This window comes from Hemicordylus capensis, chromosome 4 (assembly GCF_027244095.1).
Source record: "Hemicordylus capensis ecotype Gifberg chromosome 4, rHemCap1.1.pri, whole genome shotgun sequence".
Classification (NCBI taxonomy): Eukaryota; Metazoa; Chordata; class Lepidosauria; order Squamata; family Cordylidae; genus Hemicordylus; species Hemicordylus capensis.
In genome coordinates this window covers 74,197,869-74,258,665 of record NC_069660.1, presented here as the reverse complement: position 1 = coordinate 74,258,665, position 60,797 = coordinate 74,197,869, and the positions used below count along the sequence as shown (strand labels likewise).

Below are 60,797 nucleotides of genomic sequence, written 5' to 3'. Positions count from 1 at the left end.
TAATAATTTGAATATGAATTTAGCAAAACACAGTATTTTAAATTGGAGCCTCTCTGGATTCTATTATCATAGCACATTAGCAAAACACTTTTCCTACATTACTTTTCTAGTTAAGTGGAAGCAACTGTAGATTTTCCATTTATCTTTTTGCCTAAATAGTTCATCACAAGTAACAGATTCAATTCTTGTCTAACAAATGGATTCCATTCCCCAAAGGAATAAATTCTGTACAAGTCTTAAACAAAGGCAATTAATGCTGAACCAGTATGATTCGCTTTCCCATTCTGGTAACAAATGTATTTTCTATCATTCAGTGTCCTTTTTTGAACTTGTATTAGTAAAAGCATAATTGTCCCAACCTAATGCACATAAAGCAGTAACTGTGTGAAAAATATAAAACATCAGCAACTATCTCATTGTTATCCAGTCAGCACTGGCTGTTGATTTCTATAGAAGAATGAACCTCAGAATAAAATCTCTTTACATTTTGGTCAACCTTTGTAATCGACACACTTATCTACGTAGTGTTGTGACTTCTTATAGGATCTAGGGACTGGCAGGTCATCGCAGGCAGTAGGATCCAACAAATGCCGCCTTGAATCTCATCAGGATCATTCTGAGCCATTTGGGTGACATCATATTCTGATTTTATGCCTTCTGCTAAAGCTCTGCAATGTGCTCAGTTCTCATATTATGAATATTTATGGTGCATCCAAACAGCAGGGAAATGTACTTTCTATCACATGTAAAAACACAGCTGCTGAGCAAAACAATCATTGTTTCTGAAAAATCCAAGGTATATGCAGCCCAATTTTAAGCACTCCAATAAGTTCAATAGGACTTACTTCCTAGTAAGTGCAATACCCAAGTATGAATGTGAAGGACTGTGGTCTTAGTTCAAGAAAATGATCTTGCATGTGTAAAGAGTTAAACAGAAGTCTATTAATTTCACGAAATTGCACTGCTCATTTCTAGCAGAGTAAATTCTGTAGTGCATGAAGTATGTTTTTCCTTATACTTTGTTTATGCATTTATATACCAACTTTTGTCAAAAACTCTCCAAGGCAGTTAACTAGATTAATAAAACATCACATATATCCATATGCACAAGGCCTAGAGGCTTTTAAACAAGAACAAGCTTAACATCCAAGGAAGGGGTCGAACATCCCTGAGAGCAACTGTCCTTTATCAAACCTCTGCTGACTATGGCTCTCTGCATGTTTCAGATTAGAAGTTGAATTAATTTCAGTCACTATGTACAATGTTGTGTTCCACAACCAGAGATGGTTAAGAAATGCCTTTTCATATTCCCCAGCAGGGGCTCTTTCAAAAACAACTGCCAGACAGATAAATCACCCCTAGCTCTTGGAGTAGAAATTATAGCCCCTGAACAATATTAGTCTATGAACACTGACCTTGCTCACTACAATTGCTCTTGTCCATCGGGATCCATACTAGCTCAGGAAAAAACATTACTGGAGAAAATTCATGTTTTTCCAACCTACACGGAAACAAATCAAGACAGCCTTTGCAAATTAATCAAAACCAGCCTTGACATTCCATGCATTTGGTTAAATGGTTTGAATGGTAGCTTAGATACTACTTGGTGTTAGATTTCATTCACTAATGTTATGTAATGATGTGGAAGCGAACTCCAATTAGCAGTTCTTGATCACAGCTTGTACTGGTCAAGTTGTAGAAGGGTGTTCTTAGATCCACTAATTCACCTGGAATTTCCAAGTCAAACTAGTATGTACAAGACATTAGTTCAGACTCTACCTAGTGATGCATTAGGTTTACAGAGTAACAGTATTTACTTTTATGTGGTAAACTGTGTACATGAAGCCAGAGGTGCACCTAGGTAATTTTGGAACCAGGACCTAAAGGCCTTTGGCGCCCCGCCCCCCCCCATGCCCCGCAATCCCCGCTGCAAGTTAAGCATCCTCCTCTACACACACATTGTGACACAGTATTTTTGACATGTGGGTTCTTGAGGGCACGAACAGCAACTGAACTCACAAGAATGTAAGAATATAAAACAGTTATGCCAATGTGCATTAGCAGAAACATTTCAACATGACAACTTAACATATTCCCATCCCACATATTCCTTCCCCACCCCCCACCCCTCTGTCTCTGAGGAGGATTTGGGCACTCTGCATGATGCTGAAATGTGATCATTTGTTAATTATTGGAGGCACTTGGAAATTGTCAGTCTACTGGTAAATGTCAAACAGCACTTGCTCTAGACATTCTCAAAGTGCCTCAACATGTACCAGTGAATTATGGAAATTAGGGTGAAATATAGTCACTAGTGAAAAGGCATTTGATGGTACTTCAGATTTTCCGGCAAGCAAGGAGAATTTTGACAGTTGCCTCTGCTCTCCCCTCTTGTTTAAGCAAATCATATTTATGTTTGACATTATTAATTCTAGAAACATACATGCTATAAGTGTTTGAAGTTCTGGAAACATTAGGTTTTAGCATGGCTAGTACACAGGAAGTTCTATTCATTCACAGTCCAGGAATCAGCATCAGATTTTAAGACCTGGGGTGGGGGGATCAGGTACATGGAATTTTTCCAGCCTTGTGTATGAAAAGACATTTTAAATATTTTGAATCATGCATTTCTAGGTCTGCTTTAGGTATTACAAGTTTCCAGTGCTTGGCAGCACTGCCAAATAGCAGAAAAGATGTAGCAAAGCATATGTGCCTGTTTTACTGTGTGTATGTGTTGAGTGTAGTGCAAGTAGAGAAGCTAGTATGCATAACAACAGGATTTTGAGCACTTTCAGCAAGTGCAAAGAGTGCACATAATCTCTGCTTGCAAAGGGAATTGTGCACACAATGGTCAGGATGTATCATCTCAAACCGGCCTTGGGGACTATAGCAAATTAGTGTGGGGAAAGTTTCCTTCCTGGACTCAGGTCAGTTAATGAATAAACTGGCTGAACTGGTTTTAACCAGCTCTTAGCAGCCTTCTCAATCAACTAGCTCAGGAATTACTCCTATAAACGATGAGTCGTTTCCACAGCATGCTCAGAGAAGCTGCCTATGAACAATTAACTCCTTAACTTTCAAAACCCAGAAAGCTAAGAAAAAGATTCTAGTCAACCCAGAAGTTCTGGTAGGTTACTGTTGCCACCAAGCACTCTAAAGCTTTCAGATAATCCAACTGTTGGACTAGAGTGCTTTAGTCCAGAGTCTCTCTGTAACTGGGCATTGGGCAAATAAATAAAAAAATGTTTCCCCCTTACTAATAGGCAAGAATAAAACCAATTGTTCATGTCCAGGCAGATGCCTGGGAGAAGTTAATTGTTAATTTGGCCAAATTCTCTTTGAGACATGTTTGCATCAGAGAAATCTCCTGTCTGTCTCCACTTTCTCCTGCTGAGTTAATAACCAACCCTTGGAGGCTTGTAAAAAGTAAAGAACGGTGGGAGTGGGGAAAACTTATTAAAATTATTACAGACTAGTGCCTTCTGAGGCTTTTAGCTTTTTAGATACACTTAAAAATACTTAGTTGATTACAAGGATACTTCAAAAGTTTGCAGATGGTTCTGGGGCAGCACACATCAAAATCTTAGTTAGTCGCAGATATTTAGGAAAATACAAAGCGTGCACACAAAGAAATATAAATTCCTGACTCCAAGTCTGACTAAAACACTATTTTCCTACATTCCCAAAGCCACAAACTCTGGCTTCCATCCCTTGAACTCACCAAACTCCTGATGAGAATCAAGCCTCCTGCAATCCTGTCTTACTAGGCTCTACAAACATCCTGCTGCAGCAAACTCCAAACCTCCACACTCCCAGCACAAACTTTCTTCTCCCCAGAATAACCCCTGCAGTTCAGGTCCCACCCACCTGGTGGACTGATTGGTTGAGACCTGGAGTTCACCAGCCTGCCAATCAAGACAAGGGTTAACTTCCTGTTAACTCTTTAGAGGATGAGGAGACTGGTCACCAGAGGGACTATGCCTATATTGTCAACATTTGCAACATTCTCCAGTCAATATGCATTATCTTTAAGAAATATTAGCAAATATGCATGTGTTGCCAGAATTTTGTGAATTTCCCAGGCAATATAAACAACTCCAATATTGAAAGTCTACAGTTATGTATATTAGTTGTCTAGTTCACATTACCCTTGACACATACATGCTGACACAATGCAGTTTCCCAGAGGTAGTACATACAGTGAAACAGAAGTGTGCATGTTTAATAGCAAAAAAGTGTTCATTTGAAGCAGCAGTTATCTGCACAAACTTAATTAGAATAATCCAGTTTTAGAAAACAATCTTTAGAATTACAGACATCCTTCCCTAAAATAAACCTGGAGCACCCTAAAGTAATATGTGGATCAGATTCACAGGACAAGGAACACGCCAGACAAAAACTACTGGTGGCAAAACTAGTATCTGCTAGATTTGTTATAAAGAGGGCTTGTTTGTTGAATGGGTGTTAAGAACCAGAATTAATGAGGTTGTTTGAAATTTTAGCCACATAATCCTATTAAAAAGCCTCAGGCAAACTGAAAAATAATATGTTCCCATTAAGTATCCAGCTTGCACAGCCATTTATAAAAACCTGTATGGTTAGAAGATATGCAAGATTCCCATCCTAAAAATAAACTCTAACTTTATTTGAAGTGCAAATAAGAAGACACAACGTGGCCCTAACCCACTCTCTCTGCTGAGATTTTGGCAGGGGTGTGGTGGGGTGTGCACGGAGAAATTGTTAGCCTACTTTCCAGTAGGCTTATGAGATCACCTGACATTCGTATGTGTTCGCCCTTCCACCAACTTTGCAATGTCTGGACCAATATGAACCAAATAATATAGTCGTAGCCACACCTCAATGACGTAGATTGTGATGTCATCCAACCCTGATTCAAGATGGTGGCTACATAAATGTTTGAGGCACAAGTGAGCAAACTTGTGAATCACCTAATCAATTTGAACCAAATTTGCTACAGGTGTAGGGACATAAAGGGACAGCTCAGGGGTGTAGTTTGTAATGTCATCCATGCTGATTCAAAATGGCAGACATGAACATTTGAGGTGCAAGTGGGAACCAATTTTGGTACAGTTGTGGGGACACACAGGGGCACCTCAAATGCTTATTTGTGATTATGTCACCCACCCCAATTCAAGATAGCAGATGCATGAACTTTTGAGGCAAAAGTGGGCTAACTTATGAACTGCCTGATTCATTTGGACCAAATTTAGTCCAGCTGTAGGGATAGTGAAAGGGAAGCAGTTTAATTCTTACTAGTTTTTGTAAGGAAGTGAGGCAATATTGGGCAATTTGCTTGTTCCCCTTTGAGCAACAACCCTGGGAGCTAGCCTCTCCCTCACCCCAGTCTCTAAAAGGAACCAGAGACTTCTGAGGACTACGTCAGATTCTCCCCTTTGTTCCGTGTGCACGCACATGTACACATGCACACCCCTTCCAAGCAATGGATGCAAAAACATAACAGCACCTGTGCTTGATTTGGCCAATCCTAATTTGAATATGGAGAAGCTCCTGAGATCCGATAGTCATAGGCAGTTGCTCAGTTATTCTTCAAATCCCAGTTGCACATTAGAAAACAAAAGGCAGCACTGTTAGCAGAATATATACCCGCTTTGTGCCTGGAAGGTGCCAGCTCTGCACCAAAAGACTTATTTTCAGCAGCAAGTGTTCGTTGTTTCTCACCACTGTACTTCAAGGTCAGCCATCACTAGCATATTGTGCTTTGTCAATATTGATTCAGTAGACACATTCCATGAGTACAAAAAAAGCTCAAACTGCAGAGCTTTTCAGTGCTTTTTTTAGTGTCTTAAAAGCACAAGACTAGTCACTGACACAGCAGCAGCAGCAAAGAAAAAGAAATGCCCTCCAGACATTCATCTCATTAGCTAGTTCTAGAAAACATGCCAGCTTCCTCAAATTAAGCATGAAACATATTTTTAAAACTAGCAACAAAGAGAAGCCTGAAAGCAGTGTGTATCCATACCAGCTAGGTACAGACATGAACTTTGCCTCAATTACAGAATGAGTAGAGAAAGAGCAAACTTTAAATCACACTGGCCAGATGACAAGTTTGCACTCTTCGCTATTGTTCGTAGTTGTTAAGCTTGGTACATTTCAAGTTGCAAGGAAAGAATTATGTTGGGGGGGGAATCAAAGGGAGTAGAGCTGTTACATAGCATGTTACCAACTATGGCAAAAGCCAATTCAAAAGGTATTTGTTGTGCTCTATGCAACTAAAGATCAAAAAATTAAATTCTTTGGCTTGTGTGCAAGCTTGCATTATTTCTACTCCCGCAAGTTTTAAGTATGGATAAAAAGCTATGCAGAGCACCGAAGTCCTTCCCTCTGGGTACTGTAAATCATACCCAGCCTTAGACAGGCCTAGGATTACAGGGCTAATGCCTAGTGAATGCAAGCCCTCATCTTTGCAGCTTCACAGTTGCAGAATTCAGCATCCTGAATTTTCAGACTTATCTTCTGGTGGGGGGATGGAGTGGAAATTGCATTTAGTGTCAAATTCTGCAAGTAATGTACTAAGCTAACACCCCCCTGCTAACTTAGGGAAGAGGAACGTTTTTAAAGTGGTGATTTTCTTTATTTAGCAGGAGAGCAACTGGCCTTATCCATCCCCAGCACAACATCCCTCCAGTGGCTGTTAGTTTTTTTGGAGCCCTTTGGGCTCAGGGAGCCATGTTATTTATTCTCATTCTCTCTCATCTGTTTTCACAGATGTATCTGACAGGCTAGAAAAGCGGTCTTCAGCCAAATACAGCCCTGATATCTGTTCTCAAGTCCAAACCACACAACACCACAAATTTAAAACTGAAAAATCCCAGGACTGCCTCCAGACCTCCTGAGTGTGCAAAGCAATGCAGATCCGAAAATAGCACCACCATACCCTACAAACACAGTATGACCACAATTCATGAACTGACATGCTCTTAACTCTTAAGGTGTATGTGGCAAGTTCAGAAATAGGCAAAGGACTACCCAATATCAGAACATTAGACACAGATTTCCTCTCTAACCTGAGGAAAGTGAAAGCCTATCTTCAAAATGACCACTAGCAACAAAAGCCCATGAAGTCTGGGCTTTTGAAGCATTGTAACAAATCACAGCCATGTGCATTAGCAAAGGATTTGTATCCTACTTTCATATTAGTGCAATGTCTACTCACAGAAGTATACATTGCATCTCAATGGCAAGTTCCCTCATAGTGCACATTTTAGTACCTTGCATTACGAAATAGCGTGTACACACAAAAGCCTTCATTTGTCATTTCTACTGATTTTTCCTCAGGGCTCCCTTCAGAAGTATAACCACAGACAGTGACCATCAGTAAAGTGGAGATTGTGACTTATGCCACATGGTTCTTGCAAAGATTAATAGAAGGAGCCAAGCTTCAGCTATCACAAGAATAAATCCTCATGTTGGTGAGGTCTGTCCTGTTAAATGAATGGAAGGCTTGCTGAATTTAACAGGTTACCACATTAATTAAAAGCTATTTCCCCAAACATTAGAATATGGCTCCAACCTTATGTGCTGCTACCTGGGCATAAGTCCCAGTAAGTTTGTTAGAAATTCCTTCCCAAATAAACATGATTAAGATTGGGCTTTTAAGCAAGATGTCGAGAGCAAATGCTTTTACTTTCTATAGGGCCAAGGAGCCCAACCATTACAAGATGTTTGCTTGTGGTGCACCAACAGAGATGATGAGGCAAAGAAACCTAAGATGTTGATTCAGAATAGACTGCACACAGAACTTTACTCATTTTGCACTTTCAGGGACCAGGTCTTCACACTGATTTTTTTTTTTTTTTTAATAGCAAGGAGGAAAAGAGCAGTAGGGCATAGGGACTGGCGTTAATAGTCAGTAGGACTGGGGAAGAATGAAGAGCAACATGATGAAAGCTAGCTACAGTCCCCTTAAAACTAGAAGGCCTTCTCAGTCCTCCTATGGTTGGAGTCCTATCAGCAAACATAATTGTTTGATACTTGTTCTTTTAAATAGAACAGCCAAATTTGCCATTATGTCATCTTCTTCACATTTGAGAGCAAACATTGGGGGCTAGCAGCTAGACGCTTCTTCCCTCCAGCATCAGGCTTCACACAATTAAATGATTCAAGAATACAAGCAGTGATGTTTTCACCTATTTATTATACACAAGACACAACCCAACAGCAACAGAGTTCTACTGAGGCGGCTGACCACGTCCACGCCCAAATCCACCTCTCTGAAAATTAAAAAGAAAAACAATTATAAGCATTCAATATCAACAATTACTATTCCAAGTGTATTACATTAACCTGGCTCAGCATCGCCTCTATACTCTGCTCTTGGGCAGACTGAGGTTCATAATGTTGCAAGGTAACTAGGTCACACTGCAAGATGTACTGTATTTGAACACAAAGGGTATTCCAAGGAAATGCTCTAGCAAACAAGGGTTGAGGATGCAGGTGAAGGCAGCATGCTGCAGCTCTAGTATTTAAAATTACATGGTGTAATTTCCAATGGGCAAGGGTCTAAATCAAATCCATCATAATATTTCTACAGCAAACTGTCAAAGGAAATATACTATGGAACTCTATAACAATGTACTGCAAATCACATTTCAGAAGTTCAAGCATTTATCTGGCAGGACAGACATACTGCATAGAGATCAATTTGTCATAAACAAACAAGTCTGAGGACAGAAAATAGCTTATGAGGTATACTGTGACACTGCAAAAACAAGCACTAAGGAAAAAGCCGGCTCAACAAAAAAACACTATTGAATTTACATTGGGCAGACATACACTGTATCTTCATTATTCATAAAATTTCTCTCACATATAAAACGGGCAACTGCCCAGGGACTGCTTTCATCGCCTGATCAAGCAAAATGTATCTTCACATGTATGTAGTGTTCTGCACTCCATCAATTGGTATTTGGCTGCATATTTCCATCTGCTCTGGTGATGCTTATCCAAGCCCTACTTAACTGGCTGGATGAATCTTATTATACAATGGGAATGTTCATTTGTATCAGAGAAAAAATTGTTATTCATAAATTGTTACACCCCAGTCCAACAATAGTTTGTCTGGTGTCTGTACCATCTAATCATTTCTCTCTGCTCTAGTCTGGGTCAGATCACTACTTTATCAGCATGCAATCTTTATCACCATGCAGCAGAAATAAAAGCTTGGGATGCATACAATTGCTCCTGCCAGCTGGTCCCTAGTCTGAACCTCAGGGACAGAGGAAAGTGTGTGCTACTTCCTCCAGAAACATTTGCTTACATTTTTAAAGACTCTAAATAAAACTAATTATGCATGGAAATACTTACAAATTGAAATTCAGTAGCTGCACCAGCACCAGCCTCAGCCTTCTTGTCAGCACCAGCTAGGAAGAGAAAACGCTGTATTATTCAAGAGCACTGTGCAGTCACAATGGTAGAGTCTGAAGGCACACAAGGCAACAACTTTGCTGGAGCCAAGTGTATCTAACCAGTGTTTGGTTGGGAGACCACCAGGACCCCTATTTACACAGCTATGTTTCATGATGGAAGGCGGAACAGAACTGTGAGTGTTGGGAGATGTCTATAACGTTCTGGTGCATTTAAGTGGTATTAGAGCAGTGCTCCAGGTATTTATGTACAAGTTGTTTATGCCATTTTATTGCCAAAGTCTACAAATACCATGCAAAGCATGAAAATACCCAGCCCTATAGCATAGAGCTCACTGGGTAGAGGGGTGGGAGGACTGCCTACCGTTGTGGTGTGCTTCTGTGGAGCCTGGAAGCTGTCTAGGGGCAGTACAGCTTTATTTTCCTGCTTTTCCTCCAAGGAGCCCAGAGTGGTGTACATGGTTATTTTTATTCTCACAACCCTATGAGGTTGTGGTAGCAAGCATGTATTGCCCCCTTTGCTAAGCAGTGTCTGCCCTGTTTGCATTCGAATAGGGGACGATATGTGTGAGTACTGTAAGGTATTCTCCTTAGGGCAGGCATGTACAACTCAAATGACCTGGTGGGCCGAAATAGACCGTGACATGGCTCATGGGGGCAGAGGTCAATTTTTTGGGTGCTGATGAGTAAAGTAACACTTAATATCAATCAATTAAATCAAATCAAATTAAAGTAAAATTAATTAAAATGAATTTAATCAAAATTTAACTTCTAAAAGTTCTGGCAGGCCAAAATTTAAAATATAAAATAAATTGAATTAAAATTCATTCTAATAAAATAAATTCAATAAGATATACAATCAGTACAAAATACATAATAAAATGCATTGTTCTTCCTTTCCACCTCTGCCAAATCACCACATTTAAAATGGAGCACTTGTAAGGGAAAAAAATTAGAGAAGTTTTTCCTCATAATTTTGGATGAGAAGATTATGCTTTGATCAGAAGGAAGAGGGGGAAAGAAAGAAGGAAAGGATGGGGCAAGAGGCTTCGCAAGAGAGAGAGCAGGCTTTATGAGGAGTCACCCCGTCCTGCCAAACCTCCCTGCTTTTTCTTTTACATTTCTGCCGCCGCGCAGCTGATGGCTGCCGAGGGGGTGTGTGTGTGTGTGTGTGTAAGCCAGGAGTAGTCCTTCTCTCCCTCCACCTGCAAGGCCGGCGGCAGTGGCTCCCACTCCCAGAGTGAGGAAGGTGCTGCCGTTTGGCCCCGCATCACTCTGGGAGTGGGAGCTGCCGCTGCCGGGTGGGGAAAAAAGGACTACTCCAGGATCACCCCTGCCCCACCCCCTCAAGCGGCAGAAATGTAAATAAACTTTTTTTAAAAAATACACAGAGGTTCAGGTGAGGAGAGAGGGGTAAGTGGAATGGTCCAAGGAAAAAAAGGCAGGCCTGCACAACATGCGGCCCTAGGGAATGAGGCTGCTCTGGGAAGATTCCAAGTTCCATTCCTGGCATCTCCAAGATAGGGCTGAGAGAGACTCCTACCTGCAACCTTGGAGAAGCTGCTGCCAGTCAAACTCATCTGTGTTGTGCTGCACTTCACTTCCAAATTTTGTGACAAGACTCCTGCTTGTTTCCTGTTGCAATATGGACAGGGCCCTAGCAACCCAGTTTTGCCTGACTATCAAAGCCAGCCAAGATCTGTGGAGTCCTATTTAATTGAGTGTTTCCTTCAGTCTGAGATGCTGTCATCTTTTACCAGTATAAACCTAGGTAGTAATGGTAGAGAAAAACTACAGAAGATGGTTCACCCATTACTTTGATCATAATGTTTCACTTACGAGGAGCAGCACTACGTCTGTAGGTATCCCTGTCAGTCTCTCCCCGGGTAAGGCGAGCAGGACGCTCACCCTCCAGTCCTGAAAAGAAAGTCAGAACAGCACGATAAATTCATGAGTTTCACCTAAATAGTCCAGGTGTCATTAGGTTTCAAAGTCAGTTCTTGAAGAAAAAACATAAATGAGCAACTGAAGTGGCGAATAGAAATTTTTCATAATACCAATTGCTTGGTTAAAGGAGAACTAAGCCACCACAGACAGCAGTTGCAAATCTCTTCTCTACATCTTCCACCGCTACCTTTATTCACAAGCAGCAGAAAATATGCATAATGGCACACTAGAGCCCAAAAAAACCACACCAACTGTAAGCTAGCTTTATTTGCTCCCCCAGTGTCACTATCTTATGTTGTACCTAGTTATTGCATCCAAGCTCCACTTTCACCATTCAAAACTGCTTTGGCCCTGAAAAGGATAACCTAATACTGCTCTTCCTAACTGGGAGAACAGTATACTACAGTGGCATCCACATGTGAGCACTTTTATTGTTATCAATGACCACAACGTTTGCGCTTCAGACCTCTCAGACATGCAACTCACCAGGCTGCCTTGAGCAACACTGACTGGAACCTTAACCTATCATTTAAAGCTACAATCAAGGATAGAATGAGGTGTACCGGAAACCACTGAGTACTCCTAGAAATTGGAATGATCAATACTATAGAAAGAAATGTAACCTTAACCCCAATCCCAGGTTTAGTCCCCAGCATCTCCAGGAAGGCCCAAGAGAGACTTCTGCCTGAAACTTTTGGAGAGCCACTGCTAGACAGTGTAGATGATACTGAGCTAGACAGACCAAGGACCTGAGCTAGACAGACCAAGCTAGAGCTAGACAGACCAAGGACCTGACGCAGTACAAGGCAGCTTCTCAGCAATAGTCACCACCCTCACCCTGTAACCCCAAAAGCCTGCTAATGTCAGAGAGAAGTGGGGCCCAATGGCAAGTTGTTACACACAAGACAGCTTGTTGCATGGAGTCTCCATGAGGCAATCATGTTCTGTCAGAAATTGCTCTCTGTTATAAAAGCAGACTGATTTTACAGAGGCTTCTAAGGAAATTATACAAGAACGTATAGAAGAATAACACTCCACTCTTATTTTTGTAATTAAATGTGTATCAAATACTTAAGAATGCTCTTGATCCAAAGAGAAGACATCAATCATGCATAACTATAGTTGGGAATCAATTCAGCAGTACTATACTGAACATGTCACAGTTCAAACTACACACAGTCCTGATATAGTAAATGCAGTTTTTCCCCTCAGCAAAGCAAATCTCAATCTGACCAACACCAAGTGGTTTACAACTACTTGCAAAACCAAAGGGATTTAAGGACTGATGCTTTCTTAAAAGCTGCCACTGTCTCCTAAATTTAGATTCACACCTACAAAGATACCACTGAACTCCTTCACAAAACTATGCTCCACTTGAACTTGGCTTAGTGAAATATAGCTGTCTTAGCAGCAGCAGAAACTGAAACATTAATTGTTTCCAGCACAGTAGGTATAAAAATATAATCAGCTATACTTTAATATACTAGTCTGCAGAATACATTTGAGATAAACAGGTTAGTAGGCTAAATTGCATTAGAACCATACTTGAGTGTATGTATTTAATTATTATTTTTACATTTAAATCCCACTCTTCCTCCAAGGAGCCCAGAGCAGTGTACTACATACTTGAATTTCTCCTCACAACAACCCTGTGAAGTAGGTTAGGCTGAGAGAGAAGTGACTGGCCCAGAATCACCCAGCTAGTATCATGGCTGAATGGGGATTTGAACTCGGTTCTCCTGGGTCCTCGTCCAGCACTCTAACCATTTATGCAGGTTGAGTTTGAAACAGCTATAGCCTCATCATACATGGCTATCATTTTGTGACACCCATTTGCAGATGCATGATTATGTTGTGAGTGTTCAAATTTTATTCCAAGGATGCCCCTTATCTTTAACAAATGAAAACTACTGAAGGGAAATATATCTCCAAGCCAGTGCTTACCTTTCGGCCGAGGTCTCCCAGTTTCAGGACGGCTGCGGCGCAAGGTGGCAGGCACAATTTCAGGGGGCAGATGAAGATAATCCCGCAGGTACTGGATGCCTTCATTAGTCAAATACCAGTAGAAATGCCTCCATGCAAACTGCTCTTTCACATAGCCACGGGATTTCAGCGACTAAGAGCAAGCATTCTGATTAAACCATTTACAGATAAGTCACGACTACTGAAGTCAACATTTATTCACAGTAAGTCTTCAAAACTGCAACAATGACAAAGATAAGGATTCTTATTCTACCAAGAATCCTCAGCCATCTTACTAACATTAATGATAAAAACTTAAGTGATATAACTCACCAACTGGAAGATGGTGTGAGGGGAAGACAGAACATGGCCAGTATTTAAGAGGAAGAATAAGCTGTATGTAGTGTTTGTAAAATGGCAGTCAGGTAGTACTGCATAATTTCCTGCCTCAATGTAAAACAAGTCATTAGGACCTGCAGGTTCCTGGATCTCAGTACTGTTCAACTTGATCAGATCCAGAATGCACTTTTAATCTCAACATGGGGCCTAGTTTAAATTATTTACTGCATATATCCATCTTGCTCCATTTCACTCTAAGATAACCAGGTGCAAAAGAGGACAGTAGTAAACGTACAGCTGTGATGAAGAGATAATTTCATCAGACACAGCTTGCCATGTGGGGGTAGTAAGGTAAGTTATACTGGTCTTGTGGTAGCAAGCATGACTTGTCCCCTTAGCTAAGCAGGGTCTACCCTGGTTCCACATGAATGGGAGTAGAAGTGTGAGCACTGTAAGATATTCCCCTCAGGGCCACTCTGGGTAGAGCAGGTTTCAAGTTCCCTCCCTGGCTTCTCCAAAATAGAGCCGAGAGATTCCTGCCTGAAACCTTGGAGAAGCCGCTGCCAGTCTGTGAAGACAATACTGAGCTAGACAGACCAATGGTCTGATTCAGTATATGGCAACTTCCTATGTCCTATGAAGTCACTTCTACTAATAACTATTAGAAGCCTTATCTTCTTTTACATCTAATAATTATCTCATTTTTAAAAAAAGATCAGAGTTGGTAGTGGTGCTACTAGTGTGACACACCTAGGTCAGGACATGACCAGTGCCTTACCTGCATTGCTTTCATGACATGGAGATTAGGCACATTCTTGTCTGCCAGCTCTGGGTGCTTAGGCATGTGAACATCCTTCTTAGCCACCATCACTCCCTCCTTAAAAAGGAGCTCGTAGATAGCAATACGGTTTTTCTTAGGCATCAACATCTGCAGAAAATATAGATTAGGTTGTCTAAAAACAGCCTTATTTTCCCAAAGTAACACAAATCCACATTTTCTTAAGAAAGCCTGTGGTTTAACCCAACACATTTTAGTGCTCTGTCAAAAAACAAAGCATATGAAGGCAATTCAGTGCTGCAAATATTAATCTTAAAATAAAGCTAGAAGAGCATGCAGAAACAGCAATGCATCATATATACAGAAAGTACTGTAAGAGTTACCTTATAAACAAGGCCACTGCTAACAATCACAGCAAGATAGTAAAGTTTGAGATTAAGGTCAGCTTTTAATATGCAGCTTTGAAGTATACACATGTATTTGGGAGTCAGTCCCATTAAACTCAGTGAGATTTGGTTCCAAGTAAGCATACACAAGATTAGAATACAGAGAGCCAATTAGATAGGCTCTCAAACTATGCAGTTACTTGATTTTGCCTTCATTTAATGCCCTGAAATTTTCTCTCCCCACCACCAGCCCCCCTGGTAAGTCTACTTCTTTGCAAAACGCGATTGGGGAACACAACTTCGGGGTTTCAGATAAGCCTACAATACACCATGCACAGTGCTCTCCGAATACTGAATTAAACTAGACAAAATTTAGCAATGTTTAAACCCACAGCCACCCAAGCCCACATCTGCCCCGACTTGATCTCTACAAAAGCCGCGGCCTGACTTAATTTGATGCCTTCCAACCGGCTACCCAACCCCTCCGGCCAAAACGAGGTTGACGGGAGAGCGAATTACAGTGCCCAGGAGCGATAAGGAGAAAATTTAGCCGGGCAATCACAGGATGGGGACGATACTAGGAAGATTAAACGACCACCACCAGGCCTTACCGTGGCGGCAACGGCAGGCTCAGGCGCTGAAAAGGAAGGAGCATGCGCAGTGAGGCCACTTCCTGTCTCAAAAGGACCCTTGGGTTCAAGAAGGCGACTCTCTTGTTGCCTGAAAACGTCGATTTCCGGGAGTCATGTCTCTGATCTGAAAACTTCCGGAAAGCGAACGTGGGGGGAAATAGGGTTGCCAAACCATCTAGGATTGGTTTAGAGTCCCCAGGAATCAGTATTAATCGACAGGAGACTACAGTATTTAAAGCAATCCTGAGTTGCTTCATGTGAAGAATGCGGGGTGGGGTGAATAGGAATAGCTTGAGTCAAAGTTGGAAACTTTACTACTTTACTGATGTTTAATTACATCAATAATCATGTAATCATTGTGAAGGGTAATTTTAGCCCGCTTTCTTTAAAATGAAAGATTAGCCTGTATTAAGTAATAGAGTCCTTTTATTCTCGAGAATGAGCTGGGAGAAATCACAGGCTCTGTGTCCTAGTAGCACAGAGGTCTCTGATCCCTCGCCCCACAGACTCTCTTCCTGAGGCTGAGTACGAAGATTCCTATAACTTTGCAAGCTGCATAACTGACAGCAGCGTAGCAGGTGAGTGGTTTGGTCAGGCTTCACCTGTGACATAACTGTCTGCCTGGAGCATAAAAAGCTACTGAGCCTTTCTGGAATAAGTGTAACTCACAGATGAGCAGCTGAAATCAAACTAGTAATTGCTGTTTGGCATCCTGTGGCCTTCCCTTGTGGCCTGCATAATGCTAGGTATGTAGAAGATCCTGTCTTCTGCCCCTGTTGGAGAACTGCATGTGGAGAACAAAGAGAGACCCAGTACTGAGAGCCAGCGTGGTGTAGTGGTTAGAGTGCTGGACTAGGACCGGGGAGACCCAAGTTCAAATCCCCATTCAGCCATAAAACTAGCTGGGTGACTCTGGGCCAGTCACTTCTCTCTCAGCCTAACCTACTTCACAGGGTTGTTGTGAAAGAGAAACTCAAGTATGTAGTACACTGCTCTGGGCTCCTTGGAGGAAGAGCGGGATATAAATTTAAAATAATAATAATAATACTGTATCAACATCTGTTCTGATTCTTTGGATACCCTGAAGCCTTTACTCACATCCTTCCATTGCTGAGTGGTGCCACCTGGCTGCTCACACAGTAGACCTCTTGCTTGTTCCAGTACCTTTACCTCTGTCCTGTGGGAAGTTGCACTCTATGTGCAGTGACTGTTCTGTGATCAGGCTGTGAGCCTGAAAATCAAATGGGGCCATGGCCCATGAGTGTTTGCCAGTAGTAGCAGTAATTGTTGGAATGAAATGTTCACCAACAAAGAGCATGCTGCTTACCTGTGCAGGAGACACTGAGCAGCTTCCAGACATACTGCTGCATGTGGAACTCTTCTGCAGTGCTTATGTAAAGGAAGCAGGGGTGATTTTCACCAAGCTCACTTCCCTTCTGCACCCCCCATGTCCCCTACAAATCGAGACTTGAGGGTTTCTCAAGCCTTGGGAACGTATTTTCAGAGGGCACTGAAAAAAGGAATTGGTGAAAAATGTTCTTCCTCCCTTTTATGAGAAGAGTTCCACTTGTGGAAATATTAGTCTCTAGAAGCTACCCACTGTTATTAGCTGCTGCTGAGAGAGGAAGGAATGGCTAGCTAACACAGTTAAATCAAGGTCTAGTTGTCATTACTCAGTGGAGGGGAAAGAGATATGAAACATTTGCAGCATTCATACTTTGAGACATGGAATTTCCTCCTGCCCTTGCACACCTGTGTGGAGTCTTTGCATGCTGTTTTGGTTGGAGATGGAGTTCCAGTGCATTGACCTTTTGCACCAACTATCCTAATGACCACTAGGGGCATTGGGAGTAGAGATAGTGCTCCCTAGCTGTTCTACCTGTCTCTATTCTAATGACCCCTGATTGGACTCTTCAGGTATTTCCTGTGAGAGTCAGATTCCCTTCCTTTCCTCTTAGAGAGCAGATGGAAACCTCTCCCTCCCTATTCATTATGTAGTTCTTTAGATTAAGGATTAGGTCTTTCCTATCCAAAGTGTACTTCACCAATAAATACTTTGTATTTAGTTCTACAAGAATCTAGGGATGTGCATGGAACTGCAGCTGGGTGGCTGAGGGCGGCAGGGGAGGGTACACTTATCCCTCCTGCCGCTCCCCCCCCCCCGGTCTGACATGCATGCGCGCACACACACACCCAGGACTTCTGGCCACTATCAGCAGAGGAGGGGGAAGGGGCGGCAGGGAAGTATGCTACTGCCCCGAAGGTTTTTACCAGTAATGAGCGCAGGTGGGGGGAAAGTGGTGGGAGGGGTAAGTGCATCCTCCCCCACCCTTAAAGCAGCATGCCCTCCCCCGCATCAAACTTTGAATTGGCCCCGTGTTCGAAACTGTTCGGAGGCCTGTAAAAAGGCCTCCGAACAGGTTCATGCACATCCCTACAAGAATCTCCACATGACTTTTCTAAATAGCTGCAACAACTAAACTCTGCATTCTACTCTGTAACTCGAGTGGGTAGCTTCTTTAGTGCTCTGCTAATTAACTGAGGGTAAAAATTATAACCCCCAACAATTTTGGGGCGGTGTAGTGACATTCTGATTGGGTGTTCATGCCTGGGGTCCTGAGACAGAGTACCTGCAATCAGAGTTCTGAGAACAGAGTGCTAATGAAGTGTTGTATGGTTCCATATGTGCTTTGACGGCAGTAGACTGGTTGTGCAAAGTATTTCCTTTTTATGCAAAATGCCATTTCTTCCTAATTGCCTTCACCAAAGTACACCCTTGTACACCTAAGTGTGCAAAATATGGGCCAGAGATATATAGCCTCATGACACATACCCTATCATCTGAATAACATGGGTGTCAGGGATTTATATACTGTATGTGCTGTGATTGGTTGCAGGGGTTTTTGGATCCTGTCCTCCATCTTGGCAGGATGGTGAGGCAGGTGGTGGTGAAAGGTTCAATTGTTTTTTCCTCTCTATTGATTCAGTGGGTGCTTTTGACTTACACCATCTCTGGAATTTACAAAACATGCCATCATTGGAGGCATGTCTGGAGGGGGTATAAGCTATTGTCAAAGTTTCCCACCAAAGATTCTTGAGTAAACTTAGCAGACATGGAATAAGGGGACAGGTTGATGTGTGGATCAGTAACTGGTTGAATGACAGTAAACAGAGAGTAGGAATAAATGGACAGTTTTCACAATGGAGGGAGGGAGGAAGTGGGGTCCCCCAGGGATCAGTACTGGGACCAGTGCTCTTTAACTTGTCCATAAATGATCTAAAAGTTGGGGTAAGCAGTGAAGTGGCCAAATTTGCAGATGACACTAAACTATTTAGGGTAGTAAAATCCAAAACAGATTGTGAGGAGCTACAAAAAGATCTCTCCAAACTAGGGGAGTGGGTGACAAAATGGCAAATGCAGTTCAATGTAAGCAAGTGTGAAGTGATGCACATTGGGGCAAAAAAACCCCCCAACTTCACATACGCTGATGGGGGTTTTGCTGTTGGTGACTGACCAAGAGAGAGATCTTGGGGTCATGGTGGACCGTGCATTGAAAGTGTCAACTCAGTGTGCAGCAGCTGTGAAAAAGACTAATTCCATGCTAGGAATCATTAGGAAGGAAACTGAAAATAAAATTCTAATATTATAATGCCCTTATACAAATCTGTGGTGCAGCCACATCTGGAGTACTGTGTACAGGTTTGGTTACTGTATCTTAAGAAGGATATTGTAGAACTGGAAAAGGTGCAGAAGAGGGCAACCAAGATGATCAGGGGCCTGGTGCACCTTCCTTACAAGTCAAGACTACAGCACCTGGGGCTCTTTAGTTTAGAAAAGAGGCGACTAAGGGGAGACATGATTGAAGTACATAAAATTATGCATGGAGTGGAGAGGGTGGACAGAGAGAAATTCTTCTCCCTCTCAGAGCATTAGAACCAAGGGTCACCCCATCAAACTGAAGGTCAGGAAATTTAGAACCAACATGAGGAAGTACTTTTTCACACAGCGCATAATTATATATGGAATTATTTGCCATGGGATATGGTGATGGCCACCAGCTTGAATGGATGTAAAAGGGGCTTAGACAAATTCATGGAGGACAGGTCTATCAATGGCTACTAGTCTGGTGGCTGTAGGCCACCTCCAGCCTCAGAGGCATGATGCCTTTCAATACCAGTTGCAGGGGAGCAACAGCAGGAAAGAGGGCATGCACATACCTCTTGCCTGTGGGCTCCCCAGAAGCATCTGGTGGGCCACTGTGTGAAACAGGATGCTGGACTAGACAGGCCTTGGGCCTGATCCAGCAGGGCTGTTCTTATGTCCTTATGATATGCCTTTGTTTCTGCTCTGTTTTGAGGCCTTTGCTAACTGGAGTTACACAGAAGCAGTAAGTTCTATTGGAATAGTGTTGTGCCAGCATAGTAGCCCAATTCTGCTGGTATACTAGAGGTGGTAGCGAGATATTTCAAGTTCCACTACCCAAAATGGGCTTATGCCAGATCTTATTCTGCTCAAATCATTTTTGTAAAAAAAAAGTACATAATTGCTCCCTAAGTGGGACTTGTGAGTAGACTTGCAAATAATTGGCTGCATGATTACTTAACAGTATGGTAATTGATTGCGGTCTGGACAGGTGGACTTTGCTAAATTAACCCTTAATTTTTTGCATCATCCAAATGGCACCGTGGCTTACTGTTTACTCTTTAGAAAGTTAGGTTCTGAAGCACACACATTGGGATTCTTTGAAATTATATTAAAGATGGTCATCTCAGCTTTATGTTGGTTGGTTGTGCCATTGAGTCAGAGTCGACTCCTGGCCAGCCACAGAGCCATGTGGTTTTCTTTGTAGAATACAGAAGTGGTTCACCATTGCCTTCTCCCTTACAGTATGAGATGATGCCTTTCAGCACCTCCCTAAATCACTGCAATTATCTGGCTTCCTATCATAGACCTTACTGAAATGTTGTTGAGCTAGAACTGTTTAGCCTAATCATGTTGGCTGTATGCTATATCTAGGCCAAGTCTGTATTCAGCACCTGGCCTGGGTATGGAGTATACATATTACGTTTAAAACAATGTTAATGGCTTGTCTGGAACATCTGGAAGCATTTATAAATCATGGTCCTGAACAGAGAAGACCTCTAGGGGGCAGCATGATTAACCAAAAATCTAGATTCCTGCACTCTTCACCAAGGAAGGTCTCAAATGATTTGAAACAACATGTTGCATTAAATGTGTATTTGCCTTCCCTTTCCCCCCCTTTAAAAATAGCAGTTGTAGGAGAGGGAGATCAGAATCAGGATTTTGATGTGTGGGAAGTTAACCCTTTGCCCTCATACTGCATCCCAATCTTGATCCTTCCACTGCTGCTATTTTAAAAAACACACATGCATGAGCAAACTGTTTGTTTAAATCGCATGCAGAAACAGAGAATCCTTCTGTACCAATTGACCAACTTCATCCTTTGTCTCTTGCTTCACTGAGAAATAAATAGTTGAAGTATTACAGTTAATCAGATAACATTCCTTTTGATTTCTTATTTGTGCTCATCAAGAGCCAAATACTGTTGTTTAGAGAGGGGGGCCCTGATAATCTGTTCAACTCAAGCAGTTTAGCTGAAATTACACGTGTGAGTGTTTCATCTGCTTATTTTAATGAAGTTGTTAAACGCATAGAAACATTGTCAGGGGAAAGAATGTCAAACTTAGTTGTGAAATATCAGCACCTGCATATTTCAGTTCATGTTTGTAGTCAGAAACTTCCACCCCTAAGCCATTCCTGAAGAACAAGGAAATCTTTTCACAGGTCAAATGAAGCATCATGTGCCTCTGGTTGGCCTCCAGCCTAGCACTCTGAGTGGCCAGAGTATCCTATTCTCTTGGATAAAGTCATTCTCCAGTATTGGATCTTCTGGCTCAGTTCTGATAGCTGCCAGAACTACCATGGCCTCTTTCTCTTGCTGCTCAAATCTTCTGTCTCTTCATTTTGTTCTGTTTTCTGTTTTTGCTTCTGTGGTTACTGATCATCCTGTGGCAATCTTCTTCTATATAATGAATACGCTTAACCGGACTATCTGGATGCGTGGAGATGCGTGGCAGACTGGATGATAATGGCGGTGGTTAGGAGTGGCAGGCAGCCGGTGAGAAAAAATGGCAGCCGTGATGAGGTGGGAGGTGGCGGGGAGAAATGATGGCAGCGGCAGACAATGGCCCCACGAGGCAAGCCCTGGCAGAGGAGGCGGGTTGGCAAAAATGGGAGGGAGGGAGCCTGGCAGGGAAAGAAAGCACTGCTGGGGTGTGGGGAGGGAAAGCTCCCGGTGGCTGGAGGAGGATGGGGACCTCCGGAACGATGGGGAATGGATTGGGGTGGAAGGGAGGGGTGAAGTGGTGGGGAATGGACTGGGGAAGGAGAACGGAATGACAAGGAACAGACTGGGGCAGAAGGGAGGGGGGAAGCGGTGGGGAGAGAAAGTGGTAGAGCCTGGCTGGGCAGAGACAAACTAGCAGTGCAGATGCTATGTGCTGGGTCTGCTAGTTGTTAATAATAGCAATAAATAATACTAAACTTTATTATTAAATAACATTAAATTATTAAAATAATATTAAATTATTAAATTTTTGACATTTTAGAAAAAATGATGGAATGGGCCTCCCAGACTCTCACATGGATGTTTCCTACTTACTTGCTAGTCAGATTCCTGAAAACTGTTGGTTGTGTTCTCTGCTTAAAGAATTGCAAGATGCATTTTTTTTAGGGTTCTTTAATGCATGCCTGTAGCCTGCTCCTGTTTTTGTACATGTTCCTCCAGATCCCAGCAGCTACTGGATTCCTCCTAGGTAATATGTGCTGCTCAATTTGCTTTATGTTGAGGCGGCTTTTAGCAGGGAAGTTATTATTGGACAGGGAAGTTACATATCCAAGAGCTAGCACCACCGTGGCAGCTGGAAGGTTGGGGGCAAGACCTGCATACTGACATCTAAGATGCTTCCCTCACCATTATGTCCAGCAACTCAAAACACAAGAAATAAAACATGAAACTGGAATTGTGAAATGCAGACCATCATACCCACCATAGTTACTGCAGTCTGATGGATTTTTAATTTGGTGCCACTTTGGGAGTCAATCATAGTTGAAAAGTGGGATATCTATCTATCTAACTATCTATCTATCTCAATCAAATTAATTCCTCATAAGTGTTCTGATACAAAGATTAAATTTTATGTATTTATGCATGTCATCCCTGCTTAACTGGAGGAAAATTTTTTTTCAAAATGCTGGCTCAGTTATATTTAGCAGATAGTAATTGTCCCTAGTCAGTCCAGCACAGCATCCCTTCCAGTGGCTGCTTGCTGATGTCTTGTTTTTTAGACTGTAAACTTCTTTGGGACAGGAAACTATCTTCTCAGTTCTTTTGCTGTGTCAACTACTTGGGGAATGTTTATGTTGAAAACTGGCAAATAAACATCTTTAATAATCATTAATAATTCAGAACTATATACTCAAATTTCCATGATAGGGCCCAGGCGATGTACAACTCCCAACCATGGGAAATCCATCTAACTCTCATGGCCTTCTGGTGTGAGGCTAAGACCTTTCTGTTTTATGGAGCCCATGATCTGCAGAACTGTGAATTTTTCCTCCCAATAATAAAACTGTAGACTCCTCCATAGGAAAGAATTCCAGAGAAGCAGCCATGTTAGTCATCTGCAGCAAAAACAAAACATGCCGCAATATTATTACTAGCTTAACCCATGCAGAGCATCTGCGCACTAGTACTTGATTGCTCCCCTCACCCCCTGCCACAGCCCCACTCACTTCAGATATCTCTCTACCCTCACCTGAGCCACACTTCTGCTCCTCCTCCTCCATCTAGTTGTTTCCATCCCCCTCACCCCTCTTGGTCACTGCTGCAGTGTTGCTGGTGCCTACTGACCAAGCTGCAGCCCCCTATCCCCAGAGACCTCCCCCACACCTGAGCCCTGCTCCTGCTCCTCCCTACAGGAGCAGCAGTTGACTGGGCCCTTCCTCACTGCTGCCACCGCCATGGCCACTCGTTCCCCTCAGGCCACTTAGAGGCCTGGGCCCACCTCTTGCCTGCCTGCCTCCTTCTGCCAATGGCCTTGGTAGCCTGAAACAGCAGCAGTGGTTGACTGGGCTCTTCCTTGCTGCCAATATGCATTGCTATGGCCGCTCATTCCCCTCAGGCCAATGACTGGCTCAGGCCCTTCCTTCGCCCTTCCTTCTTTCTCTTTTCCCTTGCCTTCTTTTTCTATCTCTCTCCTCCACCCACTCTTCCCCTCTGTCTTTCTTCCTCTCCCTTCTTTTTTTCTTTCTTTCTTTCTCTCTCTCCCCCTTCCTGAGTTAACAGATCTTGTTTCCTCATCTAATTCACACAATGGCAGCTTCCTTCTCCTGAAGGGGCTTTTTCCTCCCTCATGACCCCACTCTTCACAGACCCCTGCCCACTATCCTTTTATATATATAGATTCCTCTCCTCTACAGTCAAGCACATCTTCCGACCAGTAACCATTGCATTCCAACTGACTTTAACCATCACAGGCTCCTCTTCCCTATCTGCATATGGAATCCTCACTGCTCAATCACCTCCCCGCTATCTACATATGGAATCTCCACTGCCAAATCACCATGGTGCTTCTGCTCTCACAGGCTCCGCTTTCCTATCTGCATATGGAATCTCCACTGCCCAATCACCGCTGTGCTTCTGCTCGCAAATTCTCGCGAGAGCTGCCATACACAGGATTAGCCATGGGTACGCCTTAGAGAATTATATATAGAGATATTGAAAAATCTTGTTCTCTTTGCATTGCAGAAACAATTTTAGTTTGGGGTCACAATGGCCCCTTAGTTTCCCTGTGGTTTTAAAGCAAATGACATGCTTATTCTAAATAGCGTTGTTAGAAATGAGAACAAATTGAGTTATTGGGATTGGTGTCACAATTTGTTATTATGTGTGTGTGCTGTGCATAAGTACACTCTAAATGCAACTTTTCCCATGAGGTATACCTTAAAAAAGCACAAAAACATACAATACAGTAGAAACATCTAACATTGTTGGAAGTTTGGTGTTCCCTTTCACATTACATCCCTAATTGGTGTAAAATATTTACTTGCAATTAAGAGATTAATAAAGCCACATTCAAATTTCACTTCAGCTGCATTACTGAGAACCTTTACATTTGTGTAATTTGTAGATGGCTGAGATGAACTACAAGCCTGCTTACTACATGAACAAAAATGCAACAGGAGGTAAAGCAGCTTGAAAACCTTTCCCTTCCCCCAGCACCAACATGAAATGGGACTGAACTGATAGCTAGGATTAATATTTTATAACCCAAGAAAATAAGTACTCTCTGCAGGCTTCTGTTAGGTCCTAATGCTGACCACATGTTTCATTCAGGATGTTTTCCTGACCATAGTTAACCTATTTCCAAGAGGTACAGTATCTATTTGCTGTCTATATGTACTAGTTGCTAATATGTACTGAATTTGTATGTAATGATGGAGCATATCATCTAAAAATAACTACTTGACTTCTAAATACCAGTGTTTAATTTCTAGATCTAATACTGAAACAACTTTTGTAGCAAATATTGAGTTCTGAATAATATAGTAGGCTTGTTCCCACATTAACCATAAACTGGGTAGGAGACAAATATCCTGCCCAGCTTTGGGAACTATGCACGCTCCTAATTTTTTTTATCATGTGCAGGTAGATAAGAGGAGGGGGAATGATCATGTGAGAGCCTCTTGCTAGGAAGGATAATGCCATCCTACCCAGCACCTGCACGTAGCTGTTTACTGAGGTAGGAGGAAAAGCTGGCCTACCCAGTATGAGGCTTCCACACAGTCACTCCCCCCTCCACCTACCTAGGTTTTTACTCGCACATGATAAAAAATCAGAAGCTCTCACAGCTCCCAAATCTGGGCAGCGCACTTGTCCTACCCGGTTTTTGATAATGTGAACTGCCTTAGTATTTGGTATTGGGTTTGTATGACACTCAAAACATGCACAGATTTCTGTCACATAAATGTAAAACTGTTTTATAGTTGTTAGGGAGAAAGTACAGTTTGGAATTAATCATTTCAATGTAATGGTGTCACCTGAATCATGTCATCACCTATTATTTATCTTAACTATAATTTAGTTCCAGACCAGTATATTGGCAACCAGCAGGGTCCTGTTGGCTATACTAGTAGTAGTACTCTGGCTGACCTCTGTTTCGCCTTCATTAACTAACGTCCTCTGTAGCCTCATCAACCGATTACCGCTGCTTCTTCAAAGTGATGTCAGCTTACATTTGTGTCCTGGAACAATGTTTGCCTCTGACTGTGCTAACTACCTCAATTTTTGTGTCACCTCTCATTCTTGACCATTATGTCAACCTGATCTATAGACTAGCTCTTCTCATGATCAGTGAGAAGGGCTCTGGGGCAGTCTGCAAGGAGAACAGGTTTCACTTACCCTCCTGGCAGATAATCGGCCTCCCTTCCCTGGGTGGGTGGATTGCCCACTCAGACAACCAGCTGTGCTCCTGGCAGCTCCAGGGGTCGGGGTGTCAGGATGCGCTGCTACACATCACCGCCCCCCCACCCCACGCCGAGCTCCAATAATGCACCACACGAGTGCGTGGTGTATTATGGGAATCCACCTCCCCAGGCTCCCCACAGTGTGGCCACTGCAGCTATGTGCAGCTGCCACATGACCCAACAAAATGAGGTTAAGGGAGCACTCGCTCCCTTAACCTCATTTAAGAGGGTGGCTACATAGGCGAGTTTGCCGCTGGGATTGGGTCTGATCCCAGCAGTTCACACGTGCGTGCAAAACCGGGCTGGGGTCCCTTAGCCCAGTTTTGCACATGCATGTGAATAGCCTCTAAATGTTTCTTAATTTTGGATGTGTCTTCTGTGGCTACTGAGTTGCTGACAACATATTTCACTACTGCATAAATACTCCACGTGGGCAAAGTACAGTTGTGAAAAAACTGCAACTGTATAGCTCTATTGATGATACAAAATATTGTCACATATGTCATGAGCAAAATATCAGCCACCTTGTCTTCTCCCAGGCCTGGTCAAAAGGTGACAGAAAGAAAACCCCAGCACGGGGCGGGGGGGGGGGGGGAGAGTGAATTCAAACCAATTAAGCCATATATCTCTTTAAAACAAGTTCCAGAAGGATAGCTGTGTTTGTCTGTTGCAATAAGTACAACAGAGTCTGTTGTGGCAATGTAAAGACTAAAATGTTCATGGTATCAGTCATAAGTGTTCATGGACTACAGTCTCTTTCATCAGATGCAAGCATTGATATACTGAAGTGGGCAATGGTCCACAGAAGATTATGCTACAATACATTTGTTCATCTTTAAGATGCCAAGACTCTTTGTGTTCTCTTGGGAATATTTCCACATTTCTTAAGTCTGTGTTTGTCAAGGGTAAATTGTCCTCTCTTCCTAAAACAATCAAACCTTTCCCCACTTTGAAGGACTATAAATCAAGAGATTTGCTTCTGATCTTTATGATTTTCCAAAGGTAGCAGAGTTACAGCATTTAGAGATATTTATATAGGAAATAAATTGATATCATATGCTTTTGAAATCTAAATATTTAAATAACACTGTACTTTGGGATTCATTATAAATGATGTCACTCCGTCCTTTGCCTTTGACCTTGTAATCTGAACAAGAGAAAGAGAGTGTGTATACTGGCTGACACACTGAACAAAGTTCTGTCTGCCTTGTCATGGAGTATGCACACAGTTGTGCAAGAGCACTTGTGCAAAGTGCAAGGATTGCACAAACTGTTGCACAATGGACAACCATTATTTCCAGTGCCCATCCATTGTGCAACTGCATTTGTGCAATTCTTGCATGTTGTGAAAGAGCACTCTTGCACAACTGTGCACACATTCCATTACAAAGGCAGATAGAATGTTGAGCAAATATGTCAACCCCTAGCTCATTTTTATTTTTTAATTTATTTTAAAATTATTATTATTTGAATGGGGAGAGTCTCTGACCTGGTACCAGCCTGCATCCATGCTGACCTCTTTGAACTAAAGCAAAGGGAAGCATGCCTGCAAACATGTAAACTCTCTTGCAACATGGCCACTTACTTTTAGAACCTTCATATTAGCAAATAACATCAGTGATAAGCTAATATTTAGTTTAACTAGCTTTAGTTTAACTAAGGTCCCACTCTGAGGGATGGAAAGGAAGAACTCCCCCACATTAGCCTGGTCTCCTCATAATCATGTACCAGTTTAACTTATCATATTTCACCCTAGAGGCCAGTTGTATAGCTGTGTTAAGAAGGATGAATAATATAATAGTAGGGAAATGGACAGATTTGCCTGAGCAGACACACACAGAGAAAGAGACACATCTTTCTTCCCAGAGGTCAATTCAGCCCCAGCTCAAATAACTATGCTCTTGTTTCTGGAGCATACAGTTGCTTACTAGGTCTGATGGATGTTTGTAGCATATCAGTTTAGTGAAGGGGGAAGACGCGAGAATTCCAACAGCCTGAATCTGTAGCCCCTATGTAACACCCCACTTTCACAGTGAGGCAATTATCACCACAGTTCAGGACTGCATACCATGCTGGAATCTGTGCCTTATGTTGCCTGTTCAGTTTTCACTTTTCTCTTTATTCATCAAGAATATGTAGACCATATCTCCAGGACTACTGCAATGTGCTCTATTTAGGGCTGCCTTTGTATGTAGTTCGGAAATTTAAATTAGTTCAAATGGGGTATCCTGGAGAGACCACATTATGCTTGTTCTCAAACAGTTGCACTGGCTACTGATATTTTTCTGGGCAAAGTACAAAGTGCTGGTTATTACCTAAAGCCCTGAATGGCTTAGGTCCAGGTCACCTGAGGGAATGTCTTTCTCTACAAGATCATCACCGCTCATGGAGATCATCAGGAGGGGCCTGTCTTCGGGTGCCACCAGTTCATCTGGTGGTGACCTGGGATCGGGCATTCTCTGTTGTCGCCCCTAGGTTGTCGAACACGCTCCCCATGGTTATAAGAGGATTGTCTTTGTTGGAAGCCTTCAGCAGAGCCATACATACCCATCTTTTTAGCCTGGCTTTTAATGATATCCAGTTTTAATGTTATCTAGCTTTAATTGTAATTTTCATCTGTTTTTACTTGGTGTGTTTTTAAAATTTTAATTGTTATGCATTTTTTATTTTAGTGTAAACTGCCCTGAGCTACTTTAGGAAGGGCGATATATAAATAAAATAAAATAACTGAGCAGTATAAGTACTGCTATAAACCCATGTTCCTTCATCTCTGGATTTTATAATTTGGCAGTATAGATATTAAATAAATAAATAAATCATCCTACTAAATAAATGTGTACCTTTTCCTGCAAATATGGAATGTTATATTTTGAGAGGATCCTCTCATTTCATTTAAAGGATTTGTTAGCCACCCTCATGGACCCATTATTGAGTTTGAATCCCAAGTTAAGTTTCCCTGTTTCCCCAGTCCATCACATCTCAGACTCCTTGGGATATGCAAACTTAGGACATTACCCAAGATAGTGTTTTGAGGGTGATCAGTGCTCTTAGTCAAACCTCTTGTTCACCCAAAGTCTACATGTTCATAGTACTAATTTCAAGCCAGTGACTGCTGATCCAGTGTCAATACCCACAGCCCAGAGCAAGGAAGGTTGTATGAAGTGCAAAACCAAGATGTCTCTAGGTTGGAGACTGGGGTTGTTGCCAAAGCCGGAGTGGAGAAAATAAGCAGATTGAGATGGCAAGGAAGGAGAAGGAAGCAGAGGTCTTCTCACTCTATGGCCAGGTTCAGATGAAGTACTAAACCAGAGGTCCGTACACCTCTGGTTTTGCTAGCCAAACATCCGAGCCCGGGGAACAAGAGCTAAAAGGGGGAATGGACCTGCAGTTTCCTAACTCTGTATGTCACCTGAGGTTTGAAGTAAGTTATGCCACCGTAAACTGTGTTTTGGTGGTGATTGAGGTATGTCTGATCCAGGGAGCTCAGTTTGCCTTCACAGCAAACCGGAGTTGAGGGAGGAAGCTCCTCCCTCCCTCCAGCTGCTATTGGCTGCATGGGCTGTCCTTCAGGGAAGAAGAAAGCCCGCCGAGCCTCTCTGCAGTCTTGTGTCATGACTGCAGAGAGGATGCTCTCCTGTAGGTCTGAACACAGATGGGAGAGTGCAGGGAGGAGGAGTGCGGAACCACAGGTCCACTGGATCCGCAGTTCTGTATTTCGTCTGAACCAGGCCTATATAAACACTTCATTTCAAGTCAGACCTTCGCTGGTACAACAGCTCAACCTGGAGCAGAATACTTGGGAGCAGACTCTCAGTGGAGCCCCCGAGGTTGAGTTACTGCACCAACAAAGGTCTGACTGGAAATGAACTGTTTATACAGGAGTGGGAAGCTCCACCTCTTCCTGGAGCTAACCCAGGCCTGATCTGAGGACTGCATCCAGACTTGCTTCTTCCTGGGTTCCACATTACCTCTGCTTCTGGGGTCTGAGGATAGAATGGCCATGTGTCCACTTTTGGTCCGGACAGTCTTTTATTTGAGTAGCTGTCCAGATAGTGGTCCAGGATCAGCTCACATGCAGGATTGGCAGCTGCTAAACCTATTGTATATATCAGTGGTATATCCGTTTAAACAGAAGCATTGGACCTGTAGTAGCAGCAAGATTACAGTAGAGGGAGTTTGTAGCTCAAAATCCTGTGTGATCATGTGTTGGGTCAGGAAAAGAGGGAGAATTGCTTTACAATGAAGGCAGTTTGCTTCTTATGCTGGCTACTTAAATCCACAAAAGCAGAAGTAAGGAGGCAACTTGCCTGGGTGGAAGTGTGTGTGTGTTTTGAATCAGGAGGAAGACAGATGGATCTTAAAAATTAGATTTAAAGTAGAAAACACTTAATTTCAAATAGTAGAAGACAGTAGACTATTGAGAATGCAGTGAATGCTTTGTATCAGTCCAAGAAACTTGGCTCTTTCTGCAAAGAAGGATTTTAGAATACTATGTTTAGAATTTCTGCCTGTAATGAAGATGGACACTGAAAAGAGTATGATGACTCTGAGGCATGTTAACTCACAAGTAAATTTATTTTTATTTATTTTATATTTTGTTTAACATATTTTTATAATGCCCAGATTCCATTGGGTTGGTGGGACTTATTCCTAAGTAAATGTACGTAGGAGGACTGCACCCTATATTTGTTTGTTTGTTTCTCATCTATGAACATGGAATATTTTGAATTAGTGGATAATTTTGCTGAGTATCTGCACTGGTTATATTTCTTTCTTCCTTTGTGTCATTTGCTTAGTATGAAGGGTGCTGCAATCAGTAGGTTCCTTCAGTCCAGTCTTTAGTCCATCATTTGTGAGCAGTGTTGAAATAACAATTAGCCAGTGTTGATGGAACAATATGTCATGCACTACTTTAAAAAAAATAGTGAGCCAACTTTTCTTCATAAGCTGGCAGTAGTAATTTGTACTTCTGTTGGTCTAATTTTGCATCTTAATATAAAATTTGAATATGCAAATTTGTGTTATCTTGTCCTTTTTTGGGTGATATGCACCTGGCCACCCTATCCTGGGGGTGATGGAAGGGCGCTTGGGGTTGGAAAGGGGGTTCAGTTGGTAGGTGCTAGAGAGCACCCAAGTCCCCAGGCTCCTTTAGGTGGTTGTCCACAAGAGGAGTGGGCTCTGACTCCTCAGGGGATGTGGTTCCCAGGGGATTCCCATCAGTGCTAGGAAGCCCTGTTCTTCTTCCTGCCTAGAGGAGGCCTCTTCAGGATTCATGTATGATTAGATCCTGACAGCCTAGCAAGATCAACATGAGTTGGAACAGCTACTACATGCTAAAGTAATTATGGTAGCTCCAGACTTCCATAATAAGTAGTTCTTCTTCTGGCTTGCAAATGTAAACATAGTGCTAAAACAGGAAGCACATCAAAGAGCACCTCAGAGTACAGGTACATCTTATTGTGCGGGCTTAGAACTACTGTTGCTGTTTTGGCACAATGTTAAGGTTGCTATATTCTGGCTTTCCAAATCCAGATGCCTAATTTGCATATTATGTAAATTGGCCAGAAAATAGTTTTTGAGCAGAATAGTGACTGCACGTTTTGCACCATAACTCCACTTCTACAAGGGCTAGAGCTTCTTTTAAAAAATGAAAGCTGAAATCCGGGCGAATCTGGGTGGGCTAAGCAATCTAAGTGAGATGCTTAAAATCCAGGTGAAACCCAGAATTTCAGGGGGCATGGCAGCTCTACACACTCTACACAATGTTCACTGCACTGCCTGAGCTGCTCCTGCTAGTCCATATGGACTAACAGAAATGGCATGCTAAGCACATGGATTGTGGGTGACCAGTACTCTAATTCAGAGTAGGGATGTGCAGGAACAGGTTCATGCACTCCATGGAGGTGCAGGGGCCCTTTAAGGGGCAGGGTGGGTGCTCTTACGAACCCTGCTTCTTTCCCCCCACAGGCGCTGTGCCCAAAACCGTTGCTGCTGGGCTGAAGCATACCTCCCTGCAGCCCTGGTGTGCACCCTGCTGGAAGTGGCGTACATTGGCCACTTCCAGTAGAATGCACACTGAGGCTGCAGGGAGGTAAACTACAGCCCCGCAGCAACGGTTTTGGGCACAGCGCCGGCAGGGGCGGAGGGGAAGAGGCAGGGCCGGTAAGAGCACCCTCCCTGCTCCTTACAGGGCCCCCATGCCTCCGAACTGGCTAGAACGCTGGACTTCCAAACCAGTTTGATGCTGCACAAAAGCAGCTCCGAACTGGTTCATGCACATCCTTAATTCAGAGTACTGATGATAACAAAATGCTGTAGGTAGTTGCATGCTCTTTTGATTTGCTTCTTGTGCTTCCTGATTCCGCACTACCATTGCCACTGGGAGATGTATCTGCAAGTGCCCTTGTTTTGGAGGCAAAGATAGAGTTGGCATGAGTGGGAAATGAACTTGAACCAAGTTAATGTTCTGGTCCCAATCCTAATTATTTGGGAAGAGATTACGGTACTTCTGTACATCCATGCCACCATAACTGACAGTACCTCATTGCTTTCATCCTAAACAGGAACTGATCAAACAAGAAGTGTCAGAATGAGAGGCAGGTGTGGAAGAAACTAAGCATGCATCATTCATTTCAGCTGCAAGCTAGGTATCTGCTGCCAAGCAGATGGGCTATGATAATAAGTGGGTGTCATAGGATGATATTCCCTGCAGGATAGACAGGCCATTTCTGGCAAGGACTGTGGTCACATCTCACAAGTTCAAACACATTTGGTCTTCCTTTAAACTAGGATGGGTCACTGTAAATAGCACCAGAAATATTGTAGACAGACCTCTTTTCTACCTTTTGATCAAATCAGACCCCCATGCCTCGGCTTGCCCCAGGAGACATAAAACTGGTACTTGCAAATTAATGTTTTCCTTGTAAGTCACAAAGGAAACTAGGTCAGAAGCAAACATATACGAGGTGCAGCCTTTTGAGCATTACTTACTGCATATCTGAGATTGTGCCTGCTTGTGACATCCATAGCATTTTTCAGAAGGGAAGCTAGCTCTTCAGTCAATTTGTCCTGGATTCAGGAGTTTATCTTTCCTTCATCTGAAGTTACATACTGTCATCTTTCAATTGCATAACAAATTCATTTAACTGCAGTGCAGTTATTTCAAATTCACAGCTGCATATATGAGAGAAATATTCACCAGTCAAGACTTGAGATGTATTCCCTAGATTATTCTGGGCTGACTGTGCCAAGAAAAAAGAGAAATGCAGGCAGCCATGTTGACTATTCGGAATGGAAGCAGTATCACAATAGTGCTTCTATAATGCTCAATAATGTTTTCCATAATATTGGAAACATTATCATAATACCTTTATTGGAGCCAACTGTAAATCATAAAGTAGTGCTGTTTTATTATTTTTAATTTGCCTAATAAAAGGCATAATTGATGATCTTGTTTTGATTGTGTCAAGGAATGTACAATCCAATTTCCTGTACCTAAGTAAAAGTAAGAATTCCCTGTGCCTGAGTAAAGCAAGCTGCCATAGGAAGGCATGCTAGTGGCCCAATTCTCTCACAGTGGGTTTTCGTCAACGAGGCTGTTTCTTTTGTTCGCCATTTCAGTAACAGTATGCATTCTAAGGGATGGTTCTTATTATGATTGGTCCAATGTCAGGGAAACAAAAACCAGAAAACCATGGGAACTGCACACTCAATGGAGTGTCATGTGAACTCAGAATTTGGTGATCTCCGGTTGGCAATGTGCTAAACTGATATTAAGCTGAGATCAACAAGCTGATTTCAAATCTAAAATTACAGATCCATCTCAGCTTAATGTGAGCTTGGTGTGTTGCCAGCTGAAGATTGGAGAGGAGAGCTGAGCTGAACTGAGCTGAGCTGGTCTCGTGGTAGCAAGCATGACTTGTCCCCTAAGCTAAGCAGGGTCTACCCTGGTTGCATATGAATGGGAGAATTGATGTGTGGGCACTCTAAGATATTCCCCTTAGGGGATGGGGCTGCTCTGGGAAGAGCAGAAGGTTCCAAGTTCCCTCTCTGGCATCTCTAAAGATAGGGCTCAGAGAAATTCCTTCCTGCAACCTTGGAGAAGCCGCTGCCAGTCTATGTAGACAATACTGAGCTAGATGGACCTATGGTCTGACTCAGGATATGGCAGCTTCCTATGTTCCTAAGATCTCTGAAAAATCATGAGTTCACATTATATACTCTGCAGGAGTATGCATGCTGCAGGGATCTCTGGTTTTCATTTACCTGACATTAGACTGATCATGAGAACCAGCCCTAACTGTTTATTATGGTACCCATCTCTGCTTGTCTGCCACTAACCATATTGTGCATGCAGGCCAGCAATCCAGGAATAATTTCACAGGGACATACAAAGCGACCTTATATCGAGTCAGACAATTGGTCCATCCAGCTCAGTTGTTCCCAGACTTTGATAGGTAGGATATCCTTCCGGACATATCAGGCAACTGCAAGTACGACATTTTAAAAAGCCTTTGTGCAATGGTGTTTCACTTCAACATTTAAGCAGCAGACAAAAGAGAGACCGGGACAGAGAGAGGCTGGACTACAGGTTCTCTGGAAAATCTTCAGGTACCCCCCAGGCACACAAACCACAATTTGGGAATCACTGATCTAGCTCACTATTGTCTGCCCTGATTGGTAGCAGATCTTCAGGGTTTCAGAGAGGGGTCTTTCCTCATCCTACTGGAAAATTCTGGGGACTCAACCTAGGACCTTCTGCAGACAAAGCATGTGCTCTGTCACTGAGTGATGGCCCCTCCCTATCCTCCTGGCCAGCCCTACTCTTACAAGGTTCTTTCCACTTAACATTTCACAGGGATAGGCTGCAATGCCTCACACACTTATTAGGGGAGTATACCCTGTTGAACATAGTAGGAGTTACTTCTGCATAAATATGCATAGGATCATGCTGTTAATATACTTCTATCCTCACAGTTTTTCCTAATAAATTATAGCACTGGTGTTTTGAAAAGGAGGAGCACAGACCCAAAAGGCAAGGTGATTTGCCCAGGTTGACATCAGAAACCTGTAGCAGAGCATGAATCACGCTCATCTCAGACATCTGATTCTCTGTTTCTTAAGTCAGGAGGTAAGAGAGTAACAAGTGGTCTAGGGCCTGAGAGCCTGTTGCCAGGAGAAACAGACTGATGAAGTTATAAGGGAGAGAGTAGAGGGAGGGGAGGGGAAATTGAAGTTGTGCAGTGGGGGCACTGGGCAGGAAGAGGGGTCTATAGGGATACCAGCAAGCAAAAGAAATGAGAAATGGATATTATGCTACGTATGGGGGAGGTGGGAAGAGGAAACGAATGAGAAATGGGGATCCCAGGAAAGGGAGAACACAAACAACCCTGAGTTTATTTTCTGCTTTCTCTGCAGTAATGTTTTCACCTTGTGCTGTCAGCGAGTTATTACTCAGAGCCTGGCCAGCGATTGGCTGGCTAAAAATGCCTCTCTAATCTCTGGGCTGATCTTTACCCCCCCCCCCCATCTGCTGTGACCTTCCTTCCAATGTACACAGGCTGAGAAAGAAAGAGAAGAACTCGGTATAGTTCCTTGCCAGGGAACTGGCATCCTAAATTATAAGGCAGGCCACACTGCCATCCAGCTGACAGGCACTGGGACCTTGCCTTTCTGGCAGCATCTGATGATCTCTACACCCACTTCAGAAAGGTATGTTGTGGGCAAGCCTAGTGTCCCTTAAGGGCATCCTTATTCTGTCATTTGGGGTTTGTAGAAACATTTAGCCAGGCTGTTCAGGCGGGCAGGTGGTCTATGGCATCACAGTACAATTGTTGGGATGGAGCCAGCCTTGGCAGGGATGTGTGTAGTTTTAGTTTGCTGCCAGTCAATCTGTTATGCTGATCTCTAGGTACGGGTGTTAGGCCTGTAATTTTCCCCTGGGTTGGACTGACATCAGGTGATTGCGGAGAACTGTAACAGAGCATACGGTTCAGTTTCTAATAATTGCAGTGTTGCCGTCATTTCCTTCATCCTCATAGAAGGCACAGACATTCATGGAGCAGAGACAGCACCACTTCATATAAGGATCTGGCTTTAGTTTCCACTGCACAGTCTTTCTTTTAAGTGGTTTCTATCTTCAGCAACTTAAGTTACCTGATATGGCTCCTACTCATGATTTTAGCTTCAAGACCTCTCTCCCAGCAGGGGCAAGGAGAAAAAAATTTTTGTATGCTATCCAGATGGACAGAGGAGCATCGTCATTTATACAAAAGTCTGCAGGCTGGGAATGAGGGTGATGGATGTGTTGTGTCTGTGAGGTCCTGGGTAGTCTTCGGCTGAGATCATATTCAAACTTGTTATCAATGTAACATGCCATACATTTCTTGTGTAGGCTGCAACATGGAGAATGATACATTGATGGCAGTATCTGAATGAAATAATAATGGAATATATCCAGCACAATATAGATGTATAACATAATAATGATTTAGAAGCTCCTTAACTCAGGACTACAATGTCCTGATGCTTCAATGTCCTGTGTGCTGTCTTGAATGCAACTGTGTTTTGGTCTCTCTGATGGGAAACAGAAACACAAAGCTGGCACCATCAGCTGCTCTGTTGCCAAAAGGCACTGACCCATAAGCTTTCAGAATCTATCTGGGTCTTCTCGGTTTTAGCTTTATACCTTTTTACATAGCCAGCTGTTTCTAAGGCAGCCACTCAGGCAACAGCAAACAGATTAGAGGGAAATGGTCATCTTGGGAGAGTGTTTTCCTTAGCCACTATTGGGATAGTCTTCCCAGGATGACTTTGTGGTTATAACTGTATCTCTAATAAATTTTTTCAATCTCTGCTCCACTGTAATGAAAACTCCTCCCTCCAGAATATCAGTGATTTGAAAAAGCATGGAGAATCCCACTTCTAATGTACTTTAACCCTGCAAGACAAGAACATAACCAATCAAACCTGAACTACTCCCTAAGTAACTGTAAGATTAAGCTCTACCTGTATTAAATTCATTTAAGGCTGCTTCAGATATTACAGTGTTAACAGGTGCATGCCATAGGCCCATATTCTGTCCCTGCTAAAACAGTAGTAGTATCTGCAGAGCATACCTCTTCTAAACAAAGTCTACTCTGCAGAAACACACATATCTGGTACATGTTTCCAGAATATACATGAGTATACAGTACATGATCTTTTAAAAAAAAACTTTTGTGTATTATTCTAATAATAATTTGAACTAATATTTCATTAATATTGAAGCTTTATTATGGACTGCTGTAGCCACACATAGGTGAAACTTCAATATTACATAGGTGTGTATGCAACTGTATTTTGTACTTGAAATGTATCATTAGCCTACTCGGGGCCAGAAGGTGAAAGGCAGCAAAATATTTTTAAACCTACAAACTTCAGTTAAAACATGGGAGCAATCAGCTTCCCAATCTGTTGCTGTTCTTTGAGTATCAGGAGATGTCTATATTCTTGCTAGAGGAAAATACCTTTCCAGACAAGACACTGAGGCTATTAACACGAGCGTGCAATACTGGGCTAAAGGAGCCCAGCTCGGTTTTGCATGCTCATGTAAGCCACTGGGATCGCGCCTGATCCCGGTGGCTACACGGTGGCAAGCCCGCCTAAGTAGCCTCCTAGCCTCATTTAATTGATCGTGTGTCTGTGGGGAGGAGATCCCAGCAATGCACCGTGCACTTGCGCAGTGCATTATTTGGGCTCTGCGGGGAGGGGCACCGCATAGCAATGCTTCCCTGCACCTGAGTGGCCAGGCGAGCTGGAGGCGAGGTGCAGGAGGGCTGCCGCTCATCTGAGCAGGCAATCTGCCTGCCAAAGGAAGGGTGAGTGATCATCTGTGGGGAGGGTTGGGCAAACCTGCTCTCCCGGTAGACCTCTGAGGAGCTCTTCTCTGTGATCGTGAGAAGAGCTCTAATATTTTGATCAATGACTCCTTTAACTCTTTTCATTTCTTCTTGCTCCTCATTAAGGAGCATCAAAATCTTAATCTCCTTAGTGTTTGTGGCCAGCACACCTTCCTAATTTATGAGGTCACTATGACATCAAGGGTCTACATTGGTGGACCCAAAGGGATAGTATTGTTTCCAACCAGCCACGTGGTTGATTCTACTATTAAAAAGGAGCCTGCAAGTATCTTCTTTGGCATTCTGGAGAAAGATTCATGTTCTAGCTTCTGTCTCCTGCCCTTTTGCTATTTATGCCATGTTTGGTTTTTGATCATGTTTTTCAGGGGGCTTGAGGGCTGATCTGTTCAATCCTGATTTGATAATGCACTTTAAAAAATCTGGAAACTGGTAATTTACCATGTTGCACCCTGCTTTCTCAGCCTAACAGCTTTAGAAAGGGCAGCACAATAAATACTCCTATGTAATATTTAACTTTTACTTTCAAGTGGTGTGCTGTTTTTAATGACTTAATTTCTCTTGAATAAATGTATTTGATTAAGAATAATACTTGGCTATAAGTTTAAATGCCTAAAATCCTACAATGCCCAGTTGTCTGACCATAATCTACAGTTATGGACTAAACTCAACATGACATTAATTGCATCATCATCTAGTTTGGGGCTTGTTTTAGTGTAAAATTGCCGACACAGGGGAGTTGGTTTGAATTGGAATCATGGCATGTTTAACCTGTGTGTTAAACCCAGCATAACAATAGCTGAACCCAGCCCAGTTTGAATGTGTGTTATGTCAAACCTAGCCCATGCTAGGACAAAAGCACCGCTGCTTCCATGACACTTTACCAGAGCCAAGGAGCTGAGAGATGTTTTCTCCAGCAGTTAGAATTGGGGCCTTAGGATTTGCTTTCTGGGTTCTGATATCTTGAAACGGCTTGCTATTAAGCTGTTCTTGGGAAAGAATGTTCTTCCTGATCCATTCCAAGTCAGAGGGGTTCAAAAAAGATCAGCAGGCATTACAGCCAGTGTCACCCCTGCAGGGGGATTAACAGGCATGCTTAGTTCAGGTGCCAATCAGGCACTGGTGTTAACTGATATCTCTAATTGGGGTTTAATATTACATCATCTCCTTGTATCCCTCACACTCACAAGCATTTGTTGACTACTAGACATTCCTGTCCTGATGCACCTCTGGAACATCCTTACTTGGCCAAGGCTCTATTCTGGCAATCCATTGTTCATTAAGGATTAGCTCCAGGCAGCAGCCTTTATCAGAACACCATCCCGTAGGCTTTACTTCCTGGTATTTAACATCCCCAGGCTGTCTCTAGACCTGTCACCTGCTATTGTATCACAAATTGATAATCCAGGTCTAGTTGCGGCTTTTATTAGTATCCATCCACACAATGTGCTGGGAGGAAGCTGTTGAGAAACCATTAGCACCTATGCCTGGAGGGCAGCTACCATTTTTCACATCAGCAGTGCTGCAACATTTTACCAGAGCCAGTGGCATGTGCAGCAGGTGCTTTAGCCTTAGGGGAGTTGTCAAGGTCTCTGTGTACCAGCAAAAGGCAAGCATGTGCAAACTGGTCTCTGTGCAACTGAAAGCTTTGCTTTTTCTTTAGCTAGACAGACATGTTAGGACATTAATCCTCCAAGCAGCTGATTGCACATGGTGATGTGTCAGCCTGAGTTAGTACTTATAGATCTAAAACACATTAACAATTTAAAAAAACCCCACCAGATAGCTGAAATCAGGGGTGCAGTGGAGGGGACACACACAGGAACGGAGTGCTGGTACTGTACTTCTCAGCTTCTCTGGCTGTTGGCGTGGGCATGGCCATGGGGGCTGTCATGGAGAGCTCCTGCACTTCTAAATTTGCAATTATATTACTGGCTCAAATGCGTTTATTCCAAGCAAAAGATTATAGGATGAGGATGAATAACTGTAAGGCAGGAACCCTAGTAGCAACAAAATCTGGGACGAAATTGCAAGCTGGTCATATTAATGTATGACACTGCCTTATACTAAGGCAGACTCTTAGTCCATACAACTTAGTATTGTCCATACAATATAATATTGACTGGAAGGCTCTCTTGGATTTCAGATGGGGTTGGTCTTTCCTATTTGGAAATATTAGACTTTGAATCTTCTGTGTGCAAAACATGTGTTTTACCTTTCAGTTACAGCTTCAAGCACTAGTATTTATTTGCTAGACTTTGTTGCCTTGGTGCTGTGGCCACGGGGACCTGGCCTCCCACTAGGATATTCAGCTTTCATTAAACTCTCTCTCTCTCTCTCTCTCTCTCTCTCTCTCTCTCTCTCTCTCTCTGTCTCTCTCATATTTTACTTGTGGAGATAACAAGGGGAAATGTGCAGTCAATATTCAACCCTATGGCTCACAAAGAAATAATACAACTAAATTACTTTAAAATATTAGACTACCTGTATTTCTCTTCTGGCTCTTCTGCAATCATTCCCCACTCCCTGAGGCCCCTTGGACTGTGATGCACCCTCTGAACGTATCTAAATTGACCAAAGATGTGTCTGTAACTTAAATCAGCGAGCTTAGATTACATTAATACTTTGCTGAAGGATGCCTCCTGAAACTGCCAGCCTGGGGCACTACTAATAACCATTTTTGACATTAGTTAAAACAGTGATAATTCAAACCAGAAGGAAGTTCAGTGGCATGATGGGATGATTTTCATGTTTATGGCTCCTGTTTATATCCATCATGGGGAGAAGAGCTAGCTTTGTGGTAGCAAGCATGAATTTCCCCCTTTGCTAAGCAGCATCTGACTTGGTTTGAATTCAGATGGGGAACTATATGTGAATGCTGTGAAATATTCTCCTTAAGGTGCTATAGTTCAGTGTAAACTTGTATTCAGAAGTACTTATAGATCTAAAACACATTAACTTAGTACTTATAGATCCAAAACCTGGAAGTCCCAGGTTGACTCCCTGGCATCTCCAGGTTGGGCTGGAAAAGACTTTTGCCAATTCTGAGCTAGATGGACCAATGGTCTGACTTGGTATAAGGCAGCGGCTTTCTATATTCTGTGCAGTGTCTAATTAGAGGAAGTCAGTGAGGGAGGGGACAGAATTTCCATCATGCTGGAAACATAGAGGAATGAGATTTTTCCATTCATCTCTGGTAGGGGAAAAGATTCACTTTCCTTGTTGCTGTCATTGGCTTGGCTTGGTGTTGTCCTCATATGAGGAATGATGAAAAGGTAGATGTGATTTCTCAAAGAGGAGAGTTTAGGGACAGCAGGGTCTTCAGTAGACCCTATCCTAGTTTTGGGGACTAAGATCTTAGAGAGAAGGTGAATTAACAACGCAGACAAATGGATTTGTGCATAGAATTATATTGGTCCTTCCAACCAACAGGCAGGAAACTGATGCCTTTCTGTGGGTGCTTCCCCTCCTAATCTCTCAACTAATTAAGAATGGCTAACCAGTGTTTTGAAAGGAAGCTGGATTAATTGGTCAGGTATGCGAACCTTTTAAATAACTTCACAGAATTATTATTATTATTATTTTACATTTTATATCCCGCTCTTCCTCCAAGGAGCCCAGAGCGGTGTACTACATACTTAGGTTTCTCCTCACAACAACCCTGTGAAGTAGGCTAGGCTGAGAGAGAAGTGACTGGCCCAGAGACACCCAGCAAGTATCATGGCTGAATGGGATTTGGACTCTGGTCTCCCCGGTCCTAGTCCAGCACTCTAACCACTATACCATTCTGGCTCTTACTGTATGCCAAGAAGTTTCACTAGCCTTCAGTAAGGTAAAGTGTGCCATCAAGTCAATTTTGACTCCTGGCGCCCACAGAGCCCTGTGGTTTTCTTTGGTAGAGTACAGGAAGGGTTTACATGCAGTATGAGATGATGCCTTTCAGTATCTTCCTATATCGCTGCTGCCCGATATAGTACCAGCGGGGATTCGAACCAGCAACTTCTGCTTGTTAGTCAAGCATTTCCCCGCTGTGCCACTTAAGGTACCACTGGTATACTGATGGACTTAAAGAAGGAACCAACTCTTCCAGTTTGCAAAAGCTTTATTGCATGGAGAAAATTCTTATTTGTCCTTTAACTTATCTGTGTCAGGGAATTATCATCATACTCACCACTTTGTGGTAGCTTATTCAGATATCACCTATTTGGGCAATCCCTCCTTTGGCTCAGCATTTGGAGAACATAGATATCTTGAAGTAAATATGCTTTCTTATGAGCCTGCTTTTAATGGATGGATTTTATCCACTCCTTAATGTGAGAATTCAGAGTCTTGACAACAAGAATATGGATCTGCACTCATGGATCTTGAAAAAAAGGCATGGAGTGCATCATCTATTTTTGTCCATTGTTTGAGCTTCAATCAAAGTTTTATGCACTAGTGGTGCTGGGCATGACAAGGAGAATTATGGAGCAGGCAGATTCCCAGGCCAGCTTCTGTTCCCTTCGTAAAATGAGGATGCCACAAATTCTGTTGATTTTGCCCAAAGATGGATGATCTGCATTTATGCCACATCCTACAAATATTTGGCTTATTGATCTCCATTAGCACTTCGTACACTTATATATGGAATTATAACAATGTTCCCTGAAGATTTTAGGCATCTCTACTTAAGCATTCAGTTTCCTTACATAATCAGTCATATAAAATGGCTTGCCTTTCCCATGCTATTGCATCTCTCTCTCTCTCTCTCTCTCTCTCTCTCTCTCTCTCTCTTTCCTGCACTGGAGCCACAGATGAGTTCTTTTGTTCAATATATGCTGCCATCACACCTCCCTTGCAAATTATAGCTGCAAGTGCTTTAATCGCTGGGTTAAGGAGAGTCTTGTCTGCTCACATTGCAGGGCCTCTTGGTTGCTTGTATTTCCTCTGTGGAAATGCTAATTCAAACATTTCTTTAGCAGTGCTCCCAAAGACAGCAGACGGATGCCAGGGGACTCTTATCCTTCTTCCTTCCTCTCTCCCTCATCCCCCTCCATAGTAATAGAAGAACAGACACTGTGATGCACCAGCACTTCTCTCTTTTGACCACAAAAATAGATTCTGCTGGGAGAACATGTAACAATTTATAGCCAGAGAAACACAGCACAGTTTTCTTGCTGAGCTAGCATGGGAAGTTCCTGCTAACTCTTGAGCAACAAGGTATATGCAAGGAGCAGGGACTGAACCAAACTGTACAGTCCAGATCAGGCCTCCTGCATTACATAACCTGTGACCCACCGACCTAAATGTAGCCCATAAATCATGCATGCTTATTCACAAGGGGCATGATAAGCCTCCTGTTACTGCTGCCTGCCTGGGACTGCAAAGACAAGGGATTTTCAAGCACCTTGCAAGGCATAGCACTGCATCTGGTTTGGTGTGCAGTCCTGATCTAGTTGTGCAGTCCTGATCTAGATTCCGTAACTCAACATTCAGGATTGTTTACAGTCCTCAGTGCCAGCCCACGACATTTTGTTGAGAGAAGTGGAGCTATAAATAGTGCCTCCTCCATTCCCATAGCTACAATTAAATGGAGGGGGATGTCCCTGGGCCCCTGATGGAGGGGGCCCCATTGGCTGGGTGACAGCTTGCTCTTTGCTCTCCCCCTCACATCTCTCTGAAGAAGAAAGTGTAGGGGCAGGGGTCCATCTTCACCTTTTTGTCCCAGCTTTGCTATGCCCCTGCTCCTTCCCCTCCCCCTTCTTTTCTTCCTATTAAAATTGCACCCCCAGTTCTTTCCCTCTTTCAAATCTCCCCCCTCCACTTTCTTCTTTCTGTATTGGGAAATATGGTACAATTTTGCCTGCCTGCCTGCCTTCCTTTGCAGGCCATCCATGGGAAGCAGTGCTGGATGGATTGCTGTGCTGCCCCTGAGAACTGTCCCACAGTCTGCCTCCTGAAGCAGCCCACTTCACTCTGCCTCGTGGTAGGGCCAGTCCTGACAGTCCTATGGAGGAGGGTTGTAGCTGAACCATTAAAATATGGTGACTTGGAGATCAGAGAGGAGTCATATTGTTAATGGAACTGTTCCGGGGTGCTGGCTAAACACTCCAATTGGACTTTTGGGCTAATGTGGGGAATCAGTGTGACTATATGGAACAGTTCATTACAGCATCAATTTGTACAAAGTTTTGGTCTGGAAATGATGAGAAGACAGGGATATGATATAATCAGGTTTATTTAGAGATAATAGGGGTACAAGAAAGAAAAAAAATTGAGTAGGCAATAAAATCTTAACAGTATTAACTAGAGTCTTACACAGAGGCGTTTTAGCTTAAGGTCTGAATTGTCAATTAAATCAGTTTAAGGCTTTACTTGAGAAAGGACCCAGAGGTAGACTTGAAAAGGAGAGAGAAAGGAATGAGGAGATTTTAAAAGGATAGACAGTTAGTATTACCGGTCCTGATCTGTTGGTACATTGGATGCACTTGCAGGTAGATTTCCTTGCAAGGGCAAAGCAGAAAGGCAGGAAAAAGAAAGGGCAGCAGTATAGAGTTGCCACCTGCAAGCTAGGGAACCAGGATAGTGTTTGGTTTCCGGATAGGTCCAGGGACCATCTCTGAGTTCTCTGTTGTGTTTTCCCTCCGTCGTCTTCCTTTTTTCCTCCTCCTGAGCATATGTTCAGGTCAGGCGTACAAATAGGCAAAACCATGCCCTGGGGAAGTGCATAGGTCAGGGGCTGAAACGCATGTGTAACAAAGAAGTTCATGTTTGCATTAATCAATCAAGTGGGTGTGCTCTCTAAGAAACAAAAGATGGAATGGCTGGTTGAGAGGTGTGTGTATAGTACTGGATGGGTGAACTCAAAAGCTTTATCTGAGACCAGGAAGTCTCTTCCTGGGAGAGAAATCGGTTTTCTTTTCCCGTTTTCCTACGTCAGAGTCCTTAATGTTGTGATAGGAGGCTGGGGGTGTACCATGCTTATCTGGGTAGTCATAGGAACAATTAGAGGCTATTCCCATTGCAAAGAGAGTTAGCTATTCCTTTATGAAGGTCTCTTTGACCCGGGTCTGCTTCCTCCCTTTTTTGCATGAGAGGTCATGGGGGTCTCCCTATAGTTGTCTGTTATTCTGACCTTGGGCAGCATTGCCCTATGTTTGCTTGTGCCAAGTGACCAAACTGCATAGTTTGCCAAATATGGGCATATGCAGAGGTCATGATTCCATGAGTTCAGGTATCTAAGATGGAGGTTGCAAGCCTGCAACTCCAAATCACAAGAGGGGTGCTTTTTGCAGCCCCAAGAGAAGCTTTTTTGGTAACAATATATATGGAATATCTTCCTGCCCCAGAGTTCTTTTCTTTAATGCAAATTAGATTTTAAATATTCAAAAAGATACAAACAACTTAAAAATATCATAAACCATACCACAGAACCCAGTAATAAATTATAAAATGATTTCTAAAGTATGCTAATAATACATAGAAAGAACAAAGCAGCCCATCAACAGAGTGAAGTGTTGTATTGGGTTGATATGTATATGGCACAACATTCTGAGAAAGCAAGTGCCCTAGACTTCAAAGCCCCTATATCATTGTTTATAGTCCAAGCAGACATAAAGAACCTTAGTAGAAAGATTAATAACAGAGCTTATAGTCACAACACCAGGTTGTGTTTGTGGATCACCTGATACACTGTGGTGAGATGCTAACTGCAAGGGGGATGGGGCACTTTGAGATAATGGTTCCTTCTTTCCCCTCAAGTGGACTATCTTTGGCTGACAAGCACCAGCCACTATTGGCCAAGCCATGACCCTTTCCTCCTCAGCAGCTTTTCCCTTGGCCTTATTTCCTCAGAGCAAAACTGTGATTAATAGGCTGCTAGTGCTGATGAAACTGCTCAGAGAGCCAGGATGGATTTATTCGTAAAAGGATTCTGAATTGCTGGCACTTGGATGCTGCTGTGCGTTATGGAAAGCTATTGATTTACTACGATGGGGGCAGATGGCAAGGGAGGAAAAACTTAAGAGAGACAGATGTGGTCAGGCTGAGAGACAGTGGAACTGTATCTGTAATGAGAAATAAATTCCAGCCTAGTTCAACTACAGCAAATTCACGTTTGGTCTCAAGCAGAACAATGATTCCTGGCCCATGGAACTCTTAGTTCACCCTTTACTACAATCCAGCTTCATGTATCATAATCTCCTCTCTCCTCAAAATTAGAACTATCACTTAAGCCCTGTTTACACATTAGGGTATGCACGTCTATATACATGTACAGTTATTCTTTTTAAAAATGTTTTTGTATTTTATTGTAGCTTTTAGTTTTTAATGTGTTTTTAACTGGGTGTTTTATTCCATTGTTGTTGTTTTTAGGAGCCGCCCACAGAACAACTGTTTTGGGGCAGCCAATAAACAAAGTTGTTATTATTTCTTATATTAATGTATTTATTATTTTATCCACACATATTGCTGAACATTCATACAACAGTGCACTTTGTTTGTACCCTGCATTTGAGGGGCTCCAGTTTCACTTTTAAAACAAATACATATACAGTCATTCACACAAAAAATATGTACATGTATACAGACACCAGTACACAGAGTCCATTGTTCCCTCTAACGGAATTCCCAGATGTTGTTGACTACAACTCCCAGAATCCCCAGCTATAATGATGGCTCTTGCTTGGGGATTCTGGGAGTTATAGTCAACAAGATCTGGGAATCCCTGTTAGAGGGAACACTGTATGGGTCTTTTCATAAGACTTTGGGTTCTCAAATGTTGTTGGACTACAGCTCCCATCATCTCCAGCCACACTGGCTAGACCCAAGGCTGAGAACCCCTATCATAAAGTTCTCCCTAGCATGGAGACATTATTCAAAGCCAATGCTGCCAGCATAAAAGCTGGACATTTTGGGGGGTGTTTCCAGATCAGAAATGCTCTGGTGCTATGAGAGCTCTCAGCTAAAATACTCTCATGAAAACCTGTAGCAATCAAAACATGAGGTTGTCTGTCTGACCATGAGTTGGTCTATGTGGCTGCTGTTTGTTCTATCAAGTTTAATGAAACCAAATTCAAACAAGTCCTATTCATGCATTATGTCACAGTGAGTACAGGTGTCTGCACCTATGTACATATTTTTGTGTGAATGACTTTGAGTTTTAGTCACACAGCATTTGGGAACTCAAGACTGAGAACTTCTGCCTTTTGGAAAGACACTTACAAGGGCTTTAAAGGGAGGAACTTAGTGCAAAAATAGTGCATATTCAACTACCAGTTGCATATTTTGGGTAGCAGCTGTTTGCATATGGAAGCTCATAAAACAGTCAAGAATTATTCTTTCACACAGCCCAAGCAGAGCAAATAATGACTAAAGTAAAATGTGAAGTAATTACTAAATTTATTCATGACTAAATGTGCATAATTGCTAGGGCTGGACCAAAATCCTCCCCACTTTTTTGCCACCTAATTCAGGGGTGGCAAAAATAGGAAGTAATTTTAGCGATTTTGGGGTGGTGGTGTATTGCTCTCACCCAGAATAGGTGGGGGTGTTAAACCCATTTGTGCTTCTTCTAGCAGCTGGTGGCTGCCATTTGTCTCCCCCATAATATTTGCTCCAAATGATGCTATGTCATCATGTAGCATTGTTTTGAACAGGAATCTGAAGGAGGGAATCGCAGGTGAGGTGAGGAAAACTGCAGTGAGGGAGGAATGATCAAAAAATGCAAAAGATTGGCTTTTGCTCCCCACCCCCAGTTCCCAAAATTCACCCATTTCTCATTTCTCTCACAGCATCCTTTACCATAAAGACCCATCCAATTTTGGACATTCATCAAACATATTTCCAAAGGGTATTTACAGCACAGCCAGACAGATTCCATCATTGATGGCTTTATTTCCATAAATATCACATATAGTATTCCAAACATCCCCTCTTCCAAACACAGCACACTCTGGAACACAATCATGAACAAGTGTGAAAGGTGCAATAATCTGAAGGCAGAATTCATGGAGTTGTCCATGTACATGTCCTGCATGAAGACAACCAGCTCACCAAGAACTGATCATTTATTTATTTTTTAATTTATTATTTAAATTTATATCCCGCTCTTCCTCTGAGGAGTACATGGTTATTTTTATCACAACAACCCTGTGAGGTAGGTTAGGCTGAGAGATACATGACTGGCCCAGAGTCACCCAGTGAGTTTCATGGTTGAATGGGGATTTGTACTTCATTACGTTTAGAAACTTCGACATAAGCAGAAGTAAGTGTGTGTGTGTGTGTGTGTGTGTGTTCCAAACTTGATGGGTCTTTTACCATAAGCTACAAATATTTACTCATGAGTAGTCCCGCTGACTTAAATGACTCTTACCGGCTTCATCTGGGCTGTATTAAAGTGTCTCTCTCACACATGTTCTGCAAACTTCCATACAACCTCTACCTGAATTATGTAGCTGATAGACAGAAGTGCACTATATTTGTACTGTCTGGTGCTAAACTACTGCACATTATCTGAGGACTTTGGTAGTTAACTATACATCTGAAACATCCCTAGCTCCCTGTATCATCTAAACTTTTATTTTAAAAGAATTTTTCTAGCCCTTGTGATGGCAGACAAAATCCTGGAAACAAGATTCAGAAGTCATTAAGGGCAAATAAACATAAGCCATTTAAGGGGAGGGAGTGATATGTGTGGCTATCATTATCTGTACTTTAAGGCTGGGAACTAAGTCATGATTTTTGTTGCTGGGAATCTACAGTTCTGTTCTTCCATATACAATGCAGAAGGTTTTACAATGAGCCGGGTCTCACGATCAGTGAGATCCAGTTTTGGAGGGTGCGTGGGGAGAATGGGCTAAGCCTGCTCTCCTTGCACATGAGCAGGGAGGGAGCCCTGGGCAGCTGGATTGGCCGCCCACACGACTGCCGGCTCCGTGACGGAGCCGGTGAGGGCTGGGGAGCACGGGGGCCGCGCGGACCCCGGAAGCTCCAGTATGCCCTGCGCAAGCGCGCAGGGCATAATAGGGACACCCCCAGAGCCAGGAGGTGGCTTTTCGCGCCACAGCTACTCATGATCTGTAAAAACAGGTTTGTGGAGTGCTCGCTCCGCAAACCTGGTTTTATGGGAGGGCTACAAAAGCGGGCTAGCTGCTTGTAAGCCACTGGGCTTGCCTGCGAGCCTGGTGGTTTACACGAGCAGCAAAAATTGGGCTAGGCTCTCCTAGCCCAATTCTTGCTGTTTGTGAGAATAGCCCCAATGTTAATTCTATCAGAGCAAAGCTGGAGACAACTCTAACCAACTTAATGGAGCTATTCTCACGATCAGGCATAATCAGGCTAGTGCAGCCTAGCCCGACTTTGCCTGATCGTGTAAACCACTGGGCTCGCAGGAGTGCCCGGTGGTTTACGAGCGGCTAGCCCGCTTCAGTAGCCCTCCCCTTAGCCCAGACCGCAAACCCGGGCTGCCTGATTGTGAGTAGCCGTGGCGCAGCTCCGTGGCGCGGCTCCTCGTGAGTAGGCCCCCAGAGGGAGGCGAAAAGCCAGCTCTCGGCTCCGGGTGTCTCCCTAGTATGCCCTGCGTGCTTGTGCAGGGCATACGGGAACTTCCGGGGGCCGCGTGGCCCCCGAGCTCCCCAACCCCCGCCGGCTCTGTCACAGAGCCGGCAATTGTGTGGGTGGCCAATCTGGCCGCCCAGGGCTCCCGCCGCAATCATCTGCGGGGAGAACGAGCATAGCCCACTCTCTCCGCAATAGTGGCAAAAGTGGGTCTCACTGATTGTAAGACCCGCCTCAATGTTTTCCTAATGTTTTGAACAACTATTGGATAGGATTAAGAGATGGAGATGTGATTCAAGGTACAAGCCTAAACACACTTACTGGCGAGGAAGCCCTATGGAACACAGTGAGACTGTGTAATTTTTGAATAACTGTGTTACATCTGAGTAAACATGTATAACATTGTGCCACATGTCAAACCCTATTCTTTAACTACAGGTGTCTTTATTCAAAATGTAGCAACACTATACATTTGGTGAAAATAGTGCTATAGAATAACACAAAGCATCTTCTTGGGGCCTACATTTTGAAAAGAACTCCACGTTCTTAATGTCCATTTTGCTTTTGTATTATTGCTGAACATGGAGCGGCAACTACTGATTGAGCCAACACCAAAATAACAAGCAGGCACACCACAACATGCACATGCTTTTAGCAGCAATTAAGCAACTCTGCCTGCCTGCTCTACTTGACTTTGTTATAAAATACCATACATTATTTCACCAGCTAGGAAGATTAATGGCCATTTTAATGAATGGAGGGAGTTAGGTTTCTACCGGCATAATTTGATGTCCATTCTTCTTTTAAAGAAGAGAAATACCAATGGCCAGTCTCACTACTGTGATAGCAAACTGGACATATCTCTGGAGTGCTTAAATAGGCCAACCCATACAGCAGTAACAAAGGCTCAGTCCCAGCAATATAACCCCTTTTCCTGCATCCATAATGTGATCCCATCCATAATGTGATGGGAGCAAGATAAAGCCCTGAGACCTTGTACTGAATATTGGCTATCAATATAATCAGTGATTAGGTTCTTTGGCCTACATAACAGGTATGCTTTCTTGAATGCATACTTTCTTAAATTCTGCCTTAAAAAGACTCCCTAATCTATGCTTCCTTGTTGTAGCATTTGTGTTTGCATTTTGGATTGAGTGTGTCTTAGGCCTTACTTTCAATTTTAAAGGAACTAAAAGAAACTAAGGAACCTAGAATACACTCTGACAGAGTTGCATTAATACATAATAAATGTATGAACCCACCAAAGTATTCAGAAGATCAATGGAATTAAGTGCTGTTGTGGTTACAGTTGTTGAGGTCTTAGCATCCATAAGTATCTCTATAACTGGCAGTGGCAACAATGATTAAAACAGATTACAGAACTCCTTTTTTTTTTTTAACTAAAACTAGGGGCTGAGTCACATGTACATGTTCATCACTTGATGACTTTCAGATGAAATAATTCCATGTTAAAAGGATTGTGTTACGAACCTGCCTTCTACCGAGTCAGACCATTGGTCCATCAAGCTCAGTATTGTTTACACAGACTGGCAGAGGCTTTTCCAAGGTTGCAGGCAGGAGTCTCTCTCAGTCCTACCTTGGATATGCCAGGAAGGGAACTTGGAACTTCCTGCATACACGCATGCAGGAGTTCCCCCCCCCCCAAAGCAGCCCCATCCCCTAAGAGGAATATCTCACAGTGCTTACACATGTAGTCTCCCATTCAAATGCAAACCAGGATGTACCCTGATTAGCAAAGGGGACAATTCATGCTTGCTACCACAAGACCAGCTCTTCTCCCTAAGACCAGCTCTCTGATCAGTAGATGCTACGGTCAATAAGTAATAGATATGTATGTGTGAACCTGCATTACATTCAGAGGTCCCATTGTAATCAATGGGTTTACTTCCAGGTAAGTGTACCTAGGATTGCAGACTTAGTTATTATACTTTTAATTAGCAGTGTATAGAGTTATCACTTTTTATTCTGGCAAGGCTTATAACGGCTATGCAACAGGCAGGAATCCAGTCAGTGAAGTTTATCACTACATCTCCATCCAGATTTCTGTCTTCCTGCAACAGGAACAGGAATTGCTTATTTTTAAAAAAGTGCCAGTATCCTTGAATATGTAAGGCATATTAGCAGGATATAATGATGGTGTGAAGCTTGATCAAATGTCAGGGAGGAAACAGGAAATGCCTGGACCAAATGGAATATTCATGTGGAGCTTTTATTGTTAGTTTTAGTTTTTTTTTTAACTATTTACTTAGATTATTTTTCTGCTCTATCATAGGAACATAGGAAGCTGCCACATACTGAGGCTATACCCACGATCACTGGAAAGTGGGCAAAGGAAGCTTAGCCCACTTTTCAGGGATTGTGGGAACCACCAGGCTCACAGGTGAGCTCAGTGCTCCCAAGGCGCCTAGCCCACAGGCTAAGCCCACTCTCCCTGTAGACCTGGAAGAAGGTCTTCTCACTGATCGTGAGCAGAGCTTCACTGAGTCAGACCATTGGTCTATCTAGCTCAGTATTGTCTTCTACACAGACTGGCAGCAGCTTCTCCAAGGTTGCAGGCAGGAATATCTCTCAGCCCTATCTTGGAGAAGCCAGGGAGGGAGCTTGGAACCTTCTGCTCTTCCCAGGGCAGCTCCATCCCCTGAGGGGAATATCTTACACTGCTCACACTTCTAATCTCCCATTCATATGCAACCAGGGTAGACCCTGCTTAGCTAAGGGGCAAGTCATGCTTGCTACTATAAGACCAGCTCTCCTCTCCAAAGGGCTCAACTTGGATTACATTATATCTTGGTGTTAACTCTGAAAGATTATTAAATTTTGGAATAATGACTTGGCCTGGGATTTCTTCATGGCTGAGTAGAGGCTTTTTAATCTGGATCTGCTGTATCCAAGCTAAACACTCATGGCCCACATGAAGTTATTTGTGCCACATTATTAATACATTTCTATTCATAAAGGTTTTTTAAACATTATATCCCACCCTGCATACATTTTTCCTAGGGTAGCTAACACATACAATGTTAAAAATGATGCAAACAAAAATAATGAAAGAAGTAGATAAAAGCTGTATAGCAAAATTCAGCAATGTTATTCTGTGAATAACATTCACAGAAATGTAATCATCATGTGTTAGGAACATAGGCAACTGCCATATACTGAGTCAGACCATAGGTCCATCTAGCTCAGTATTGTCTACACAGACTGGCGGTGGCTTCTCTGAGGTTGCAGGCAGGAATCTCTCTCAGCCCTATCTTTGGAGATGCTGCCAGAGAGGGAACTTGGAACCTTCTGCTCTTCCCAGAGCGGCTCCATCCCCTGAGGGGAATATCTTACAGTGCTCACACATCAAGTCTCCCATTCATATGCATCCAGGGCAAACCCTGCTTAGCTAAGGGGATAAGTCATGCTTGCTACCACAAGACCAGCTCTCGACAGCACACTACTTTTACCTAATTATAATCAAAACTGGCTAATCTGAAGCTTGGGTCTTGAGATGTGGAATTTTACATTCAAATTTGAAATTTTAGAATGTCTCTGTCCCCTTTCTAAATATTCCACCTTCACCCGCTTTTCCTTCTTTCAAAACAACCTCCTTGCCAGTCCCCTACCCTTCAGGAACACTCTCCCTCACTTATCCTCTACCTACACTTACAAGGTGGCAAGACAGAGCAGCAGCAGCAGAAGTTTATCTTCCTTGTTCAAAACATTGGCTGATATTCGCTGATATCCAGAGACATAAGTTTTGGGCGGAAAATATGTTAAATAAAAATTCAAAAAATAAAATAAATAAATAAATAAATAAATTCGGCACAATAAAAATTGAACTTAACCGTGGGCAATACATGAGGGGAAAACATCAAGGAGAAGTAACACCAACAAAAGTGTCAATATGGGCAGTTAAAGGGAATTTAATGAGACCTAAGATCAAATAAGCAATGTTTATAGAGCAGGTGCAACCCAGTATTAATGTAAAGGAAGACATGAAAGAAGCCATCTGGCATATTGGTCACCAAAAGGGTTAAAAGGTTTGCTTCTCTCCCTTCTCAGTTGTTTCTAGTTCTGGCCAAATACAGTTTGGCTACTGTATTTAAGACTTGAAGTGTTATCAACTGGTATGCTGAAAGGAACACTGATGATAGTGTTCTACACTGAAATGTTTGCTTTGCTTATGTGTCTGTAAGTTTATTTTAACATCCTGTTTTTATGTATTAAAGAGGTTGTTTTGTAACTTTTGTGAAGTCTTGTCATGCACATTTCATTGCTGTTATATTGTTTTATCCAAAAGATTGTTGCAGCAGACTTAAAAGACAAAGCAAGAGAGACTTTAAATTTTTTATTCTTGTCAATTCTAGTGGTTTTTAAGTCTGTACATCTAGTTTTAACTAAGCTTTATTTTATCTTGTGGCTGTGAGCTACCCTGAGAAGTTCTGCACTAAAGGGGTTAGATATAAATATTTTTAATTAATTAAAACAAAATGCTTCCCTTCTTCCCAGCAGTCAAAGCAAAGGCTCATGGGACTAGCAATCTTCTCAAGGACTGCCACTATGCCTGCAGCTCTTGGGGGGAAAACACCAGTCCCAAGGGCTCCCACACCTTTCCCTTGACTGTGGAGAGAAAGTGAAGGGTGTTTTTTGTTGTTGTTGTTGTTCTGTTCTTTAAGTCTGCTGCCATGTGCCTTTTCAAAAGAGTGGGGGCACTGTGGCTCCCACTCATTGCCTTGGGGAGTCCCAGAGGCCACTGAGAGCAAAACTCCATTGCTCCTCACAAAGCCTTTCTGCCCATGTTTCTCTCACCTTCAGCTTAGCTTCTTCTAACAAAGGAACCTTCTTTTCCACCTCATGGCTCTCTAGGTCCCACCCATTTGGTGTGCTGATTGGTTGAGCCTTAGAGTTCACCAACCTGTCAGGACAGGGTTCACTTCTGATTTACTCTTTAGTGGGAGGGCTGGCTGGTCTCACTACACCAAGTCTGCAGTGGCAAATATCTTTTCAGCTGTCCGCACCTCAATTTATTTCGGGTGAGTCCACCCTTGCTGTGATCTGTATCTTTCCTGTACTTTCCAACCACACTTTCTAAGGCATGATGAAGCATTCCAGACTCCCTCAGACCCTATAGCCCTAAGTGTGTGAATCAATTTTTTCTCAGCAGGCTCCATTCCCTTTACTTCCCCCAATAAAGCTGAGGGGCAGGTCCAAGGAAATCCCTTCACTAAACAATGCTTCAACGTCTTGCCAGTTCCACAAATCCTACCAACCCTCTGCCCACACCAACCATCCAGTTGTGGCTTTTATAAGCCTACAGCAATCCTGGACTAACTAAACTTTATATCCCTATCTGACCAGTTCAGAGGAGGGAAGGGAAGGGAAACAAAATAAAATGTGTGCTGAATTGAGTTGGAGGGTAAGAAAAACCCTACAGGGTCAGACAATAATCTTTCTTTCTTTATTTTCTGTGTAAACCATTTTGAGAATTTTTGTTAAAAAGTGATATATAAATATTTGTAGTAGTACAACTTTAATGGCAACCAGCTTGGCCAACACCATTTTGGAAAAAGAGGAGGCTGAGGCAGTGGTGGAGGCTACTGTGCTCATAAACCAAATGGCACTGGGAGGAAGTATGGAAGATGCCAGGGCTTCAAATCCCTCAGCACCTGCTCCCATTAGCGTGGGATACATGCACAGTACGAAGGAGCCTCAGTTCCTGTAACATGACAAGGACCAGGAAGCCCTAAAAGCATAGCCTTCTTCCAACCCATTCAGGCAAGCTTGAAGTTTTCTTATCTCCATGCTGAGAAAAGTTTCACCTGCTAATTTCTGTACACCAGCCAGCTGTTAAAGGCAGAAGAGTAGGTCGCCAGGCTGTTATTTGGCAACCCTGAGGTCCAAATCCATGGGACAGGGTGACTCCTTTCCCTAGGTTTCCAATCAGACAAAACATGACAAAATACGTTTTGCTTGTTTTAGTTTCCTTAATGTTTATCCCATACTTCAGGTTAAAAAATTCCCCAGGAAATTTAAAAACAATCATACACAACCACAGACAATAAAACAATAATAAAAATTTACTTGACAGTATAAAAACAATAGAGCTTATAAAACAAAACCCACAATAGGATTTTACTGACAGGAAGGTGTTTCATCACAGAAAGCATAATCTGATGATGTATATATTTATTTATTCGATTTTTATACCGCCCTTCCGGAATGGCTCAGGGCGGTTTACAATTAAAAACAGAAACCATTAAAACCAATAACAATTAAAACAGAGATATAAATATTAACACCAATCAAAACATCTTTTTTAAAAAACCCTGAAAAACAGGTTAGCATTAAAATGATTAAAACTAATTAAAAACCCTGAAAGGCCAGGCCAAACAGATGGGTTTTAAGGGCTCTCTTAAAGGTCAGTAAGGAATTAAGATTACGAATTTCTGCTGGGAGTGCATTCCACAGCCTTGGAGCAGGCACAGAGAAGGCCCGCCTCTGAGTCACCTCCAAACGAACTGGTGGTAACTGGAGACGGACCTCCTCGGATGACCTTAGCGTGCGGTGGGGATCATGTAAAAGAAGAAGCTCTCTAAGATATCTCGGACCCAAGCCATTTAGGGCTTTAAAGGTAATAACCAGCACTTTGTATTTTGCCCAGAAACATATCAGCAGCCAGTGTAATTGTTTCAAGACAGGCATAATATGGTCTCCAGAGACCAATCTGGCTGCCGCATCCTGAACTAGCTGAAGTTTCCAGACTACATACAAAGGCAGTCCAACGTAGAGCACATTGCAATAGTCAAGCTGGGAGGTTACCAGCTGATGCACCACTGTTTTGAGGTCATCCTCTTCAAGGAATGGGTGCAGCTGTCAAATCAGCCGAAGCTGATAGAAAGCACTACTGGCCATGGCCTCTTCCTGAGATACCAGGGTGAGGCCTGGGTCCAGGAGTACTCCTAAGCTGCGCACCTGCTCCTTCTGGGGAGTGTAACCCCATCCAGCACAGGAAGATCTAACTCACCCCTCAGATCTGAGCCCCCACAATGAGCACCTCCATCTTGCTTGGATTCAGCTTCAATTTGTTATCCCTCAACCAGCCCATTACTGCCTGTAGGCAGGCATTTAGAGAATGAGTGCCATTTCCTGAAGATGAAAAGGAGAAGTAGATTTGGGTGTCATCAGCATACCGATAACACCCAGCACCAAACCTCCTGATGACCTCACCCAGCGGTTTCATGTAGATGTTAAAAAGCATTAGTGACAGAATGGAGCCCTGAGGGACTCCATATAACAGCTCCTGTTTAGAGGAGCAACTGTCACCAAGCTCAACCATCTGGAATCTACCCGAGAGATAGGAATGGAACCACTGCAAGGCAGTGCCCCCATCTCCGACTCCCCCAGACGATCCAGAAGGATACCATGGTTGATGGTATCGAACGTCGCTAAGAGATCCAGAAGAACCAGCAGAGTCACACTCTCTCTGTCGATTCCCCAGTAAAGGTCATCTATCAGGCCGACCAAGGCTGTCTCAACCCCATAGCCAGTCCTAAAGCCAGTTTGAAATGGGTCTAGAGATAATCAGTTTCCTCCAAGTCTGCCTGGAGCTGGTCGGCCACCAACCTCTCAATCACCTTGCCCAACCAAGGGAGATTGGAGATTGGCCTGTAATTATCCATCGCTAAGGGGTCCAAGGAAGGCTTCTTTAAGAGCGGTCTAACCATTGCCTCCTTCAGACAGGGGGGCACGCTACCCTCCCTCAGCGATGCATTTATGATATTAACTAGGCCACCTCCAACAATCTCCCTGCTAGATAGAAGCAGCCAAGTCGGACAAGGATCCAGAGAACAGGTGGTAGGCCGCACTGCCCCAAGCAGCTTGTCCACATGCTCAGGTGTCACAGATTGAAACTGATCCAATCTAATACTGCAAGAGGGATCGCTGGACACCTCCTCCATAGACCTTGCAGAAATAGTGGAGTCCAGGTCAGCCTGAATATAAGAGATCTTATTTGCAAAGAACCCATTAAAGGCATCACAGCAGAGCAACTCTGGGGACTGATTGGAAGTAGAAGGAGCAGAAACTAAACTCCTCACAACCCGGGATAGCCCCGCCGATCGTGAACCTGCAGTCACAATGCGCGCAGACCAAAATCTCTTTTTTGCTGCACGCAACTGCATAAGCCTTCAAATGGGTCACATGCTGAATCCTGTCAGATTCGAACCGAGTTCTCCTCCACTTGCGCTCTAGTCGCCTTCCCAACCACTTCAGCCCCCACAACTCCTCAGTATACTAAGTGGCCATTTTTGCAGCAGGTCGGAAGGGACGCTTAGGAGCAATCGTGTCTACTGCCCTGTTGAGTTCCCTGTTCCAGGTTCCCACCAGGGCATCGACAGAATCACCGGCCGCACCAACGTCAAAATCCTCCAAGGCCTTTTGAAATCCTACTGGGTCCAGCAGCCTTTTTGGATGGACCGTCCTAATAGGTCCACCACCCCATAGGGATGGATTGCAGCTCTGAGACCAACCTTAACCAGGTAGTGGTCCGTCCATAACAATGGGGAAACCACTGGATCCCCCACCCACAGAAAAAACCCCTGATCCAAACAAAAGACCAAATTGAGTGCATGGCCGGCAACATGAGTTGGTTCAGAAACTAATTGGGATAGGCCCATAGTTGTCATGGCCACTATGAACTCCTGAGCTGCACCAGACAAGCCAGCCCCAAAGTGGATATTGAAGTCCCCCAGCACCAAAAGTCTAGGAGACTCCAACACCAACTCTGCAACCAGCTCCGTCAGCTCAGTTATGGAGTCAGTTGGGCAGTGGGGTGGACGGTACACCAACAGAATCCCCAATCTATCCTTAGTTCCCAGCCTCAAAAATATGCACTCAGTATAAGTCAACTGTCTCACAGGGGCCCTGGTAAGGGAAATGGTATTCTTAGGGATCGCAGCCACTCCACCCTGCTGCCCACTTCCCCTGGCCTGCTCTACAACAGAGTAACCTGGAGGGAGAAGCTGAGCCCACACTGGACCACTCGCCTCCCGCAACCAGGTCTCAGTTATACAGGCCAGATCAGCTCCTTCATCCATGATCAAATTGTAGACAATTTCGGTCTTATTCTGAACTGACCAGGCATGTAAAAGTTCTAAGAAAAAAAGTGTTTAAAGAGCATCTCAGAAGTATCCTATTAGGTAATAACTCGCATATGTATAAATGGAGTTCATTCACCTCACTCTAAACAGCATTTGCCTCTCAGAAGGCATTACAGTGCTCTCTATGTTTTGCAAAGCCCACTAGGTGCTTCTCTCATGCTTTTCAGGAAGCTGGCAAAGACATGGCTGTTTAGGCAGATATCTGCTAAAATGTGCTGCTGAAGATGGTGCTAAAGATAGTTTTACTTCAGCCATCTTTGAAGACCCATCTTCCCCTCACCTCCAGCTTCAATAGATGGGGTGCACTGCCACTGCTGCCAATGGTTTGCAAGGGCATGCGCACAAGGCAGCATGGAGCATGCCCCTGGAAGTGGCAGCTGGCCTCTCCATCACTGCTCTGCTGCAGTGCAGTAGAATAGTAGTAGGGATGGCGGCAGCAGCAGCAGGCTGGTGGAGCAATGCCTGTGGTGGTGGTGGTAGGCAGGTTGTCTGTACTCGCTGCCCCATAGCAACCTGAAGCCATTGCCTCACCTGGCTTCACAGGGGCTTCACCTGGCCTTAACAAACAAAACCTCACAGAGTAGATTAGAGATCTCACTGCTAAGCATGCAGACCTTCTCAAAAAGAACAGACAGCAAAACTATAACTGAAATGATTAACTCCGGATTCAAATGTTTACTGTATCATCTCAAACAGCAAACACTGGAAATGGCCCTTAGGCCCTGTTCAACAGTAGAAGACTACTTGAGGTTAAGGGACTACCAATTAATCTCAATTTATGGGGAAAGTGTTATAGTACCCTTGGTATGTTAGCCTTGTTTCTCCATTGGATATTGATGGACACTTTACAAATTATGCTTCAGTTTGTGGTTATATACCAAATACAGGGAGCAGATGCAAAGGAGGACAAGGCACTGGTACCTTTTGAAATTGTTCAGAAGAGAGAATTTCAGCAGGTACGGTTTCTTACCTCTGCATGAAGGGCTGTCCTTAGGGCATGGAAAGCAGGGCGACTGCCCTGGGACCCGCTCTTTTTACCCCCATTAGAATTAACTGGAAGGGGGCCCCGCACTGGCTGATTTGCCCCAGAGCCCATGCACTGCCAGGGCTCTCTAAGGACAGCCTTGTCTGCATGACAACTGGGACCATCCAAATTTCCCTTCAGAATCCCTTCTTCTGCACAATTGTTAAAGTCTTGCACTATAAGAGCCTTGTTCTCCTCCATACCTTGTCATTACAATCCCAAATGATATAATATTTAACAACTTATCTACATTTTTATATATTCTAAAATCTATGTGGTTTTTCCTTTGCATTTAAGCATTACAACCATAAACAACTCCAAAGGGTTGTAAGAGTTAACAACACAAAGGACCGGGTCTCACAATCAGTGAGACCGAGTTTTTCCGAGTGCATGGGGAGAGTGGGCTAAGCCCACTCTCCCTCCACATGAGCGGGGAGGGAGCCCTGGGCGGCTGGATCGGCCGCCCACACAATTGCTGGCTCCATGACGGAGCCGGCGGGGGCTGGGGAGCTTGGGGGCCACGTGGCCGCCGGAAGCTCCAGTATGCCCTGCGCGAGTGCGCAGGGCATACTGGGGAGACCCCCAGAGCCGGGAGGCGGCTTTTTGCCTCCTCTCCAGGGGTCTACTCACGAGTAGCTGCGCCAGTGAATGGCGGCTACTCACAATCAGATAGCCTGGGTTTGCGGAGTGCTTGCTCCACAAACCCAGGCTATGGGGAGGGGTACTTGAGCAGGTTACCCTCTCTAGAACCACCGGGCTTGCAGCCGAGCCCGGTGGTTCTCACAATCAGCAAAAATCGGGCTAGCAGAGGCTAGCCCGATTTTTGCTGATCGTGAGAATAGCCCCAAATTCTTTTATGAATGGTGACATGTAATATATGGCCACTGCAGAGAAGCTATAATAGATAGAAATCAAAATTATTTTATTATGAATGTGTAGTGCATGAACTTTCCTTATTTGCACATTGGGAAATGCATCTTCCAATTAGATAACTAAGAAATACTAAGAAAAACTTTAAGAAAAATAACATTTAAAAAGCAGATAGTGGTAGTAGTTGCAGAAGAGCCACAACTCATCACTGCTTGTGCTTTGTATTGTCCTAATGTACTGTCTCACAAAAGAATGCAAGCATGTTAGACTGGCAGGGTTTTGCACTCAACTGTACATACCACATGTCTCC

The 60,797-nt window shown here is 43.3% G+C and overlaps 1 protein-coding gene and 1 long non-coding RNA gene across 2 annotated transcripts; one reads left to right on the top strand and one right to left on the bottom strand.

Moving 5' to 3' along the window:
- Positions 1–8,156: 8,156 nt before the first annotated feature.
- Positions 8,157–15,584, bottom strand: RPS10 (ribosomal protein S10). The gene is made up of 6 exons (XM_053249224.1): positions 15,428–15,584; positions 14,431–14,580; positions 13,296–13,467; positions 11,244–11,321; positions 9,346–9,401; positions 8,157–8,252 (listed from the first exon to the last, which is right to left on the bottom strand). Exons 2-6 carry the CDS (start codon positions 14,578–14,580, stop codon positions 8,211–8,213), a joined length of 498 nt encoding a protein of 165 aa, XP_053105199.1. The 5' UTR covers positions 15,428–15,584; the 3' UTR covers positions 8,157–8,210.
- LOC128324536 (uncharacterized) lies at positions 15,573–25,815 on the top strand. The gene is made up of 2 exons (XR_008306918.1): positions 15,573–16,026; positions 24,662–25,815. It is a non-coding gene; the product is annotated as an uncharacterized LOC128324536 (long non-coding RNA).
- The last annotated feature ends 34,982 nt before the right edge of the window (positions 25,816–60,797 follow it).

Excerpts from the sequence above, each read along its gene's own strand:
- RPS10 (XM_053249224.1), bottom strand. The coding sequence starts at position 14,580 with ATGTTGATGCCTAAGAAAAACCGTATTGCTATCTACGAGCTCCTTTTT. Across the intron at positions 9,402-11,243 it reads CAGACGTAGTGCTGCTCCTC|CTGGTGCTGACAAGAAGGCT; the intron begins GTAAGTGAAACA and ends TTCTCTTCCTAG. Across the intron at positions 8,253-9,345 it reads CAGCTACTGAATTTCAATTT|AGAGGTGGATTTGGGCGTGG; the intron begins GTAAGTATTTCC and ends TTTAATTTTCAG.